We start from the raw sequence: 56,491 nt of genomic DNA, 5'->3' as shown, positions 1-56,491 counted from the left end.
ATATATCTACTTCTATATTTTTCATATATATATATATATATATTTAATGCCTTTAAAACACAGAATTTTTCTTGTCAAAATCATACCAGACCGGCAGGTTTCTTGGTCTGGATATTTGGTGAACCTACCATGCCTTCTTCCATCATTATTGTCCATTCATTCAAGATCCACTTGGCATTGTTCCTTAATTAAGAAAACCCTATAAATACCCTATATATTTTTGCAATTATATTATTTTTAAGAGAAAATTACTTCAATAGTCTACATAAATCTTTTATTTCATGTCTTTTTGGCTCTGTTTTGTTTTGTGGTATATTAAACATTTGACAATTATTTCCAATTCTTAAATCCTCTATTTTTTTAGTATAAAAATATCTATGATAGAAAATAAAATTTACCAAACATATTTTGATCTATTGGTAGAAGACCTTTGTGTAAAGTGTTTATGTTCTTACCACTCAAATAGGGTGAGAACACAAGTGTGTTGAGATAAAAACTCTACGTCTGTGAGCGTCTCTCAAGTGGTATGTTGATATTTCGTCAAAAAATAAAATAAAATTTAATTTTTAAATGTATACCCCACAAACCCCTGAAATTACATAGAGACTCTGTTCCAATAAAATTCAATTTTTTATATAAAAAAATTAAGATTTTTACATGCATATAGGATATATATATATATATGTTAAGTCCGATGACATGGATTGACATTATATGACAAGTCGAGTAATGACATGATAATAGGAAGGTGACGTGGCATTGAAGACTCAGCAAAGAAAGTAATGACTATGATGATGATGTGCGCAAAATGATGATGTCATGAGCAGTGTTTTCAAACCCGGACTGGACCGGGCGGTCGGATCGGGTTGACCCGGACCCGGCCTTAAAATCGGTCCGGTTCAATATATAAAACCGGATTTTGATAAAACCGGGGTTGAACCGGCAACCCGGGCGATCGACCCGGTGACCCGGATGGGTCATCAACCCGGGTTTGCACCAATTTTTTTTTTTTAATTCTTATTTTATTTTTATAATATATTAAATTTGGGGGTTATAATGTAAAATTATAAAACTAAAGAAGGGAGAGACCAAGGGAATATTTTTATTTTAATTTTTTTATGAATTTTTTAGTTGTGTATTTCCTTGTGAATATTTTTATGCTTCTCAATTAATTTATATTAGTTTATTCTTATGTTATTGGGTGTATTTTACATTTTTAATGTGGTGTACTTCAATATTTATTTATATAAAATACTCGCTTAAATTTTTAAAAATCATGTTTTTATTTTATTTTATTTTTTATTCTTCAATATTTAATTTTTTTAATTATATATAACTAAAAATTATATTATTTTTAATAAAAATTATTGACCCCGGTTCAACCCGGTTGAACCCCTCGACCCCTGACCCCTACCCTTCTCCGGGTCTGAAAACCTTGGTCATGAGTCATGACATGTGAAGATACAAGGGTAAGAGGATCAAGATGAAAATTATGTTTAGAAAATATTCCTCTCAATGGAGTCATGTGATAATAAACTATTTTTGGAAAGTGCATCAAGTCTTAAGGATCTCTTCAATGAAAGGCAAGTTTTATTTAAAGTATGTTTATTTATCCTTGGTAAGATCCGGGATGATAAATCATATCTTTAATAGAGCTCTTTTTTTAAAAAAAAATCTATTTTAAAGAGGGAGTGGAATATTCTATCATTGGCAAGAATTAAAGATCTTGAAGATTTCATGGATCCAAGTTTGGTGTGAAGCTATTTGAAGACATAAACTAAGTTAGGCAAGAACAAGCCAATGAGATTATCAAAACCATATTTAGCAACAACAATTTGAAGGAAAATCCAAGAGCTAATTATGGACGGAGCTATTCAAGGAGTCTAATCATATGTTGAGATAGATTGAAGATTACATGAGATATGATTAGAGATTTGAAGATCCAAGCATGGATGATTGAAGATCACGCTTGAAGATATTGAAGGTTAAACTTGGATCAAGTTTTGTAACGATATTTCTATGAGTCAAATAAAGATCATTTGGGAAGACCAAACTTGGGTCAAGTTTGGAAAAAAGATCGGGAGATCTTCGGTGACCATCTTTGGTGAGATAGTTGCGTGTGCCTTGGTGGCACGTCCCTCGGAAGAGAGAGACCTACTTAAGTGATGAGAGGAAGGAAGCAACTGTAGGCAGGAAGAGCTCGGGTCGAGTCAACTGCTATGAGGTGGACTGAAGGAACCAGGAAGGTTGAAGGTCACATATTCGGGTGCATCTAACTAGAACTCAGTCATGTTCAGTAAGGTGGGACATGTTGCAATTGGGTGTTGCAACATCTAACTTTGGAAGGTGTTCAAGTTAGGATGAGCCAACAAGTGAGAGACTCTTCGGTGAGAGTTGAGTGTGTGGCCATCGGGCAATCTAGAGAGGATATTCTTTGTGTTGAGAGAGTGAAAGAGTGTTATACTCTTTGTTCTTAAACCTCTTTTAGTAGATTGTTTCTCCTGGCCTGACCCCCTAGATGTAGGCAAGGTTGTGCCGAACTGGGTTACCAATTTGCTTGTCTCTTTTTTCTTTTTTTGATTGTGTGTGTATGTTTATTCCTTGAGTGAGTTTGAGTTTTTGAGTGACTTAGCCCATCACATCACCCACCGGAACCATCAATACATAATTAAGCTACATAGTTTTAATATAGAATATAGTGGGTTAGTTTTTTTGTGTAATCACTGAACTTTAGTTAAATATCATTTTGATTACTGAATTTTGATTTGTGTCAAAATGCTTACTAAAGTTACTAATAATTTCAGTGGAAGATCACCTAATGGATTATCATCTTTATTAGCTGACATGGAAGCCATAGATTATTTTTAACGGTGCTCTGATTAGGCTTTTCTTGGTCTCCACGTTAGCAAATGAATTAAGATTATAATCCATTGGCTTACTTGCTACTAAAATATTAGTAAATTTAGTGAACATTTTGAATCAAATTAAAATTCATTGATAAAAAATGATATTTGATAAAATTTGAGTGATTTACCACCTAATTTTTCGATAACTTTTTATTTATCCTTTTATATGAAGACAATAACTTTTTATGAAGAAAAAACCAGGACAAGAAAGGTGCAGTGTCATAGTGTGACACTACTTTATATGCATGCAATGAAAGCAAACCTCTATCACATGCTCATGTTGTCATGCTGTTAAAATATAACTTCCATGTTATATTTTAATATTTGTTATCACTTTGTACTTTTACTTATTCAACCAAATCCTCATATTTTTAATTTTTCATCCTACCATGTTCCTCCAACTACCTAGGCTTCCTCACCAACTTTATATTTATCTTTATGTAAATAAAACTTTAAGTAAAACTTTAAGGAAAACTTTGCCACTTTTTATCATATAATCCTTCTTATTTTTTTTATTTGTATTTTCAGTTATGTACTTTCAATATTTTAATAAGATATTGAAAAATATTTCAAATGGCCTAGAAAGTAATTAAACTTGACATAAGTGTGGAGAAGGCAAACTCACCCTCCTAGAGCTTGGCATGAGTGCAAACTCGTAGACAAAAAAGTTATTTAAAAACAATTTTATAAATTTAATTTAATTTAAATTTAAAAATAAATATTTTAAACATCATATATGTTTTGGAGATTTATAAGTTTGAAAGACATATTAAGGAATTAAAAGAGTTAAAGAGACCTCCAGCTACTTTTATCTTATTATTATCTTATGAAGGGTTTTAAATTGATATTATTATCAATATGAAAAGAACCATGCAACATGTTTGTATTACGGAAAAAAAAAACATTTTCATCAATCTAATAAAAACAATTTGACTAATAATATTTAAACTAAAATGCACTTTATCAATGTGCCAAAAGTTCTTAATAAATAATTTATTAACTTTTAAATATTAAAAAAAATCCAAACGGCTTTTAACCGTTTTAAGTTTTAATTTTAAATTTAGATGGAACATAACCGAAACTGAAACTTTATATTCAAACACTTTTTTTTTCTTTTTAATTTGATAAGATAGTGGATGCAAAGTGGATAACATAATATATTTTTAATTATTATTGAAACACTTTTTTCAGTCCGGAATATTTCCATAGTGTAAAAAAAAGGGATCTTTTTACAACTTTATTAAAATGTTTTTAATTATTATTAAAAAAAATTATATCAATCTCGGATTTGGAGAAAGTGAAGGTCAAAATTGAAAAAAAAAGCAATCTCTTTTATCTCGTGTCTGAAACCCACGTGCGGCGCTGCTTACCACGCGTGCGCATCGATGTCCACTCAAATCCATCCACGTAATCCCCATCCAATCTTCAAATAAATTGATATTTATTTAATATAAATTTTCTAAATATGTTTTTACATTTATACCCCCACCTAATCTTCAAAAAAGGTTTTTATTTTTATTTTTTTTTAATTAAAGTTCGTTTTGGCCCTTTAAGAAAAACATGCTAATCATGATAATTAAATAAAACATGTTTGTGCATTTTATTTCCTTTGGCTAATATAAGTTTGTAAATGTCACACATATTAATTAACACATTAATTTAACAAGATAAAAACTAGCGACTTATCTAGTATCTCGGAGACCAACACAAATACATATTTTTGGAAGGATTAAAGTGAATAAAACCTCACTTCTAACTCAACTAACTTCAAATTTGGTTACTATGATTTTTAGTTTAGTTGAAATGTATAGACAGAAAGATATAGACCTTAATATATCAGTCATTAGATTTTGAATCCAATAGTTGCAATGTGAACAGTAAAGTGAATAACATCCATCAACAATCCTACCAATAGTTTTATGAACAATAAATAGTGTTGCGAGTAATGATCAGTGCAAAAATTGAATGCACAGTTCTCGCATCACAACTGTACGATCGTCATATCAACAGTGACCCTTCAATCACGATAGTTCAACCTAATTTTCACATTCCCTCCGATTTTTTTTTAACCAACTAATTCACCCATTTTTTAGCCAGAATAACTCTTAACCACTATTCTTTACTATTGTTGGGTGCCCTCTCTCTTCACCCTTGTCCTTGTCTTTATCTTTGTCTTTTATTTTCTCTCTCTTACTTTTAATTTTATATGAGATGCTCTGCGAATGTTCGCAAAGAACAATACTCTGTTAATGTTCACAAAGAACGTATTGCTCTATATATTAATAAATATGGATAAGTTATATGTCAAGAACATGCACTAGTTTTTCAAATATTCCACGTGCTTTCATTTTGCGGTGGGATTTGACCCATCATCCCTCGCTTGTATGAGACTTGATACGAATAAACTATGAGCTTATGATACCGCTGACAAAAGTGAATATATATATATATATATATATGTATATATTCATTCCATTTTGATGTTATGTTCAATTTATAAATTAAAGTTGATAATATTTTTTTTTTTTTTTGTAAAAGTCCGAAACAGACAGTGTAGGGACCAACAATGAACTTTTTCACCTTGGTTAAAATAACGGTAACACTCAGGTACAAAAAAACCAAGGGTATTCTGGTAATTACAATCAGTGGTACGTGCGGATCCGACCCGAAGATATCGGATCTCGTAGCCCTACCGATCCGAATTGGGACAACCACTTCGTGCACGAAAATCTCAAAACGTTTGTTACTAAACAAACAAACTGAATTTACATTTATACCCTCAAAAGACAAGGCCGTGATCTAAACGGTAAAGAAAACGGTGGAGATGGAAAAGATAACGGTCCTTGTCGGGTCCGTTTGTTCCCCGTTATCCCACCCGTGTGATCATCATTGGACTGATCCCATCCGACCATGATCATTCTCTTGTGTTCACCAAATTCTTCCTTTTTTTTTCTTAAAATAAAATTTCAAAATTTTATGAAATTACAATGTTCCAAACTAAAAGATTTTTTGTTATTTTTTATGTTATGTAATTCCTTATTTCAGTTATTTGGATATAAGTTGAAGGTTTTGGTTTTTAATTTTATATATGGCAGTCGACAAGCACCCCCCAATTTAAGAGTTATCAAAAGACAAGCGTGTAAAGAGGTGCACTAGTTACAGTGCTTTATGTACATTATAGAGATTTGTTAATTCGATCAGATGCCACATAGGGCAATGAAAATCCATCATGTATACCTCTAGAAGATTTTCAGAAACTATATTGAGATAATAAATTTTTTCTACTATGTAACTTTGAAGATGAAAGATATTACTCTTCCTATAGGGGACCCATCAGAACCCATTTGAATATATTATAATCAGTATATGGGCTCAGGGAATAGTACATAAATACTATTAAGAATGGGGGCAAAGTTTTGAACTTGTGCTTGAGCATGCATTGCCAAGTGCCTTTATTATTGGACAAAGCAAGTGTCGGTAAAAGAGAAGTAATTTTTTTCTATTTTGAGAATTGTCCTTCTTTTGATTTAATAATATTAATTATAAATAAGTATTTAATATTTTTAAATTTATTTTTAATTAATGATAGTGCTAATATTTATTTTTCTAATAATTATTAAAGTACATTTATTTCAATAATTAAATCTTTTGTTTCTTGGATAACTTCCAAACTAACACCTCCAAGAATTGGTCCAATTTTTTTTTTATAAAATAATGGGTCTTAATTAATATTTATAAAAAAAAACCATTACAATAAACCATGGATGCTAATAAAAATTTATTAAATACATTTATCCAAATAATTAAAATATTTTCAAAATAAGCCAGTGGAATAACTTCCCACCAAACACCTTCTCAAAGAGCCCCACAAATTTTTTTTAATAAAATAAATGCTTCCATGAAGAAAAATCTCCATTCAAATGGACCATAATGAAGGTTCATAAAAAAAAAAGCCATTACTTTTCCAACTTATTCCTTCTCAATGGATAAATGAGAGAGAGAAAAAAGAGGAGAGAAATTGTGGATACTAATAATAAATAAAAATAATAAATAACTATTATTCTTGTCATAATTATTATTTATTTATTTATTTTTAAGTATACAAGGGTGTTTATGTAAATGCACTCACATGATTCCTCCCAATTCCAAAGCTCTCACCTTTTACTCATCCTCACACTCCTCTCATGTCTTTCCTTCTCTCTTTGACAAAGAGAGAGAGAGAGAGAGAGAGAGAGAGAGAGAGATCTTCTTCTTCTTCTTCTTCTCCTGATTAAAGGGTGGGCAGGGGGAATCTCTTTGGAGTGGTGGTGGTTCTGAGCAAAAGGGGGACAAAGCCTTGCATGCCAATGCACCTCTAAATGTTCCTCTTTTGAGCTCCAAATCCGAGGCTGCTTTGCTTTTCCATCTTTCTTCTTCTACTTCATCTTCATTGCTTTCATCTGGGCTTTTGGGGATATTATTTGAGTTGTTTTGTTGCGAATAATGAGTGAGGGTGAGCAAGATGGGCAACTGTGGAACCAGAGACGAGTCTGCCGTCGCTGCTGCTCATGCCCAAGGTACTGTATTTCGTTCTCTTTCTCTTTTTGCATTTTCTTAATGGATTTGTTTGGTTTCTGTGTTCAAAAAGAGTTTTTGGAATGTGGGTTGCTATAAAGATTGGATTTTGGGGGTGATCGGCCTTGCAGAGTTGCATTTATTTTTTATTTTTTATTTTTTGTTGTGATTTTTTTTTTTCTTTTTTTGGTTGTTGAAAGATGCTTTGTTTGTTCTTCTTCGTTTCTTTTTTTTTTTTAACATGATTTTGGATGGTTTGTTTGGGGTTCAAATGGAAAGGGAAAAGTGGGCTTGGATTAGCTCTCCAAGTCAATTTGGACTTCTCTTTCTTTGTGGTCCTTTTTGTGTTCTTATTGTTCTGGTTGTGGATCAAAGAAATAACCTTGTCAGATATTTGTCTTAGTGTGTGATGAGGACCACCCATTTTCTTAGGAAAATGTGTTCCTTTTCATGCAGATCTGGTTTTAGAGATGGACCTGATGTTTAACTCAAGAGTTTGTCTCTAAGAGTAAAACTAATCACCATGCTGTTTGTTTCTGCCATTTTAAATCTCTCAGTAACTTTCAAGCTGTGATTTTGATCTCGATATGCTTAACTTGCATAACACCTTGCTTTCATTATACGGAAAATATTCTCTGATTTGGTAAGAAGATGAATAATGTTCTTGTGAAATGCTTGTGCTGCAGTTCAGCAGCTGCACATGTTTCAGCTGCCTTCTAAGAGCACCCAATCAGACAAGAAGCACAATCGATCATTTTCAGACCTAAGTGAACCATCAACTCCTCGAGTTTTTGAGGATTCAAGGAACATATCGATATACACCAATGTCATTGCTTTCACATTGTTTGAACTTGAGACAATCACAAAGAGCTTCCGTTCAGATTATGTTCTTGGTGAAGGTGGATTTGGGACTGTGTACAAAGGTTACATTGATGAGAATGTGAGGGTTGGACTGAAATCTCTTCCAGTTGCTGTCAAAGTCTTGAACAAGGATGGGCTTCAGGGACATAGAGAGTGGCTTGTAAGTATATTTTTCACTCTTCCAATGTATTCTCAGGCTTATGATGCTTATCTATTGGCCTTTTTATCATGTTTGCTTGTTTGATGGTTTCTTCTTTCCTAGAGTCATGATCCTCAGCTGACATCATATTGCCGTGGTGAGCTTCCCTTTAAATTATCCTAGGCTTTAGTAATTGGTCAGAGGTTGCTACAAGATTTCAGTGACTAGAAAGTATAAAATGCCTTTCTCTTCTTATCAAGCCTGAATTATTTGGTGTTGAGGTATAGCATCCATGTTGTAGTTCATAAGGGATGACATGGGTGTGTGTCATTCGACATACTTGGTCTTTGTTCCCCTGCTCAAAATATTTACCAATTCCTTGACAGGTTATATTTCCTTATTGTCTGCAAACTGCTTGAGGTCATTGAAAAGGGTGCAAAGTGAAATAATTATTATGAAACATATACATTGGAATATTATTTATTTTCAGAACTGTTAGCCGAAGCCAGAATTTCGTGAAGTTTAGGAAGTTGTCGTCAAACTCTTCACTTATGATCCCAAATTAATCTGCTAATCTTTATGTACATCTTGTTTTCTAGTCCCCTGTGTAATCCTTTTTTTCTCTCTTCAGACTGAGGTTAATTTTCTAGGACAACTGAGACATCCTAATCTGGTGAAGCTGATTGGATATTGCTGCGAAGATGATCACAGGCTGCTTGTTTATGAGTTCATGTTCCGGGGTAGTCTTGAGAACCATTTATTCCGAAGTGTGTAAAGCTACCTCTCTCTTTCCTTTTTTTCAGCAAAATGATCTTTCATTTACTGCTCGCCTTTGACATAGAACTTGTATGCTTATGTTCCACAATAAGTTACATGAGTCCGATACAATATTTATTTATTTGTGAAATTATGAAAAGAAAAAAAATTTACAGCTTTGTGTGAGGTGGACTGTGAACTTTATTTCATCCATTTTAGCAAGATAGCTATAAAAGGTACTTTTGTGGAAATCTTCATCTTTTTTATGTGTTGACAACTACATACTATTCCTTAAAGGAACTTATTTTGCTCTCCAGTTTACAGTTCCAGAACTGTTTCTCTTTTCTAGTCATGATTGTGTTATTCATTTTTGATAGTTTACAATTGTTCTAAACTTGCATTAAGAAGGTTCCGATCATTAAACTTCTTGTTTTGGATGAGATAGGCAAATATATAATCAGATTAATATCTCTTATTCACAAATATTTATATTTACTATGAATATCTCTGTTAAAATGCACAACTAGGTCAACTTAATCGAAAGGAGTAATTTAGAGTCAAATTCTAGGTTTCAAATGATCTGGACTTTTTGAGTATTAATCAAGTAAATAATGTGAATTCTGTATCTTAAGATGTTATATTCTTGATCATACATTTTTTTCTCCAGCTTTTGGTGTAGATTGGAGTTGACCATTAGCTTTATATATTTTTTTCAGAAAGGACACCTCAGATCAATCATATTAACCTCTTTGTAGATGATTTTTGTGATACATTTTCATCTGACCTGATTAACTCTGTTTGAGGAATTCAGAGACCGCGGCTCCACTGTCATGGGCAACAAGAATGATGATTGCGCTTGGGGCTGCCAAAGGGCTTGCTTTCCTTCACAATGCTGAAAGGCCTGTTATCTACCGAGATTTTAAGACCTCAAATATCTTGTTGGACTCTGTTAAGTAGTGTTGAAGTTTGTTATTCATTTTTCTGATCACTTGTCATAGTTTCTCAACCTGAAAACACACTGGATGACAAAAGCTTCTGACTTCCTGTTATTTTTCCATGTTCTCGCAGGATTATACTGCTAAACTTTCCGACTTTGGACTCGCCAAAGCTGGTCCACAAGGAGATGAGTCTCATGTATCGACAAGGGTGATGGGAACCTATGGTTATGCTGCTCCTGAATATGTGATGACTGGTATCATCTTATAACTTGATGGACTATATCCATATTAATTTCGATTTACTGAGTTACAAAATTTTAGTCTATCCAATGTTTTTATCTATGATACAAATTCCTGTGTTGTTATAAGGCACTGACTAGATGCACATTCAACATGTTTATACTCAAATCATATGAAATTTGTTTATAGTCGATACAAGTTATTGTTTACGGGTGCAATGTGCGAACAGGTCACTTGACTGCCAGGAGTGATGTATACAGCTTCGGTGTTGTCCTTCTCGAGCTCTTAACAGGCCGAAAGTCTGTGGACAAGACACGACCGAGCAAGGAGCAGAGTTTGGTTGATTGGGCTCGTCCAAAGCTCAATGACAAGAGGAAAATGCTACAAATAATAGACCCCAGGCTGGAGGACCAGTACTCCGTGCGAGCTGCACAGAAAGCCTGTAGTTTAGCATACTACTGTCTAAGCCAGAACCCAAAGGCGAGGCCACTCATGAGTGATGTCGTCGAGACCCTTGAACCCTTACAAGGAAGCAATGCAAGCGAGGGCTCTGCTCGCGTCCCAATGCTTGAAGGCCTTCCTGACTACCGACTTCACCGGAGGTTCCCAGCCAACAATGCAAGCTGCAGATCAAGTCCCAGTCCTAAATGCACCCCAAGTCCGATTACCGCCTGCCGTGTAAGATGAGATAAGTGATATCGATCTGATGCTGAAGTAGATTCCGTTTCGGTTTCGGTTCTTGTTCTACCAATGTAAATTATTAATGTTTGTGTCTTTGGAGTTTTGCTTTGTTTCGCAGTGAGAATGCTGAATGTAAATGTCGCGGTTCTAACCATGAGTGTTAACATGGGAACCTCTAATGCTGCACAAGCAGGGTTTGATTCTAGCAATGAAATGACACTTTGTTTGCCTTGTTTAAAAAACATTTGGAAGTGAATGTCAAGTAGAGTTTATTTCAGCTTATGCAATGTCTTAATGGGTTTGGAATCTTTGGATTCAGCAGTATCAAGTTTATGAGAAAAAAAAAAATACAGAAGGAAGGAATTATGCAGTAGAAACAAAGAATTATGATCAATTGAATTGTTTGATGAAAAGTAGCTGCACATCAGAGCATTGCAATCAAGTCAAAGAATGAGGCTTCAAACAGAAATAGATTCATAGATACAGGTGCATTCATTGGCATGTTTCAAACTTCTCACAAAAGTCTTTGGAGAATTTTTAGTTAGATGTAAATCAAACATATCATGTTGGTTAGAAAAACAAGCCAGTTGCCGACATGCATTAGATGTAAATCAAACATATCATGTTGGCTAGGAAAACAAGCCAGTTGTCGACATGCATATTGATGGAGAATTAAGGAAAGCATAAAATATAAATCAAACATATCATGTTGGCTAGGAAAACAAGCCAGTTGTCGACATGCATATTAACGGAGAGCATAAGATATAAATCAAACATATCATATTCGCTAGGACATGCATATTAACGGAGAATTAAGGAGAGCATAAGATATAAATCAAACATATCATATTCTCTAGGAAAACAAGCAAGTTGTCAAAATGCACATTGACGGAGGATTAAGGAAAGCATAAGAAATAAGATGAGGTGAAGGTATTTGTTCTAGTTTGAAAAGAATTTGCAGCTCAAAAGTGGCATGGAGAATGTCAAAAAGCCAATAAAAAAATAAAATAAAAACAAAAGAAAGAAAAATAAAATTCCAAAGGCTATTTTGCATTAAAGAAAATTTCAGGGACTTGAAGGTAATTTACTCTCAAAATCATTTTCAAACACTATTTAGATTCTTTTTTCCCTCTGCAAAAACACTAAAAAAAACTTTTTTTTTTCTTTTCTCTTAGCCCATTATTCTTTTTGAAACAAATTAATTTAAAATAAAAAAAGCATTTGAGCTAAATTATTTTAAGTAGGTTAACTTTGATAAAATCACATTATTATCCTTACTAAACATAATTAATCCTCATTTATTTTTAAATTTTTTCTTTTCTCAAGCCTGGTCATCTCCACCAACTCTATTATTTTGATAAAGTTTAATTTGAAGAATTAATTAGCACTTTGGACTCCATTGCATACTTTTTGTAGCTTTGGTAAAAAGAGTTTTGTACCTTGATAAGTATTAAGTTGTGGGCTTTACTTAAAGTGAGTTTTGATATATTCTTTATAGTGTTTACATGTTGGTTTATTTTTAACTCTTAAAAGACTAAGATATCTTCAATATATATTTTTTTAAAAAAATAAATTCAAACGTGCCGCAAATATTACCATATCAATAAGACTAATATACAATAAACATAAGTAGATAATTTCGAGGGTTTGATTGGGTAAAATTTGTTAGACCTTATACTTATGCAACGTTAGTTTAAAATATTCAAAATATTCCACCCATATTAAGCATTTAAAACATGAACAAGACTTTCAAAAAAAATCAATTCCCCATTAAGTACCTAGTAATTTAATTTTTAAAAAATTAATTTGTATGTTAAATTTCATTTTTGCTTTTTAAGTATCTCCTCCTCTGAAGGTGGTAAATAGAAGTTGTAACCGGGCGGTACAGAAATGGGGAGCAGTCTTCTTGTCCTAGCCCCCGCCAAGGACCAGGATGGGGAATCTTAGTCCTTGAATCCCCACCCCCGTCCCCATGGGAAACCTTCCCCATGGGGATCCCCATGCTAATACACATATGAATTTTATTTCATTTGTAATTATTTAATACCAATATACTTATCCAAAACATAAAATCATTCAATATAAAAGCTCCACAAAAGAACATATAAAACACTAGCAAAAAAAAAAAAAAATTTCTCAAAATATTTATCAATATAGAGCAAACTATAAATATAATACCTATACAAGTACAACTATATAATCTAATACATAGAGAGCTCAATAAAACCACTCAAGACTTTGAATCCCAATGAGAAAGGCTACACACAAAATCAATATGCTTTTGTATCTTGCAATTTCAACAATCAAACAATGAAAATTAATAACAAATCACTGAAATGTCAGCCTTATTACAAAATTAACAAACACAAGGTGCACAAATTAGATGAAAATATGGTAAAGATCACTAAAATATTGGTGTTGTGAGAATTATAATGATAAAAATATAATTAATTAAAATAAATTAACTAGGGATGGGAATCCCCTCGGGGTGGGGAGAGCACTACCTGTCCTCATCCCATTTAAGGAAATGAGGACAAGTTGATCCCCCCCACCCCCACGGGAAAAAATCGGAGATTCCCCATCCCCATCGAGTGGGGTCCCTGCTGGGATGGGGGATTTCTGGCCCCACTACCACCCTTAGGGTGCGTTTGGATGACGGAATATGAATAGAGATAGGAATGGGGGTAATGAAGAGAGGAATATGAATGAGGGTAATGGGGAGGGGATATGAATGAAAACTGTGTTTGGTTAGAGAGGGTTATGCATTGGGAATGTAAAAACTAAAAAGTAAGTAAATGATATATGAGACAATTACCTTTAAACCCTTCCTAGAAAAACAATTATATATATATGTTTAATGACAATTAGAAATTATTAACTTAATTAATTAGGTTAATTGATTAATTAATTATTTATTTAAGATAATTAATTATTTATTTAAGATAAATTAATTATTTTATTAACTTAATTAATTAGGTTATTTATTTATTTATTTAAGACAATTAATTATTTTATTAACTTAATTAATTTTATTAATTAATTAATTAAGTTAATTAATTATTTTTAACTTAATTAATTATGTTAATTAATGATTTTATTAATTAAGTTAATCAATTATTTTATTAACTGTATTAATTAAGTTAATTAAATTAATACAATTAATTATTTTATTAACATAATTAATTATGTTAAATTAAGTTAATTAATTATTTTTTAACTTAATTAATTATGTTAATTAATTATTTTATTAATTATGTTAATTAATTATTTTATTAATTAAGTTAATCAATTATTTTATTAACTGAATTAATTAAGTTAATTAAGTTAATACAATTAATTATTTTATTAATTAAGTTAATAAATTATTTTATTAACTGAATTGATTAACTTAATTAATTAATTTTATTAATTAAGTTAATCAATTATTTTATTCATTAAGTTAATTAACTTAATTGGTTATTTAAATAATTAAGTTAATCAATTGTTTTATTAATTGAATTAATTAAGTTAATTAATTAATTAATGAAGTTAACAAAATTTATTATTTTTTAATTAAGTTAATCAATTATTTTATTAACTGAATTAATTAAGTTTATTGAGTTAATTATTTAAGTTAATTAAAGATGGTTAGGTTTTAAGTTGGGATATACAAATAATATTTTATTTTGAAATGGGCAAAAATGTAATTTTTAATCTCATTAATGGGTATTCCCCCCAATATGGGGAATGACTTATGCCTTTGGGGAAGGTAATGAATACCCCTAGCCTTCAATGATTACATGCACAAAAGAACATCCAAACAATGTGGAAGGAATGTGTAATCAATGAATACCATACCAAGGGTAATCATTGATGTCATCCAAACACACCTTTAATGGCAAAAAGGCCCCCTCCCGCTAAGAATAATCTCCGATCCCCATCCCCATTCTCGAAGAAATCCCCGTCCCCACCGTCGTGCATAGTAATACACTCATAAATTTAGTTTTTCTTCTTTAAATTATTTAACATTAAGATGAATATATTAGACAATATACCTATAAAATAGTATTTATAAAATTAAACACAAACAGTCATATATTGAAACTTACCAAAAAATACTCCATCAAATATTTATCAACATAAATCAAAAACTAGAATTTTGAATCTATATTAGGACAAAATACTTGTAATTATGTATAGTTTGACCCATAATATGTAAATGCTTTTTCTACCCTAACCGTATGTCATGAAATGGGGATAGGTTAGCCCCCACGGGTCCATTCCTACCTCGAGAAGGAACAATTGATGAATCCCTGATTCTGAGAAGGATTGTAGATTTCCTGCTTCGTTACTACCGCTATATCCTCTGCCATCTCTCCATCTAGCAAGCCATCAGTGGTGGTCATCGATGTGCATGACTAGGCCATGATCTAGAAGTGATGTATCTAGCAATTCAAACCCTTCACTTGTGCTTGCATTAGTGGATCCCTTCACATAGGCCATACATATTGTTGTCCCCATATCTCTAGGTGGTATCTCTATGAATTTTTTTTTTTTTTATAAATTTCATGTTTTATGTTATTAATAAATATAAAGAAGCCTATATGTTACAACAGATGATATTCAATGCCCAATTAGCAAACTCTAGAAATAACATAAATTGCAAGCAAGACATGTCAACATGTAAAATAATTTTAAAGTTTTAATTATTTTAAATTTATTATAAATTATAATGCATGTAATGATACTCTTATGTACAACATTGTTGAAATTAAAAGACCACTCACCAAAAAAGAAACCACAAGATAAGATGACACGACACCACTCCCACCAACCCACCTCCCACTTAACATGGAAAATCTAGAAACTTCCTCTCAAATATTACTAGTCAAAAGCATGCAACCAAACTTTACAGCCCCTCCTGAGTCCTGATAACAACTCCCATTAAAATTTCCATCCCTCTCTCCATTGATTTTTATATGACACCATAAATACAAACAAATCATAGACATACATGCAAACAAAAAACAAGAAAGGAAAGCTAGTTCTTGAAGCAAAATCAGATGAACACTGCCCACAAATAATTAATGTGTTTCTTGCTAAGATATGTTGGCATGGACCGCATGGTCCTACCATGCAACTAGTGCATGTTTATCATCACTTATCCTTATTTCATCATTCACCTCTATCTTTCTTTCTCTCTTCAAGCCATGTCCACCCTTATCATTCATCTCCTCACTCTTTCCTTCTTCCTCTCTTCCTTCCTCCAAGGTAATTAATCTATATATATATATATATATCTATCATCAAACTTTTTTATATATATATATATATATATAGTTCATATATGTCTTGTTCATGCATATGCAGGGACTTATGCAAACAAGTACCATCCTGTTGGGTTGATTGAATACAAACTATATGGAGCTGATGAACTGAACACAAGCAACAATAGGAGGATTCTTGAGCCATTTCAGCAATGTCTTGAATGTCGATGTTGTTCGGCCGGTGACCCGACGAGCTGTTCTTCGATGTCTTGCTGTTTCGGCATTGACTGCAACCTCCCTGATAAACCTTATGGTGTGTGTGCCTTTGTTCCTAAGACTTGCAACTGCACCTCCTGTGTCTAAACTTCATCAATTGTCATGATAACTGTTCATAAACTCAGCTATATATATATATATATATATATATGTTCAACCTGTCATTGAGTGATAGAGAGGATCATGCTATATATACTTCAGTCCTGCATGAGCATTACAGTGTGTATACTTCTTTCAATTGATACTCAAAATAAGGTTGATAAATTAAAAATGAGTCATATTGTTACTGTGGCATGTAGTGAAGACAGTTGAGTAAATATAGTTTAATTAGAGGAAGTGAGCAATCACAAAGTGGCATCAAACAAACATACATACATACATACATACATACATATTTATATATATATATATATATGTTAATTTATTTATTTATAGTGTCATTTGCATGTGGGTGTGATTATATATATAACCAAGTGGGTGTGAGATGAGTTGGTTTATACAAAGATTTGCAAAACTAATTAGTTAATTATCTCTATAAATATCTTATTGTGTAAAGCTGTGTTGAATTTAAAATTTTATGAAAGTGTACTGAAATCACATGCATGAGAGCAGGTTTAGTACTATCTTATTTCATTATCTATATATTCATTTCAATTTTGGTACTTTAGAAAAAACAATTGTCAAAAAAATCAAGAGGAATGAAAGTGGAAATAATTCAAAAGGACATGTATTTTGTGTTTTGGAAGCTTCAGTTCATGGATTAAATCAGAATTTACTTTAGACATTATGATTAACCTCACACATAAAAATGCTATATATATAGTCAATCTAATGCATGGTTTAACTAATTAAACAGTTTAGCATATCTTTTATTTTAATACATTCCAATTAATAAAAAGTTATATATGCATATAATTAACACTAATTAATCATCTCCAACACTAGGATTACATTCTAATTATGTTACATTGTTTGACTGTTTAAGTATTCTTTTTGTCCCTAAAACTTCAATGAGTAATCATTTATTATTGTTGATAAAAAAAAATGTATCCAAAAAAATAGTTACAAACATTTTATATAATTTGCAAGAAAAAAAATTCTGAAAACATGATCATTTTCTTATTGATCACTTCTATTCTTGATATTTGGTTGTCAATTTCAAAGTGGCAACTTGTAAATTTTAAATTGATTTGGCACCAACTAATTAGTGGACTTATTAAAGTAATTAACTTAATTAATCCCTAAGCATGACCAGAATCCTTAGCTTAAATATCAAAATCTAAGAAATAAGTGGACAAATTCACTAGAAATTGCTTTATGAATGAATGGATGGTGATATGGAGCCATCACATCTTCCAACCATTTTTCATAATAATATGCACGTCAGCCTTGGCTTACATGTCACACTCCCTTAGTGATCATCACAAATTCAATATGGACTTTTCTTTCTATTTTATTGAGTCTAAAATAAAGGATTTTGACAAGCATTGGATGGTCCAATAGGAAGTCACACATATGGCTTGTGGATGAGTGGCTCTAGGTTGAAATCCTATATTGCAGTTCTATATATCTAGTATTGTAGAAATACTGTATAGTAATTTTTATCAATTGTTCACTATTATTGTCTTGGCATATTAGCATGCCTCACATGTTAAATTTTTATGAGATTGTTAAGCCACCATATATAAATAGCATATCATACATTGTACCTATTCATTCTTTTAACAACCTCTTTGTAAGTAAGCGCTTATTGTTTAAATTTTGATAGGAAGAACTTTGTGCCTTTATATCTTATATTAATTAATTAATTTTTTAAATACGTTTTTATAGTTATACAACATTTAATAGCTCGCAATTAAGCTAATTAATTGAATGAGGAAATCAATAATGTAATTTAGTAATTTAGAGTTTGTCTTTCATGATTTACAAAAACAAATTATCCATCTTTCGGTAAAGAAGATCTTGATTATTTCATATCTTATATTTATGTAGTTTTTCCCCTAACAAAAATATTTAAGCAATTTTAATTCCATTTTTGACAAGATATTTCTAGTTAATAATATGGCGCTATCATTATCATCTTGGGTTGCGCATGTAAAATGACCAGATAGATGCAATTTCAAAATGGGTTAATCACAATTGTGTATATGACAATCACTAGTTAACCCAATAGTAATCACTTTGCAGTAGGGGTAAAAATGCAGGGTCAAAATCCTATACAGGGTATTGTAACAAATTTGTTTATAAATTATTCTTGGATGTAGATATTACTTACTATACTGTTTCAAATGGATTTGATGAGTCCCCTGTGAAAGGTGTTGTATCTCTTCCTTCCATTGTTACATAGGAGAGAGAATTTATTAATTCGATTTTGTCTTAAAAATCTTTTAGGCATGCGCATAACAGGACTAGGGATGTAAACGAGCCGAGCGGAGCTGAGTATCACCATGCTCGAGCTCGGCTCGAGCTCAGTTCGCTGAAAAGCTCAAATAGCTCGAGCTCGGCTCGTTTAAGCTCGATTAGCTTGTATACATAAGTATTTTTGTAATTTTATATAGTTTATATAATTATGTAATTTTGTAATTTATATATAAATAATTTAATATTTTATATATAAAAGCTCGTTTAGGCTCGCGAGCCTCACAAACTGAGTATTTTTGGGCTCGAGCTCGGCTCGTCAACATAAACGAGCAGCTCGAGCTCGCCTCGACTCGTGAAAAATTGAATCAAATTCGAGCATTGACCAAGCCGATCTCGAGTAGCTCACTAGTAGTTTGGCTCATTTACACCCCTAAACAGGACTTTCATCGCCTTATATGACATTTGACCTGATTAATAAATTTCTAAGTGGTCGTTATTTAAACCACTGTTACTGGTGCACAATAGTACTTATTTGTCCCTTGACAATCCCTAATGGGGCCACGTGTAGAAAAAAAAAAGTTGCGTATGCATGAGATAATGATGAATGTATTGATTATCAATAAAAGAAAAAAAGGTTTGCTTGAACTCTGTCATCTCAACAAACATAGATTAATACCAAGCATTCACCTAATCTTCTGTCATTTGATATGTTTCTATAATTTTTTTTTAGAAAAAGCTAAACTAAAAACTTAATCAAATTAATTACATATATTAAGTTAGGATGCAAGACAAAAGTGGTAACATGATGGTATAGTGCATGCTTTAATTCTTGATCACACTTCATTGTAGAACATGACATAAGTGCTTCCAAATGCTCACATGTTTGGCCTAGTGCTAGTTAGTTCATTTATTGGTTAATATATAAATTCAAACATATACAATATATATTACTTGAAAACAATAAAATATTAGTCAAATGAAAAGCTTAACTAGCACTATATGATAAGGGATAAGAACAAACTAATATACCACCACTAAAATGAGCTTTGCCTATAGATTTAATCTTAGTCTTAAACCATGGGCCAGGAATGATTGGTTTTGTAGAACCACATGTAATGAAGGAACACTAGTTACAGGACTAGTTAACTTAGAATTTTCTCATCCTTATCCTTTGTGGAATTGCTTTAATTTTTAACTTAACATCACACTTAACACTTTGTGCAAAGATGATTTCATGCATGGTCATTTTCAAACTTAACATATAATAAATTATATAATTATAAGTAAGCACAATTAAACATCATTCTATTTATAATCAATATATATCCATTTAGGTCTTATTAAAGTCAAGGAATGTGTAAAACCTAGCTAGATTTCCACAATAAAAACATTAATTCTCCACTCTAATCCTTCATTAAGAAAGTTAATCTGACTTGTTTAACACTAACTAATTAATTGGAGCTCCATTATCTAATGCCCCATAAAAAAAGGAAGGAATTAAGAAAATTCCTCCAAAACCTTATTGAATTATCATTAGCAATCCTAATCAAACCAATATGAAGTTTAATTTAAGTCAAGTGGCATGACTTCCATTAAAGTGATCTCTAATTAATTATTTAAGAAAGGTTTGTGTAGATGCCACTCTTGATCATAAATATTTCTTTTTTACTCTAACAAAATAAATATTATTTGATAAATTTAGACCCAAAATGTGGATAATTGAGCTGATTGACCAACCCACTAGCTCTAGTTTCACCCAAACATCAGCATTAATTACTGGTTTTATCTCCACTTTCTCATTCTAATCCCACTATAATTAAGGTTATATAAGTAAATTTGTTCCTTACGGTGTCTGTGTGTATATATATATTATATGCAATTTTTATATATATATATATTTTTTATGCATCCATATATAATCAGATAATGACATGCATACCCCTATATAATATATAATCATTTGCGTATATTGTCATGCTGATAGGTGTATATATGCAAATATCAACAACAAAATTTTGTTCACATATACACCCTTGAAGGAGCACTTTATGCTAAAGTATTGGTTTCATATATAAAGATATATATAAATATATGAAATAATGTTTCTAAGGCTCCAAAGTCCAAACAACTATATAGCAACTTGTGCTTATGCACTCATCACTACCCAATACCCATCATCAAAACCCACCAAGCATGGCACAACCATCATGCACTTTCTTGTACATCCTACAAACAAGCCCTTCTTTAGCTTCTTTGTATATACATGTATACATTCATGCATGTAATTAATTATACAATATTCCATTGTATTAAGCAAACAATTTTTACAAGAAAAAGATTAATTACTTGTTAAAAATGAAACCTTTACTAGTTTTCCTACTGAGGAAAACATTCATTGAAATTTTATATCCATATTTAACCTTGATGACTAGCTTGAACGTGTGCTCTACGTGGAAAGCAAAACTCATGCACAAGATAGAGAATGAGTAAGTTGACCCAAAAAACAAACCACCACTTCTAATGGTTTTCTTGTACTTAGGTCTCACTTTATTTTCTCATATTTGTTCTTCTCCAAAATGCAATAAGTAAAAATAGAAAGGAAGAAAGAAACAAAGACATGCATGTTATTATAATTATGTTAATATAAAAAAAAAAATATAATAATAAAAGCAGCAACCAAAGAGCATGGTTTTATACCCTTTCGGCCAGATAGAAACACAAGAAGAAGAATCTTTGATTGAAGAGATTAAGAGACAATGGCACATCATAAAGCAACTAGTCTTACGTAACTCCCATTCACAAAGCCATGCTTATAACCCTTAATAAAACAAATATAATATTAATAATGCTTCATGAATATATTCCAAGACGTAAGTACTTATAAATATCAACCTCTTCCTTTCCTTGTCTTCTCCATCACCTCAAAGGCCTCTCTTTCAATCTGGTTTCTTTTTTCTATTGTTTCTCTAAAGAATGGGTAGAATTTATCCAGCGGAGAACAGAATAGACGACGAAAAGCCAGTGGTGCGAAGCCACCGCGTAAGCTCATGGACAGTGTGGAAGAAGTCGAGCATGGCATTTCAAGGCACAGATGGTTTCTCAGTGTATGATAGCAATGGAGGACTAGCTTTCAGAGTAGATAACTACTCGAGAAGACACAAACGTCTCGCCGGTGAACTCGTGCTCATGGACGGTGCTGGTGCCGTCCTTTTCGCTCTCCGACCACAGGTAATGATTACTAAAGAATAGAGAATATGAACAAGATTGACGTTAATTATTTGCAACTCAGCATTGAGTGTTTGATTTGTTGCAGATATTCAGCATGCATGATCAGTGGAATGGATTCAAAGAAGAAAAAGAAGGATTGAGAGCAGGATCAAAAAGGCATGTTTTCTCAATGAGGAAGAGATCAGTGCTTCAGAGCAGCGACGAAACAGATGTGTTTATGGTGAGTTCAGGGGGACATCTTTCGCCGAAGCCAGATTATCGCATAGAGGGCTGTTTCTGGAGAAGAAACTGCAAGATTCGGGGAAGCTCCGGCGAGGTGCTGGCGAAGATATCACGGAAGAAGGCAAACAGCTCAACGATCCTGAGTGACGATGTTTTTAGTCTGACAGTCGAGCAAGGAGCAGATTGTGAGCTGATCATGGCTTTCATGGTTGTCTTGGACAGGATTTGTCAAAAACCATTCAGTCCCATTTTGTGTTCTAGCAATGCAGTCCATTGATCTGTTGATGTTTCCATCAACATTGAATGTATATTTAACTGAGCCAATAACAAAGATAGTTTTGTAAATATATCACTACTCTGTGGGCAATATCCTGTGCTATAATTTCAACACAAACATCTCAAGATCTATTCGGACAATAACAAAGATAATTTTCAAGATATATCACTGCTCTGTTTGTGGGCAACACAAACATCTCAATATCTATTCAGAAATGCTACTTGTTATTGAGAGATGAAACACATCAGTAAAAGTTACATGAACCAAATAAATTCAAGCATTCACTGGAAGTTTGATACAAATTATGTCTCGAAACAGAGGATCATAACAAGTTAATAAGTGATACACCATGTCAATTGATGAAGGACAGTGAATCTATCCAAGAATGAGGCTTGATCTGTTCAATTTAAATTTTACGAGAAGAGGACTCGATAGTTATCAGCCTCACGGGCCATTTCATCGGCAGTTCTGTCTTTCCGCTCCTCATCGAGGTCAAGCTTTTTCTTTAGCTCCTTCTCCTCTTTGTCAATCTGTTAATGGGCCAGTCAAAGGTCAAGGAATCAGAACAAACTGACCAAATGAACAAACAGGAATGGTTGACAAATTGCATGCACTCACAGCATCATAAATTTCATCATTATTCTCAAAGTCGCCAGTTTTCCTTGGAAGAATATGAATATGCACATGTGGAACTGTCTGGCCTGCTTGGGGTCCATCCTGAGATGCCAAAGAAAAAGAGTTAAAACAAGAAAAATATCCAACATAATCCGAGGCACTTATGCTCCACTAGCCGAAGTTTTCAAATTGTGGGATGGTGAAGATAACTTAGCATGCAACTTTATTCCCTCAAAACAAGATTTTTTTTTAATATATAATAGAAATATACCGGTTTAATACACTAAATGACAGAACCTATAACAATCACAAATATTTAGCATCTGAAAGATACCCATCGGTGAAATAATTAAGAATATGGACAAAAGAAAAACAAACATTACAGTTAAACTGTATAAGCTTTTTATCAATCAAATTCTAGTGGTGGAAAACATTAGCAAAGTCAAAAAAACATCCACCAACTTTATTGCAAGTGTGTTTGGAAGTCTTTGTATATTATTTTTTTAAGGAAAAGAAAAACAAGATTTGCAAATGTATACTCAAAGCACTCGATTTGCCTAGCATGCTTACAAGGCCTATTACCGAAAGGCAATGTAAAAGTAACAAATGCCTATGTACAATTTCTATAGGAAATTGGTGAAAGTTTCACAAAGCACTAAAAACATTGCCCAATTTACTAAAGCAACTAGCCATGATGTCACAGAATCAGATTCTAACAATAGGATGTGATAGGTTGCCAGTTTAGAAACCTTTGTCCTGTAATGGTTTGAGAAATTTGCACCAATACAATGTAGCAAAATGTGCTAAAATGACAGAGATGATCCAGCAATAAATAGAGCATTATATGTTGTTTATTCCTTATTTCTGAGACCAGGACGGCACTACCAAGGGTCTCTTTCACCTAAGAATTTATAGAGAAGACCAAAACAAGGTCGGCTAAGAATTGGGATCATATGCCACCGCTTAGCTGTTCCATTTATGAATTCATATCATGAAAGTCCATATTTCATTGTAAGACGTAACTTGGATGAAAAACAATTGGTTTTATTCGAGAAGTTCATTGAAAAATTGAATGAAAGCATAAACTAATAGTAGTTCACAAGATAGTTGCATGTTGACAATAAAATTAGCAATCCAGATATTTTAAGCATTACAAGATTACACCTAAATAACGAATGATTCCTTCATCTAGGATAATTTGATATGCTTTGTACTACAGTTCCCTGAACCCTAGAGTTTCAATCATATTAAACCTTGGCGATTTGAGATTGACACACTAAAATCAGAAGTTTATTTATTATTTATTTTATAACCAAGCAGTAGGAGTTGAATGGACACAAACGATGTGTTTGGGTATTGGAAATGGAAAGAAAATCAAAAAGTAATGGCGTGACAATTTACTATTGTCAGGTGGCAACCACCAAAGTGGGGTATTGGATTAATTTTGATGAATTTCAAATAAATTTCTTTATTCATGATGTTTGGCATGAAATGGATCAAATAAACCATATATTGGTTCAATAGTTACGTAAGGTATATGATCAAAAAGGACCTCACTCCATCCCAAACACAAATCAATTTGGCTTTAGCTTACACCTGTGGTAGGCCTGAAAGAGGGAGTCAGCGGGACAAGGCCCATATGAATAATTGTTTGGGTCTGGCCCACCATAAACCATAAAGTGAGGTGTCAACCCTTTTTTTTTTTTTGGGTGGCCTAAGTCAAATCAGCAAAATAAGAGAATAGAAATGAGAATTCCTAATTCAAAGACCACTTATGGAAACCAAAACAAAGGCCTCCAAAGAGTTTACATGCTGTTCATGTTTCTCCATTGGTTATCAAATATCAACAACGACTTGTAAATATTAGCTACTTTTGTGTGGTTTATATTTAATTAGGTTGGTCTATCCATATTGATATTAAAAAAGAAGAAGAAGAAGAAGATGTGATAGGGATAACAAATAATGGATTATATAGTAATTTGACTTAAAAACAAGCTACACAATAATAATGCATGTATCAACAAGAAGAAGAATATGAAGATTATAGACACTAATCCAATGAAACTAGATGTCAGAGCAATCAAATCCTATATAGTTTACCTGGATAGTAAATGTCAGTGAGGATGCCCTGTGATAGCTCTCCAGCTGGTCACCAATTTTCTTTGCAGTAAGCCATAAGTCAATAGTCTCGTCAGCGGTAAGATCCACAAAGCGCTTCACTTCACGCCTTGGACACACAAGCACATGTGCATAATGTTAAGGTCTTCAATAATTCAATGAAATTGCATTACAAGCACAACAGCACATACTGACAGGAATGAGATTCTGATAAAGCTATTTAGGAGGCATGCTACCTTACCAACACATCTCCAAATAGACTATTTGGTACATATGATCATTCAAAACATACAAGACAAGCGCTCTGTTGGCAGATATGTGAAGATATGAGATCCATCCTCCTATGAGTTTGTCAGTTTTCTCCCAAAATAGATGCATGCTACCATCACTTTTCACGTAGTCATAAAATTTAATGTATTTGAGGATTTAATAATCAAGCTCCTGTAATTAAAAAAAGATCCCACCAAACTGATGTTCTGGTTACTAAACATAGGTACACATGCACAACTGAAGCAGATATCATATTTCTCATCATATAATTTGATCATAAGACGATGAATATGTTCGTCCACACAAAAGGATATGACCTGCAACGTTCAAGAACATAATTAGAATGGACGTACTAAAGGGAAAGCAGAGAAAAAAAAGGACATTAAAATTTTAAATTTAACAAAACTTTCAGAACAATAATGCGTAAATCTGGAATGGTTATCCTATGATTTTCAAGAGAATCAATGTTCAATGCATCAATCTGAAGTAAATTTCTTCCTTGACATAGAAATGACACTTACCTAAACATGAATTCATAATTTAATATCCAAATATGAGGAAAATGAAATATGTAAAAAGATACAAAGGATAATCAACTAGAAATGACTTTGACAATGGTATGAGAAAATATCAGATACAACAAAACTTTCCGAATTGAATACAAAATCTAAATTTTACACTTGTACAAAAGAAAAGTAACAAAACTCATAAATCAAAGATTTAAAAATTGGAAAAAATAGTAAGGAAGCAAAAAACAAAACCGTTTACCCTACGTAACCAAATTTGGGGTTTTTTGTTTTTTTGTTCAAATGCCCAACGATTTACACTAACCACTCTGCCAATTCACACACTTTTACCATATACTCAACAATTTCAACAAAAATCAAATTTTTTCATGCTCCATTTCATTGTTAACAGATTCAAGCAATGCCAAATAACCTAACTTTTAAAACAATATTCTCTTTTCTTTCGCTTCAGGTTCTCAATTGCCCCAAAAAAATTCAAATATGGCACAATCAACAACAAAAATTTTCATAATTCTGAAATTAAATCAAAGATTTTTCAATAACTAGAAGAACAAACCCAAGAAAATGCATCCACCAATCAAGCACAATTTTTTTTTAAAAAAAGCATGATTCTTTCTTTTCTAAGCGAGATTTTACCAGGAACGACAGGGCGGAGGTTGACAAAGGCAAAGGAAAGCTCGGTGCGGAAGAAGACCTCGCTGCCGCTGATCTTGTACGGCCCAAACTTATACGTCTCCGGCTCCGGCTCCATCTCCGCTCTGGCGCACAAGGGACGGTGCAAGAAGCTACGCGCGCACCGGAAGCGCCGATCAAGCGCGAGCGCAACGAGCGCTGAGTTGTTGGGCAGCTGAAGGAGGAGTAGCGAGCGAGCAAAGCTTAGCATTCGAGAGGAGCTCGATCACTTCGTTGACGAAGAGAGGACGAGGTGCCTTATGCTGCTCCGCGGAGAATTTTAAGCTAATATACCTCGAGATCCGTGTTGATATCAAACCAATGGTGGAGATGCAATTTTGTTTTTTGTTTTTTCTAAAATTACCAATTGAATTATTATAAAATGATTTATTAAACAAAGAAACTGGCATAGATATTAATCACAAAATAATAAATTACTTAAATAAATCAAAATTATTTTTTTTTTTGAATTTTATATTTGTGTATTGTTAACAATTATCATTGAAGAAATACAAAGAGCCTCCTTGTGTACCTCTGTCTATTCTTTTTCTATGCACTATCATTCAGATGATGTCACTGATTGGGTAGACCAACCTTTGGAAGCTCCCAATCCCTCCTCAAGCTAAGTTTTTCATGATAGGATGTCTACTACTGAATTTTTGTATATCCTTAAAATGGGTCTACCTCCTGTTGTGCTTTTGTGGTCAGCACCCAAAGACAATTCCTCATTTGTTTCTAGAGTGCTTAAAAACTAATTGGGTTTGGCACCATTTGAGTTTATCATTGACTTGCTCCACAATTCATATTGATGAAGGCTTCTTTGAGCCTTGTTGGTTGACCTTCCACCACTTTGACTCTAAGAAGAGGATGGCTTCTATTATTACGGTTGCCGTTTTGGCATATATGAAAATCTAAATGTACCTTGGTGTTCTCAGGGGTTCAACCTATTTTTGGTAGTATTTCAAGATCCTTGCACAAGTTGATGAATGTCACTCTGCCTCTACCTTCCACATTGGCAAATTTCTGGTCAATTCTTGGTTCTGATGTAGGTGGTGCTGGGTTCATTATTATCACCAATGCTAAAACTCTTATGTTGGCAGGTTACTCTGGAATCAAGGCATCATCCATTCTGAAAGCTGAGACTTAAGCTCTTTTGCTTGGACTCCATTGGGCCAATTTGATTAACATAACATAATCTTACATTTTTGTTTTTAGATTGTGCTGATGCTATACAGGTTATAAATCATGTCTGTGATGAAACCACTTGGTAATGATGGATACAATCAGGCTGATCAAATAACTACTTTCCTTGAGTACAATTCATTCAGAGAGACTAGAATTGAGTGGCTGATGCTTTAGTTCACCAAGGTACTAAACACCATGATCTATCTTTGTTCTTCCGTGGCATTAACCTTGCTCATTGGTAGGGCTATAAACGAGCTGAGCTGAGCTAAGCTTTGCCTTGTTTAAGCTTGGCTCGTTACTATTTAATCGAGCTCGAGCTCAAGCCGAGCTTTCTTCGAGCTTCATTTTTCATGTTCAAGCTTGACTCATTACTATTTTAACCGAGCTCGAGCTCTAATCGAGCTTATTTCGAGCTTCATGTTGGAGCTCAACTTGTTAAGAAAATTCGAAACTTAGACTTGGCTCGTTAGCTTGATTAAGGCTTCGTTTTTTTTTTTTAATTTTCTATTTTTTTGATTTAGTATAGTATCATTTAAAGCTTATTTAATGAATCATTATCAAGTGTGGCTTAACTCGATTTGAGTTTGAGTATCATTTTAGTAAAAAAATAATTTAAGCTTGTTTGTGGAATTTTTTAGGTTTGAGTTCAAGCTTGTTAAAATCTTCATTAAATAAGTTAACAAATTATTACAATAATAACAAAATAAGCATTGTGATGTAACTATCTATAAATATTTTTTTTTTGTAATATTATTAACGATCTGGTAAATAAGCTTGTTCATGACATTATAAATGATTATATTAATGATTGTTACAAATAAAATTGTAAATGATACTATAAATGAGTTTTTAATTATACAATAAACTAGTTGTTCACAAGATTTGATAAGCCGAGCTTGGTGGTGTTCAAGCTTGGCTCGTTTATCTTACGAGCTCATTTAACTTAATGAACTAGCTGATCCGAGCTTTTCACAAGCTGAGCCTTCAAATAGTTGTTTAGAGCCCTATATGTGACTCAAATTGATAATGACATAGTCACATATACACCTTAATATACTTATATATATATATATATATATATACGAGCTCACAACCAAGCTTATAAACGAGTTTGTTGCGAACTGTGTTTGTGAACTGTGTTCGCTAGCCAAAACAAGCCCAGCTTTCAGCTGCTCAAGCTTGGCTTGTTTATTAATCGAGTTTGAAAATGATGTTCAAGCTTGGTTCGTTTACAATATTAGCTGAACACAAATGAGCCCTTATCAAGCCGAACACTGAGCTGTTCACGAACGGCTCAACTCAAATACACCCATACTCATTGATTTATAGAGACTATTACCGATAATGACTTTTTTTTTTAAATCTTTATGTTATCTTTCTCTTTCTCTTTTCTATTTGTATTTTTTCGCAGTTGTACACTCTTTTTCTTTATCTATTTAATCAACTTTTAGAGCCCTTTTATAATATATATATATATATACATATATTATATATATAATATTTTAAAATAATAATTGTTATGTATACAAATAAAGATTAAGCCGTTCTATATAATTTCTGAATTTTGCAGGTTCTCAAATTCTTTATATTAAACTTTCGATCCATCATAAATTGGTATGTGACAATTTTAATAATTATCATTATTTGCCTATTTTTTTTTTATATATTCACCTACTATGCATTGATTTCAAATATATCAATTATTCAATATATTCTTTTTAAATGCTAAACTATTAGATTGTGTGTGTGTGTTTTTTTAAGAATTACTTACTAATATGAATTGTTAATGTTAATTGCAAATGCACACAAATAATTGAATAGATTTTAAAAAATAAAAAAAATTAAATTGGGTAATATTTTTAAAAAAATTATCAATTATACAATCCATATACAAAAAAATATTATTTTATGTTGTATTATATTGTAATGTATTTTATTATACTTTGTGCATAATTAGAACAAATGATCAAAATATATAATACACAAATATTTGAAAATAATAAAAAAAATACTAAATTACATATTTTCCCCCTAAATTGACAATTATAAAATACATATACCAAAAATATATTATTTTACATGGTATTTTTTTTATTACACTATTTACATAATTTGAACAAATGATGTTGTATTGTATTCTATTTTTTTGTGATTTGTGTGAATTTTTTTAAAAAAATTCCACAATAATAAAATCATAGTTTTACTCTATTCATACCCCATGTGTCTATGTGTGTTTCTAACTTATATTATATTGTTTTATTGATGGTATTTGCGTGACTTTGTTGGAATACATTTGTGTATTTTTAATTTGTTAATCATATGTGATTATATTATTTTGATTCATGATCCATGTTTTTTAAATTTATATAAAATTATTTCCTCTTTGCTATATTAATTTTTAATTTTGTTTGCATAGTTAGATTCAAATTATAATTTTATTATCTGTTTTCATTTTATGTTGGTAATTTTGTTATTCTAATTTTATTATGAAGGATCCTTTTATCACACTTTACAATGACTAAGTCCCATCAAGTCAAGAAGCCCACTTTATTACGTCTTTGGACATTCAGGATTTGAGATAATAAGGAATGTTACTCATAATGATCCACACAATTCTAATATGAGTTTTCCTTCCAATCAATGGCACCTAAATGAATGGGTCGCAGTTACAAACAATCAACATAAAAGTAAGGCTTCTCATAACTATTTAAAATATTATTCTCATCTAAAATATGCTTGATTTTTTATAATTTACATGTTTCTGACAGGAGCATGCTTTCAAACTTCATATTTTGGTAGCCCGGAATTTAAATGCTCTTTTTGTAGCATATTTATGTGGTATGATGAATCAATTGACATTTCTAAATCGATTTCTATTCCTAGATTTAATATGTGTTGCAAATAAGGGCTTATTCATCTCTCACCTAATAAACCTATGCCATCCTTTTTAAGAGAGTTATTTGATGGCCATTGTTGATCAAGATGTTCACAATTTAAAGAACGAATTTGGATATACAATTCAATTTTCCAATTTACTTCATTGGGTGCCATAGTTGATAGTAGCATTAATCATACGGGGCCTTATGAATTCAAGCTTTCAGGATAAAATTATCATACAATGGGATCTTTACTTCCAATGGACAATCAAATGCCTAAATTTTCACAGGTTTATATGATTGAATCCGATGTTGAATTAAATTATTGAACATCATGCTTCCAAAGCAATAATGAGATTGAAGGAGTCGATAGTGACATTGTATGTGGATTAAAAACATGTTAGATCAGCATAATAAAATTGTCCAAATTTTTTGCACTGCAAGAGAGATGCAAAAACAATGTAAAGAATTACCAATAAAAATAAAATTGCTTGCAAATCGAAATCCTAAAGAGCACAATTATTCTGCACCAACAAGTCATGAAATTGCTGCTCTAATTGTTTGTGATATTGGAATTAGTGATCATGGCAGAGATATTATAATAGAGCATCAAGAAGAAGGTATGAAAAGGATCCGTGATTTGCACCCTTTATTTATGCCACTTCAATATCCGTTGCTTTTCCCATATGGTGAAGATTGTTTTCATCTAAACATACTTTATGAAGAGTCTCCAATACGAAATAAATTATCAAGAAAATATTTGACCATGAGAGAATATTATCCTTACCTAATTCAACAAAGAAATGTTAATGATAATACTTTGCTAAGAGGAGGTCACCTCTTTCAACAATTTGTAGTTGACTGTTATATTCCATAATATTTGTAGTTAACTGTTTAAATAAAATTACATAATATTTGTAGTTAACTGTTTAAATAAAATTACATATATTCCACAGTTAACAATTTGTAGTTAACTGTTTAAATAAAATTACATAATATTTAACTTCTATATTTTAGATTATATAATACAAAAACCGTTTCTCACACATTTTTGCATAATAACAACTAAAGAAAATACTTCCTAAATCCAAAATAAGATTTGCGGTAAAATCGTTTATGCATCTCAGCCCTCCATACTTTAGCTCTCATCGTCTTCCTTTTTTTTTTTTTGGCATTTGTCCAGATATTCGAACCTCTAGTAGTGTTGATGGTCCTGACGATCTTGAATCCACCACTTCATGAATGTTTTGGTTTGCACAAATACAATTGTTACAGTTGTTTCTTTTTATCCCATCCAAAAATACATTCATCACATATTCTAATCGGCTAACGACACCTTTAAACCGTTCCAATTGCTCATCAAAATGTTCTAGTCGATCCTTCGCTAATCCTTCCATTGAAAGTGATGCTTTCACTCTTGAATTTATTTGCCAAGCTGTAAACCTATCAACACCAACACATAATCATAAAACTATTGTAGTTAATTTTAAAACCACAAAAAAGCTTACCACTAGTGTGTGTGTTTAGTAGTCAAAACATCTTTAAAAAACCTTCAATAATAATTGTATCCATGGATGAAATCAATTTTAAAACTGTTAAAAGATTCATCTGATTATATACCACACAAACATTGAGTAAAACCATTGACCTTCTTGCAACGGTGTAGGTTAAAACTTGCACAAATTATCCTAACCAATTAAACCATTATCTACATGTATAGCTTGGAAAAAAAACCAACCGAAATCAAAGGTTTTGGGGAAAACAAACAATTTCAAAAGAAATACTGGTATATTGTAATTTGTGCATGTAATAATTTCAAAAGCACTGTGAAATTACCAAAATATCTTATTGGTTTTAAACAAAAGTTATTTTAAAAACCATATATATGTCTGATAATAATCTATCCACATAAATTTATTGTCAAATAATATAATTCCAAAACTACATTTGTGGAGAAAACTTTAACCCAAAATAATAATTTAAAAATAAAAATGAAAGAATATCCAAAATTGAAAGTTTCAAAAAACTTCAATAATATTAAAAAATAAACTAAGTGTGTAAATGTAAATTTGGACTTGATATTATGAAATTAAACTATCTTTCAGTAATAGCTGCAGAAATATCACTCATACTAAATCCAGATTGACCGAATTATCTGACTGTCAGGATTCCCGGATAGTTTTTAATCCTCTAGCTTTTCGAATCGAGAAACTCGAGGCATTTTTTCGAAGTTAAATTTTTTGACTTACAGAAGAAGTTTTCCAAAATGGTGAAAAGTTAAGCTCCCCTTGCAGACATCTACGTAGCGAGAACCAAAGGAGTTTACTGAGTTTTTTCTATAAGAACGGGCTGGTGGAGCAGGTCATATTCGTCCTTCTCATCCGTCTCCAACTTTTTTCATCCGTCTCCAAGTCATAACTCAGGTTTGCATTCACCAGGGTCCAGGAGAGTATAGGAAAGAAAAGCAAGTTTCAACTTTGGCCTTTAAATTTTTTTTTTTTATTAACATCTAATTTTTTTTTTCACTCATATTTGATAGTTAGGGTGATCAGAATCTTGAAATCATGTTTCGATTTTAAAAAGAACCTTTTTCATAATATAGTTAGAGTTGGGATTGAATATATATTTTAATTTTTTTTTTAATTTTTAGAGAATGTCCAGCTGATATTTTGTTTCTTATTAAATGTTTTTTTAAGGTATTATTTATAGCAATGGTACTTATTTACGAATAGCTAACAATAATTTTTAATACATATATAATTGTGTCAAATGGTCTGCATATTAATTTTTTACATATAGTATTTATATGGTATTTTTATTTTATTAGTTATATTATTTCAATTATTGTTGAAAAACTTCATGGATTTGAGGAAAAACACAGCACTGCAATCCAGCTCAAACTCTGCTGCAACTGAGGATCAAAACTCCCAACCTTGCCATAATCATGCTTCAATGAAAGTACAAAAACACTCCAAAGATTTGATCAGCAATCAAGAATCGAAGAAGAAGAGCATAATTTAGAGGAAAAGGATTGATTTCATTGATCTGAAATTTTACAGAGAAGATGAGCCTTATATATATATATATATATATATGCTCAAACAGTAGAACAAGGCTATAAGAAAACGGTTGTAACTAATTAGCTGACTCAGCAAATCAGTTATAACTGATTTGCTGAGTTGGCAACATAGAATTTGGCATTAGACTTAACCAAAGGCTGAGCTGGCATAAGTTGTAAAATCGTGTGCTCCTCACGTGCTTATAATGAGAGAAACAGCTCCTCTGTAATGAATGAAACTAAACAGCAGTTACTTGAACAATTAGGAATGGAAGTATCTTCTCCTCATTTTTATGTTTTTATAAACTTAGCTTCTCCAACAATTATTGTATTTTTATTTAATTTGTCGTATATATTTGGTCACTAGGCAAACCACTACAGGACAAGAAGGTACACTCTTGATGGCAAGGGGAAGGCAGGATCAGTTAGACTAGTTTGAGGAGTGATTCGAAAAGATTGAGAGGGCTATTAACTGGTTAGAATCATTGATTAATACTTTTCTTAATGGTAAGAATGCTAAAGACTTTACCAAACCTTCAGGACAGAGTTTAAAAAAAAGGAAGCTGATGAATGACCAAGTGTATAGAGCTGAGTTGCGGAGGAGACGTTGCTGTAAACCTGATAGTGGGAGGACTTGCAGTGTGGAGGCTATTCGAATGGAGCCTATCCGTTTAGTTACAGGATCCAATTCCTCTAATGGCTACCATTACACTCGTTCTATTTAAAAAAAATTATGTTGTAATTTTATTTGCTACTTTTCAGTATGGAGCCAGTATCTTGCACATGGGTAATGGTGTTGACCAAGAGTCCTCTGTCTGTCTTCATTTGGGTCTGACAGACAGTGACAGAACTAGGACTCGATGTAAGGGTGATGAAGCCTAAAAGCAAAACATAAAAAAATAAAAAATAAAAAAATAATTATACAACAAAATAATTATTTTAAATGAAGACTAATGTATTAATATAACAAAATTTTGAATACACATTAAAAACACATAGAGTATAATTTAAATTTTTGTTATTATCTATAATAAATATATAAGATTTTCAAAAATTCAGCTAATAAATAATGCATCTCAAGTTTGTATTTTTAAAAAATATATGTGTATATATATTATAATATATTTGCTATGTCTCAGGATCAATTTCAACTTTTTTTTTTTTAATTACTAAAATTTTTATATAATTTTTTTTAATTTTTATAAATTTTTATTAAAATTTTGAAATCCTAGTAATTTTTAAATTAAAAAATAAAATGTGAAAAAAAAACACATGCACCAAAAGAGGATTTGAACTTGGTGGGTTAAAAAATCATATGTTTTATGACTAGACCCACTAACCACTCAAGTACAACTACATTATTCACTTTTATGTATAAAAATAATATTTTTTACATTAGTTTATGAGATTATAAGTTTACTCCAAGCTATTTAAACTTTTTTCTGAAATATTATGCGTCCTATCCTGGTTTCCGTGGCATGATATGTACCAACATTTATGGTCTTGTTTTGTCTTATTTGTAAGTTGCTGAAGTTTTGTTTTGTTATCTTATGTTATGATGTGCATTTAAAAAAAAAAAAATTCATGGTTTGACAAAATTTCTGGAAATTGTTTAGATATTGGAGTTGTTTCTTCTTATTAAACCTTCCGAATTTGTAAGTATCTAGAGACGAACCTTAAGAGAGGACAGTAGCATACATGACTATTTTAGTAGTATAATATGATATATTTTTAATGCGTTTCTCATCTCAAAGAAGATTATTTGTATTGGTTTGTTAACTTGGAGCTGTTTCTTCTTTGCAGCCACTAGGAGTTGGAATTTCAGTCCATCAAGTTGAAAATTCTGAAGTAATAAATGGGAAGGTTTCTCAGGAGATGTTTGATGGTATCATTCGTGAAGTAGTTGAAGAAATTGGAGTTCCTTCTTATTCTCTGGTCGAGTTGCTAAAAATATCTAATTACTTTACTTATGGGTAGAAAGTGTTATTGATTTTGAATATGAAAATCCTCTCTTGCTGAAAGCTTAATGGGTAGCCTATGAGTTTACTTAACAAATATTCAATGTTTTGCTTGCGTTGTATTGATTAAATTAGGTTCAAGGCATAATTGATTAACATTTAAGATAATGTTTTAAATTGAAGTTAATACAAATTTGATAATATTATGTAAATCCAAAGACAAAGTAGAAAGTAGTGCTAGTCATATTATAAGGACTCACCATCAGAGTCTCTAATGCTGCCGGATTCACAATTTGCACATTGATTTGATGCATTAGGCACGCCCAATTTAGCATCAATTAAATCAGAAGTTTCAATAATAGTTGTAGTACTGCTGAACTTCTCCTGCAACAATTATGACAGATAAGTACAGATCAAGAAGTTAAGAACACAAGTTAAGCAACATAGGATTTTATCAAAAGGAGAAGTGTTAATGCATCACAAAAGCATTGTTTTACTCCAACATAAATGAAGACCATATCACGTCCTGATAAAATGTCAAACTTGATGACAGTCAATAATCCTGATGGCACCATTTGACATTGCTCTGTTGTAGAGTCAGATGCCATAGTGAACTACAAATTACAGGCCTAAAACATGGAAATCATCAAATTACCACAACATAGCTTGCAAGAATAATATATAAATTGGGTGTTTTTAATTTAGTTGAGTGGGTCAATACATATATATATATATATATATGTATATATATATATATATATATATCTAACATTATATTATATACTTGTCTTTTTGTTTTTTAATTTTGTTTTAATCGTTTTTTATTATTTTTCATACTATATATACATAAACATGATTTTATATATTTTAATGTTTTTTTATATATTGTATTTTTATTTTAATTTTGGCTTCATTGTTTTTTATCTATATATATAATTATTATTATTATTATTTGTATTTGTTTTATTTAATTTATCTAATAATATTGGAATTTGTGTTTTTTTATTAAGGGATTTAAAAAAAAAAACGATTTGTATTATTAGATTAAATCAACACCGACAGAGTAATAGGGAGTAAAAACAAAAAGAAAGAACAAGAATACCATCCTCAACAATAAGAAAAATACTTCCAAATGTCTTTGGAGGTTTTTTTTTTTGTTTTTTTAACAAATATTTCTAGTATATATATATATAGGAATTATTAAATATTTTAAACTAAAAAATAATTATTTGTTTGAATTTTTTCATAAAATATATTTTAAAATAGTCTTGGATACATTGCATTGGGTGCAAGCCACCATCTGATGTTATTTTTCCCTCCTTTTCTTCTACATTAAAGATAATAGTTTTTTTTTTTTTTTGATTTATTATATTTTAAAAATGTTTCCCCTGGTTTCTCAAAACAAATCCATTTCGATCAAAGACGGCTCAAGGTGAAGGTCCCAATGCAAAATTTCAAAATGGGATCTCTAATTTATTTAATAAAAATTAAATTTTATTAATTATTTTTTTAATAAATACCCATATAAAATCATCCAAGTCTTTACGATAAACTAATTATAGCCTTTTATGCATTTCTCTGATTGCCAATGTCTGAACGTAATATGGATATGTTGAGAATTTATTTTTTTTGAAAAATTTACATGAATAATTTTATTTAGCCCATTCTCAATTAGTAAATCTCTTATATAAGTATTAGTCCATGTCATAGATATCCGTAGAAATGCAACCATTTAATTCATTAGAGGAGTATCTACGTTAGAGTTTTAACAGTCTTATTAGTGCAACCGCACTATTTATTGGCATGATTTGACACCTAGACCAAGTGACGTGGCAACCAAGGTGACAAAGCATAATTGATGATGTGGCAAGCATGGTGACATGGCAAGGAGACTTGGAGTGCAAGGCAAACATCTTGAAGATCTTGATGGAGCTATTTTTAGTAAGTCTCTAATATGGAGCCAAATATCTTGAAGATCATGGTGAATCTATCTTAAAGATCTTGGTGGAGTTATTTTTGGCAATGCATTACATTTTGAAGACAAGATCATATCAAGACCATATTTAGATGATTTGATTGAAGACTAAATATGGTGGAGCTTAATTAAAGAAAGATTTATTCATGGTGTGAATGAAGGAGATATGATTTGAAGAATCCTTGATGAGAATCATTAAAGTCTATTAACGGCAAGATTTGAGGACCAAACTTGGGTGAATTGAAAATCAAGTTTGGAGAATCTTTGAAGACCAAATTTAGGTGAATTGAAGACTAAGTTTGGCAAGTTTCATGGAAGACGCATAAGGACGTGCGCCCCTTGCGAGGAGACTGCGTGATGAGGAACTGAGGAGGTAGGCTAGTTGCAGGCAGTCGGGATCGGGAGATTTGGCTGCATCGACTCGGACTAAGCATGACCGGGAGGTTGATGGGTCTTGAGGTCGTCCGCAACGTAACCAGAACTCAGTCAAGTCAGTAGTCAGGGCCATGTTGCAACTTATGTTACAACAGGAGTTGCAACAGCTAATTTTGGCAGGTTTTTAAATTAGTAGCCGCGGAGATTCTAAAAGAGGTATGTGCTATATTTGGGACATTGAGGCGTCTATATAAGTTACCTTGCTCGTAGATTGTAAGTGTGACTCTTGAGTGACTCTTTGAGGAGAGTGTGTGAGCACCAAACAATCTAGAGAGGGTAGTGATCTTTATTGTTGAGAGTGTGAGTGACAAGTGTTTGTACTCATCTATTTTTATCTCTTTTAGTGGATTGTTTATCTCCGGGCTTGGCCCCCCAGACGTAGGCGAGTGGACGCCGAACTGGGTTACCAACGTTGTGTGTCTCCTTGTGTTTGTTTGTGTGCTTTTTCTTTATTGGTTTGTGTGAGACTTCTATGAGTGCTTAAGTGCTACTTAATACCCACAAAATACACCGGAGGAACTAACAAGTCTCTTCTTCTTGTATTGAATATCATCTGACTCAAATAAATTACCTATTCATTCAATCAATATTCTATTATATTTTCTAACTAGTTTTTTTTTTCTTGTTAAAAATTAATAAAATTTTCTTTTAAGATGTTAAAATTTCAATTCTTCTCTTTCTTAAATAGAGTTTTGCATTTTCTAGATTCATATTTACTTGAAAAAGACATATGATGGGGACTCAATATCACTTGTAATCGATGCATATTTTTTCAATTTAAAAAAAAAAAGAAAAAGCTTAAGAAAAAAAAAACCAAAAAGATTGATAATATAAAGAAATTAAAATTTTAATTTATAATTGAAAAAATGAATGTGAGATTAGTCTTGGAAAAAGAAGAATTCATTTTTAATAATAAAAATCAACATTAGTGTGGTCAGTGGCGGTGCCAGGACTCGTCAGAGGGTGGGGCAAAAATTGACGGAAAAAAAAATTTCAGCCGCCGAATAAATATTCCGACCGGTCAACAAAAAATCTGACATACAAACATGAAACATAAATACATAAATAACATATCAAAAGTTAATTGATCCATTCAATAACAAAAAAGTCAAATTAATTAAAAAAAAACTTCATTATTATAGACAAGTACATGAATAACAACTAATTTTTCCTAACCAATGGAATACTCCAACTCCGGAGGTGCTCTCACGGCGTGAATAAGACGGCAAGATATCTTCTTTGAGTGCCTTCTACTTTCAATGCTTCTGTGTGTTGTATGAGAAAAAGGAACCTTGGAATGTGACCAGCTCTTACTTTAACTTCATTTGGCTAAAGTGGAAATTAGTGTCTTTTCGGGTACACTTGTTTTCTCCAAAAAGAATAGATGGGTTTGCTATGCATTGAACTAACTTCTCAGTCTTGAAGGCTGAAGTCCAACTTGCCTCTGCTTTGGCACGTGGCATGGATGCCATTGGGGTCTGCGAAGAAGGTATGGGTTTGGTGTGGAGTATTGGGAAAGGACCCTACAGTTTGGCGGTTATATTTCTTCTTCCTTTTTTAATGAAAGGAAATAATTTCTATAAGTTGGTAGGATGTAGAGTATCCTTGTGACTGCCATGCATATGCTGCTGCTACCACTCGTGACTCTACACAGGTTTTTTTTTCCGACAGAGGGTGTGGCGGATGTCCCTCCTGGCCACACCCCGGCGTCGCCACTGAGTGTGGTATTAGACAAAGATGTGCAGTGTTTTTGAACTAAGCTAATAAAGAAGATTATTTGTAGGAAAAATAGGAATTCAAAAGGTTAGGTGAGAGAAAATATGCAATTGATCAAGTTTTATAATAATAAAAAAAACTTAATTTGATCTCCTTGATTTTGATTTTAATAAGTTAGTGGAGGGATGATATGAAATTGATTCATTATTAAATTAAAAAATTAAGACCTTAATTTATTTTAATATAATAATTACTATAATTATAATGATGGGATTAGAAAAAAAAATTTAAGGTCTTAAAATTAATGATGAGGCCTTTAAAATTGAGAGACCTAAAGTGGCTTTACCCATGAGCTTCTCTTCTCCAATTTATCAATATTTTTATTAATATTTAAAATATTACATTCAATAAACAAATAAATAAATAACTCCAGCATAAATAGATTTGTCTTCTTCAATAAAACTAGATAAAATAATATAAAATAACATAGTGTAGATAAATTTTGAATTATGGTATAATAGCTAAAGAAAATATTTCATTAATAATTTTCATAATAAATTTGTTATAATTATGCAATTATTTATGAAAAAAATTGGGCATACTCATAGATTTAATCCAGTTCTCTTTTGCAAAGTTTGAGAACATAGATGTGGGCTTTCTTAACAGGCCTTGAGCATATGGACCCCCAATAGGCCCCCACTAATTTTTCTTGAAAGGCTTTTTCTCACTGGATCTGTGGGAGTTTCAAGGCTTGTTTGGATTGGTTGTTGAAAATATGTTCAAAAAAAGCTTGGTATAATCACCAAAATAGTCCGGTACTTTTCTTTTTATTCTCTTTGGCTCTCTCTACTTAGAAATACTCCCGACTAGTCCCTTTACTTTTGAAAATGTGCCCACTTTGTTAAAATTGCTCCCAACCAGTCTCTCTACTTTTAAGTGGGCACATTTCTAAAAGTAGAGGGACTAGTTGGGAGCATTTTTAACTAAGTTGGCACATTTTCAAAAGCAGAGGAACTAGTCAGAAGTATTTCTGAGTAGAGGGACCAAAAAAGAAGAGAGAGGAAAGTAGAAGGACCAACTAGCGTATTATACCAAAAAAAAAAACTTTTATAAACTTTGTGGGGCAAGTACTTTTCTTTAAATAAATTATCATAAAAGTATTCGTTGTACCCTAACAATTTTAAGGGCATTTTGGTCCACACAGATTCAAATTGCCTCAAATATATGTGTATATATATATTATAAAATTAGTGCTTCTCCATTTTTTTCTATAAAAAAAAAGTCAATTCAAACCGGCTTCCAACAATGAACATGTTTGCATTTGGTTTGGGAAGATAATTTTTTGAATAATCCCCTATTTAGTCCCTATATTTACTTATGTGGCTCTTTTTGTCCTTTTATTATAAAATGCCCCAATTACATCCCTTTATAAATTTGATTGGGACAATCCAGTCCAACAACTGATGACCATTAGCATCTCCGTTTTATTGATGCTAACATGGCGATTATGTGGTGATCCATGTAATAAAATATTGCCAAATATTAAAATATTAATTTGAAAAAAAACTGTCACATCAACACAAAGCCCGTGAACCCATCAATCCTGAAGCTACTTTCTTTTTCCCTCTTCTCCATCTTCTCCAACACGTCAAACCTCCAGCCCTAATCTCTATCTCACTTTCGACACCTCAACTTCGTCCATCGTCCTTCTCCTGCCGGCCAACCCTAACCTTCAGTCCATTAGTGGTACTTCTTAATTCCGGCCATCATCCCTCCCTTCTATTAAGTTGTTGGTGGTGCTTCTTGAGTTTTCTGGCATGACATCCCTCATCTAGTTTTCGATCCTGACCTCGACATCTCTTTTCCACACTTTTTCATTTTTGTAGCACACCTCGTTATTCAGCCATTATGCACTCCAAGCTTTGCCAAACTGTCGACAACTACTACATGACCACGAAATTAGTCTTGTTTGACAAATAGGAATTCTTTATTATTTTTTTTTTGTTTGCTTTTGGTTGTATTTTGTGTTGGGGTTTTTTTTTTCTTCTCAAGCTAATGTGATTAGAAATGTAATTATGTAACTTGAATATGTAATTATGTGGTTTGATCAATAAATATGTGATGTAAGCATTGTATGATTTGAAATTATAGTTGGGTTGAATCTGTGATTCTGTATTAAATCAATAGAAATTTTGTATGCGCAAATTTCCTAAATTAATAACAAATTTATGCTAAGCTACAATACAAGCTTGATTAACAATAATCTAATTTAGTAAATACCAAATTTTATTGATGGAATGAAATTTAAAAAATTATACAGTTTGTGTAAAAAAAAACAGAGAGACCCAAAATTTTTTCCACAATAAGATGTGATCACAAAAATATTCCAGTGTTGGATGCATTACAAATCATCTGATCAACTGAAGTACACCAAACACCAGAAAAAAAAAAAAGAATCACTAACAAAGAGCATCAAACTAGTAATTTGCTTTAGTATCAAGTTTTTTCTTGAGTTGTAGCATATGTCATACTATCCTGTGTTGGGAAAGCTCCATCTTCAAAACCTATAGAGGTTTGCTCACTTTGATCTCCATCTTTGGTATGGTTTGCAACATTTTCCTTGCTCTTTAGTGCCTAATTATCAACAACAAACATATTATACATTAGTATAAATAAAAAAGGAAAATGCTATGGTAATTTATATTAGAACAGGGAGTAACCACTACATTTAACTTTTCAGCAGTGATGAATGCAGCAAATTGTGGGTTGTCCCTCCTAACAATTACTCCACCAAGGTGAGACCCTTAGAATTATTAGACATTGTATCATATCTTACCTAATTAACACAAACTGGAATTATTTTTAGGGCCCGTTTGGTTAGAGGGAATGGGAATATGGGGATGGGGATGGGGAAGGGGATGGGGATAGAAATAGGGAAAAGGGATTGGGGATGGGAATAAAAGTAATGTTTGGTTGAAGAGAATGGGGATAGGAATATGAAAGGGTATAGGGAAAATTTTAGTAAAATTACTTTTGTACCCTTGAATATTTTAATTAAATAATGTATCTTAATTGACAAATACAATTTAATTATTGTTAATTAAAATAATCAAATGTCCAAATTTAATTATTTTTAAATCACCAAAATTTTAATAAATCTAATATTTCAAAAATAAATACAAACCATAATATATAGCATGTAAGTGGGAGAGAGGAATACATAATATATAGCATGTCATTTTGTAATTTATAGAGGGTATAAATGTCATTAGCTTACCCAGGCATACTCAATCCCCCCAAAATGAGAGGGATGAGCATAAAGGGGGTTGAGGGGCATACAATCCCCCCTCAATCCCTTCCCATGTCCCTAGGTAAAAAAAATTATGAAAGAAAGAATTTTGATGACATCAGTAATAAAAAAACTTATATTGTTATCTTTTCTTGGACATCTTAACTTGTTTTGCCCTTCCTCATGGCGTATTATACATTTAAAAACTCTACCATGCCTAGAATTTTTTGTTTTACTGCCATGTTTCCCCTCCAGTGGCTCTCTCCTCCTCTTCTTCATAGGTCTCCTAGGCATTTTCTTCACTACAGGTGGCTGCAAAGGGCCTTCATCACTAACTAGCTGAAATTCTCTGCCCTTTACTGGATTAACAATGGAACTATATGCTCTCACATATGTTTCTTTTTTAAACCATTCTACCACAAAATCCACTGGATCTGCCCCATTAAATGAAATAACAGCCAATGCATGTTCACATGGAATTCCACTTTTATTCAATTTTCCGCATGAGCAACTTTGCCATGCTAACATTACTACATATCATTCCCATACTTATTGCACCAAGTCATCTCAAAAACCTCATGGCTTGCACCCCCATTCCACTCTACCTTCCACCTGGAAGTTTTTTTTTCTTTCTTTTTCAATCCTAGCAAGAATGTTAGGCCTACAAGAATTTTTCCACTTCAATGTAAACTGCTTTTTCACAACAATCCTAGTCATTACATACTATCTAAAATATTCAAGCATTGTGATTATTGGCTTGAATTCTAGATTCTAATATTGCTCCATTAAATGTTTCACACATATTATTATCAATAACATCACATTTGATTAAATTTGAGAAGAATGCACTATGCCAACCTGAAATTGGCCATCTATCCAATAATTCCTCCATAGCTTTAGCTCCTTCTTTCAAGTCTTTCATTTTATGAATTTGTTTCTTCAGTTCGAGTTCACTTGTAGATCTTGCAATACTCCAAAATTGAATATGCAAGTCCTTCCTTGGATAGATTTTTTCCCATCTTGCATAGATGTGTCTTGCACACATCCTATGCTCATTGAGTGGTAACAAATTATTCACTACATGTATTAGTCCCAGTAAAAAATAAAAAAAAATGATTAAATTACAAGCCATTTTTACTCAAAGGAAAATAATTAAATCAATGTTGCACAAACCTTTTGTATGTCACTTATAAGAGACCATCCTAGTCCATCCCCAATGTTAAGATTAGCACTTAATAGCTCAATAAACCATGGCCAAGTTTCTGTTGTCTCTTTATCCAAAACTGCCCAAGCTACAGGATACATCTAGTTATTGCCATTTTTCTCCACAACCACCAAGATCTGCCCTTTAACAACTCACTTCAGAAAGCATTCATCAAGGCCAATAAGTTTTATGCACCCACTTATAAACCATTCCCTGACTGCTACTAGACAGACATATAGCTTGTTAAACATTGGAGGTTCATCTGCTTTCTTTCTTTCAAAGATAATGAACACAGTGCTACTAGGGTTTGTTGCTTTTAATTCCAAGGCATAATTATGCAAATGAATAAAGTCCTGCTTGAATTGCTCTTCAATCTTTCTCAAAGCAAGACCCTTTGCATTTCTACACACCTTGTTAGTTATGAATACTCCCAATTCTTTCCTAACCATTGCCTTCAAGTGTCAAGACCTAATAGGTAGGACTGAGCCTATGATCTTACCAAAGATGTTAGTAACAACATGGGTTAATTATCACCCTTTTATTTCTAATAGCCCCTAGGAGAGAAGAATGATCAGGGACATAGTGTTTTACAACAAACAATATATTAGCATAACACTAGGAGCACAGAATGAACGAACTGCAATTTTTTCCAGTACACTGAGCCCTTATCCTGGTTGCATCATTTTTAATAAATCTAAATTCAAACCCTTATCTTGTTGAAAATTCGACAAGTTCCTTTTTGAAGAGTTTTAGTTCTGTAAACCTAAAGCCAAGACAAAAATCCTACAAAGGGACCCTAGGGTTGTAGTGCTGCCTACTAGACACGTGCCTCTTTTGCATCATCTGCACTAGATCCATCACTTGTATCATCATATATAGCTCTCAGGATCAGATGAATCAAAGTAGTCATTGCTATAGCCAGTTACTTTCCCTGTGTTAATGCTATATACAATATCTCTAGATGCCCGACCTTCTGCATTAGTATCATGGGAAGGCCCTATATTTCCATCTCCATTGGTATTTTTATCAGCATCCTCCGAAATTGATTTTTTCAATTCAACATATTTCTTTAATTTTTCCCTAGCTTCTTCTCTTTCATCATCAACCTCAGAAGTTTGGTCTATAAATGGAACATCTACTAAATTGTCATCATCATCCTCGTTGGATTCACTATAATTCTCACTTTGGTTGTCATGTCCCACATTCAACTCAACATTATGTGAACCAAGTAATAATATTTCTAGTAAGATCATGTCATGTCTAACATTTGAAATCTTCACATAAACATCCACTGTCCTATGTTTTCTTAATTAGTTGGTCAACTAAATCTACAATACCCTGGTCATTGTGAATATATTTTAGTATCATGCCATCATCTGTATAAGACAACTCCACAACATTATTGATATCACACCCTAGCTCTTTGACATCTCCTAACACATCCCAATAGCAAAGATTGTCAGGATCAACACAAAATTCTGTCACTAATCCATTAGATATTCAAAATCTATTTCTCGATTTAATTTCCCTCCATAATGGTACTTGATTATGAACTCATCCCAACAAGTCATATTGTTCTGTGAAAGAATAGGAAATTGGTTGTTTAGAGTTGTTGCAAAAATGTCATGGTAACTATTTTTTTTTTTTTAATGTCTAATGTCAGCATTGATAGAGTTAGGCATCTAATGTCAATTTTCCTAATTTTTAAGTTACAAATTTAAACAACAGTAGAAAAAGTGGCTATCAACATAGGATAAATAGCTTTATTAGCTATCATCAGGGGAAGGAAACACTTATTGCTGTGATTAAGCAAACACAATGCACATAAGAGGGAAATATATTGATAGAAAAGAAAAGAAAAGACACTTGCTAACATCAGTAGTAGTGCACAATCAAATTAATGAATACAAACACCTTCACATGCAATCAATAATAAAGATTGAAGATACAACCCCCAATTGGGTTAATATTCAAAATTTCAACCATGGACCCACTGCCATAAAAATAAATAGCATACCACATAAAGTTTTATTACATTACCTGATCAGAATCTTTAACCAACTTAATTAGGCAATATTTGTTATTGCAACTTAAGCTAGCATCAATATCAGTTAATACAACATGCATTGTAAAATTAGGCAAACAATCAGTATCATAACCCAGTTAAGCAAATTCTTTACACAATTAAGGCATAAAAACTATTTCACACAACTAGAGAGAGATGCAAGCAGTATAAAGTTTAATTATTACAGACAAATGTCTGCAATTCAATTTTAATCAATCCTTTAATGGTCTTCTCATGCGGTCCCCTTTTCTAGTAAAAAATGGCTTCCCATCTAACTTGGACACCAAATATGAAGGGCACTATTACTATACACGTCATCTCTCAAACCCTTCCATGGTTATCTCATATGGTCCCCCTTTTAAGCATATTAATACCAGTTAAAACCCTAACAATGGTAAGCTATTAGGACAAAGAAGCTTATCCCACATTCACATCAACACTCAAACTGAACATAATCCAAGCAAACAGATGTAAATCTAAGATTAATGAGCATAAACACAATGCCATATAATCTCTCTTTCATGCAAGATGGAATGGAGTTGAGAGATGTCGAAAGTCCAAGAGAAGAGAAGGATGATGGTCGGAGTTGAGAGGTGTCGAAAGTGAAATGGAGATTAGGGCTGGAGGTTTGGTGTGCTGGAGAAGCGATGGAGAAGAGGGAAGATGAAAGTAGATTAGGGATTGATGGGTTCACGGGCTTTGTGCTGACATGACAAGTTTTTTTTTAAAATTAATATTTTAATATTTGGTAATATTTTAATACGTGGATCGCCACGTAATTGCCATGTCAACATCAATAGACAGAGATGCTAACGGTCGTCAGCTGCTGGACTGGATTATTCCAATCAAATTAATAGAGGAATGTAATTAGGACATAATTGTATCTTTTTGCTCAAATTTATATTTTTATAATTAATTTTTATTAAAAAAAAATATACCACATTCATTAAAAGAAAATGATACAACAATACAATAGGAAGAACTACACCAACAAAAAAGAGAGAAACAACGATGTAAAAGACTGACAATTCATTAGGAGTGTGGGCAATTGACCAAACAAACTGATAACAAAAACTCAAAATAAATATAAAAAAAAAGAAAGAAAGTACCATGGATAGAGAATTTAAGGTAATATTAACTAGGACCAGGTGATTAGTCAAGTGGCTCCCTAATTGGCTATTATTTATCAAAAAAAATAAACGATTAGATTTATTAATTATACACTAATCTCGGAATAACATTAGACGGGATTTCTTAATATTTATTTAGTTAATTTCAACCAATCATGTTTAATTGCATAGTAAACTAGGGCAATATAGCATATTATTTCTAACAATAATCGGATTTACCAATTGAATTTATTTTTTCTCCTCTCAACTCATCACCTTTGATTTTTAAATTAATCTCATTCATACTCAATCCAAAAAATGAATAAAATATAGAGAACAGATAAGAGCTAATATCCATGCAAGTTCTTCTCTTTGCTTCTACTGAAAAATTATCATATCATCATCTGCATGCATGTTTATACGTACATATAATTTATTAATTATACTCTCAACTTATAATCTCAACCATATTCAATCCAAAACTATAAATCAAAATTCATGCAACTTCTTCTCTTTTGTTTCTACTTAAAAATTAACACATCATCATCTACATTAATTACATATGTTAGAATAATATGTTAGAATAATATGTTAGAATATGTTTATATGTGCATGTTTATATAAAATATATATGTTAGAATAATACATTGAGCTTATCATCGATCTTATCCACTGTACATGTTCATCAATGTCAATTGTGCATTTGTTAATTTTTCTAAGTTATCCTTCAAATAAAACTTTACATAGTGGCAAGAGCACTTGAAGAAAAAAAAAACTACATCAGAGCATTACAGTACATTTGACTCAGCCTCCACTGAATTAATGGCTAACATTTTGTTCTCCTTTGAATTCATTGGAAGCCATTAATTATAAGTTGATATATTGCACTGTTACTTGAACAAGAGTTGACCTTTTATTTGCTTTGAGATGAATCAGCATGCACTGATGCATGCATGCCTTAAGAAGGGCACCAAAAACAAACATATTACTTGCTAATGTACACTGAAATCATATTTCAGTTTGAAGTTCTGAAGGATGTGACAACATGATGCAATATATATATATATATATAATATTTATAAATAAAAAGAAGTGAAGATAATGTTTCTCATTGACGCGAGTCTTTTGGATAGTCTTGTGTGATATTATTATTAAGATGAGAGCAAGGGAACTTTGGCACCAAACTATATATACATTATCTATATATTGAAGTATTTTATCATGAACTGAAAAGAACATCTTAGCTATCAATGGCTAGCTTTTTATAATACATGGTTTTAAGATAATCTTGTAAAGAAGGATATGTAAAATAATGTAGCTAGGGAGGTGTCACACTCTCAAATAATTGTGCTTTTTGCCTTCCTTCAATAATTGGATTTTTTTTTAAAAAAAAAACAAATATGGGACAAGCACCCTCCATTAATTTTTCGGGAAGTTAAAGACATGCATAGGTGTCAAGCAAGCTTAACAAGTACATATGCACTCACTTTGCATGGACTTTATATTTAATCTTGGGTCCTTCTCAAAATGAACACCCTACACAAAGAACCCGATGCAAATAGACTAAGAGATCATTGGTTTTTCTTTTCTTTGTTATATGTGTTTAAGGTGTTATTCATTCTTTTCTTAATTAGGGGTTCAATGAAAAAATAATAATTCAGGGTTTGAAAAAATTCATTCAAGAAAAACAAGAAGTTATATTTTTATGCAAATTATTGCCAATAGTGAATTAGGTTTTAATTAGAGATAATTTAGGATTTGAGAGAATTCAAAGATACAAACAAAAAAGATATAATCGTTTTACTATTTTTCCACTTTAGTGACGTCCCTAGTGACCATTTAACTTATAGAGATTAGTATAACGTTAAATCATGTAAAGACTTGAGTGTGAATATTTCTTTCTCTAAAAGTGAAATACTATGACTGTTTCAATAAAAAGACAATATTAGTAGTTAGAAATAACTCGAAATAATAGAATTCTATTATTATTGAGCTTAAGTAGTTAATTAATTTCATTTAATTAGAATACTGATAAAATTTCAAACCTTTTATCTATTATTTTGTCACTATATTTGGTTTAATTAACATAAACACATGATGAAATGATTTAATTATAAACATGACAAACCAAATTAAACAACAAGTAGTGGTTTATTAAGGATGAAAATGTGACAATTCACATGAAGGACACTTAACAAATTAGCTAGTTATCTTGGTGGCACTTGTTTGCAATAGAGAGAGGTGCAAAGAGACAAGGCATGTGAGTCACTCTCTATCTAAAGTTAGAAGGAATCATGAAAAAACTTATGAGAATAGATCAAAAGAGCCACCAATGTGATACGTACATATATTTCTCAACAAGCATGGCCCACCATATGAATTGAACTAACTTTTTTAGGTGGTTTTTTTTGGTGCATTGGTGTCCCACATGTTTGCCAAACTACCTACAATGTTTGGATACAAAGAACTAATAAAAGTTTACGCATATATATTTATATGTATAATATGATTTTTTTACAGAAAATAACCGACCAGTTCCTGTGGAGTTTCATTGTATCTGAAAATTGCTTCCAACTTTTTTAATGCTCTAAAAATTTGTATGTTTCAATTTTTTTTATTTTTTTAATCAATTATTTGTTTAATTTAATTATATTTTTATAAAAATATTGTTTTACCTACCATCTCATCCATTTTTTCGCTTTAAGTGAGGGAGTTTGTCTTGGGCTATGGTAAGCTCTCTCAAACTTTGAGAAGTTCTCAAGGGTTTACTGGGTCAAGAGCAAACTCATCCAAAATGCAATGAGAAGATGGACAAAAGAGCAAAATATATATATATATATATATATATAATTGTAGCTTTCAAAAATTAACGGAGGTATAATTTCATATATATATATATATATATTGGGTATTAAAAAATTTAGGGGCACGCCGGCCATTTGAAATTTACAGAGAATATGCAGATCATTTTTTTAAAAAAGTAATTTATCTAATTCATAAAAAAAAGGGCAAGAAAAAACATCCGCCACTAATATATATATATATATATATACACTTAAAAGACTTGGGGCAGGTTATTTGTGCACATTAAAACATTCTTGATGGATGTCAACTTTCCACACTCTGGCATTTGCATGTAGAACACGCAACATTTTGTGGACCAAGAATGAAGGACTAGTTAAGCATGAAAAAATAGGCATAAATGGTGATGCTAACTTCTACCTATACATATCTAATGCCAACAAAATACTTGATTTTACTAAATTATGATTCAACCTTCTTTTTGTCCTTCAAATCAATGACAATTTATTGGAATTTAATGTTGTAATAAAAACAATTTCTCAAATCTTGATTCATTTAATATCATTTAGGTTTGGTTTATATAAGATTATTCACCTCTTTCATTTCATATTCATAAAATAACATAAAAATTATAGGATATTATATATATATATATAATATTTATGTGGTAGAGTTTATAATATGAATTCTGATTAACCCTACTTGAAAAATTTGTAGTGCGATATATATGTATATATATATATAATTTTTTGAATTATGAAATTGATTTTTGGAAAATATATGTGATAGTAGCGGAGGGAGAGCTGGTAGGACTCAAACTTAGACTCCTCATATTTAGAATCAAATTGAACTTCAATCAGTCCGACTTTTAATTAATTCAATGTCGATTTAAATGTGTTTTGGGCTTTTATTATAATGAAAAATAACATTGGTAAATTAGGTTTTCACCATTATATTTAATTCTCAATATAGTGGATCATGGTTTTTCTTTGTTTTAGATTTTTCATTTAAATCTATGTGTTATTTTATTTTTAATTTTTCACGCATTATCATTCATTATTTCTTTCAATATATATAACACTTAAAAGCAAAAACAGTGGCCGATGAGATGGGAAAAATGAATTATACATTGAGTTTGGACTTGGGAGTGATGTTTAAAGAGAAATACAAAGAATGAAATGAACCTATAAAGCAAGAAAGCTTTGGAACCTTTTTATCTTCATGTTGTGGACTTCAAACATTGGCTCTTGAATTATATGAAACCAACAACACAAGAGTCTAAAATAAGTATCATGATATGTTGGTCTTAACTTTCTTAAGAGTGTCCCATCATACTCAGTCCCCCACAAAAACACATGCCCTAACACTCAAACCCTAAAAATTCTTCTCAAACTTATCTCTAGTTGGCTTTTGGCACTAAGCATCCATCCCTATCCACATGTAGTCATATTTGATGCTTTATCACATGCTATACATCCTCTTTCACATGATACAATCCATCCCAATCAATATTATCCACGCATATCATAAATATTGCTTCTTTTTATCAGAAGTCCTTTTTGATCTTCCTCCTAGTGTGTTTTGTTAGCCTTTGTTTATTATTGTATAAATAACATAATAAATTAAAATCAAGTCGAAATCAAGGATATATCCTTGTCATTTTCAAAAGATTTTCCTGCCAAATTCTTTGTGCATTATAAGATTACAGTCCATCCGACAGTGGAATCATAAGTGAAGGAACGTAAAGTAAGAGATCGCAAAAAAAAAAATAAAAAAATAAAAATAATAATAATAATAATAATAATATATTCAAATAATTAAATTATATTACGATAAGTTATTCACATTGATATAAAGGTATAGATTTGTTTGTTGTTAATTATAAAATGTTGTGTTAATAATAATATTACTTAACATGTAAAATATCATAAATAATATTATTATTGATATGCAAAATATATTAAATGATAATGTACTAAATATAAATAAATCAACCGATCATATTCTAATAAATTGTCCTTCACATTAACACAACACTTGACCTAGTAACGATCTAGATTTAATATAATAACATATTGTTATGTTCGATCTCTCGTTTTTTATTATCGGTAAAATCATAAGTTTGGTTATATAAAATGAAATGAAACTCATTATGTACCTCAACTCAAGCACATGAGAATGGTTATATAGCATGCCGAACTAGACAGGTAAGGTACACATGTTGCTCTCTAGTCCAAAGGCAATAATCAAGTCTCATTCCGGTGAGTTGATCTCCGCCGCACAAAACACATAAGTTTAAGGTCCCCCACCAAAATTCAACTAGTGTTACTAGTTTGAGAGACATAGTAAGGATTGACAACCATGGTTTGTTCATACTTGTTATGGTCCACACAAGAAAAAAGAATGTGACAGTTGAACCAAGGGATCCAAAAAGCCATAGAAAAGGTCCATTTGGTTGTGGTTTGGATGTTAATGTATAATGCTTTAATTGAGTTTGTTTTGCAATGTCTGGCCTAGTTGCTAAGATAGAGCGTGGCATGTTTGGGCATGCTCCTAAAATTATGAAGGTTGAGAAAGAGACTTGGTTTTATGATATTGATGTGGATGAGAGATGGAAGTTGGTTGTATAGCATTTAGTTGCTCCAATTATTTCTGTCTTATAATTAGTTTTATATTTATTAATTATTAAAAAAAGATTTAAAAAAAAATTGTTACAGTAATCAGAAGTTAGAAGGGGCCAAATATATAGATTTCTTTTTCGGTTGAATTAGTTATTGGGTTAAAATATTATGTTTGATATACCTTCGGTGACAACTAATTATAAAGTTTAATTAATGATTGTTAATATAATTGCAAAGGAGAAATAATATGGTTATGGATAAAAAATCCATATAAATAAAAAATTGTGTATAATTTGTTATTTGATCATTATTTGTCTATAGAATTTTAATCCAGTGGACTCGGTTCCAATGTAATCACCATGGAACGAAGACCATTACTCATTCTTAGCCATGGGTTTATAAATTTTATTGTTTTTTATTATGTAATATAGGGATAGGTTAGTAATTGCATTAAAAGATCTATGCTTTTAATTTACTCCGGAAGCTATTAAATCGAGACAATCCAATAGGTGAGATCGAGCCACATCTCGGTTTTATAATAATTATCACGGGACCGATTCTGTGGAATTATCTCTCTTGTCTATACCTTTATAGTGTTTTTTATCAATGATCTTTTGGTTTATTGATATAAAATCCATACCAAAAATATTCATGTTCTTGCCGAAGAGATAAGTTCAAACCTCAGCTCATACCGAGTAAAGACACAAACGTACTAAAATATTAACTCCAAATATGTATATCCCTGATGTGATTTGTTCACACATTATATTAAAAAAAAAAAACTTTACAGTAGTTTTAAAAAATAATGGTGTTTTCGGTAATTTTGATATTTATTTAGTTATTCGGTAACAAAACAATCAATTGACTTGACTAGAAGGGTTACTAAAGTAATTGCATGCTTTTTCACGGATAAAAAATTTTGGGGAGAAAATTCCAAAAATAAATAGATAAAAAATAAATAAAATTTATATGTAAAAATTTGGTTATTTTGTATTTATTTTACAAATATATATTATAATTATTTCATTGATAATAATATTATAATATCATACTTAAATTAAACAATGACTAATTTACCCTTTCATGTATGTTCACTCTCTTGTTTTGTTGACCCTCTCAAAGAAAGAAACATGGTCCAGATGCCTCTCACTTTCCTGGTTCCAGTGCCTTCTTGCTAATTCCAAAGCATCCTTTAATTTTTCTTAATAATTAGATCAATGTTCAGGACCATCATTAAGGTTAATTATTAAAAATGGTAATTAATTTATTTTCTAAAAAGAGTTTTACCATGTGTTGTCAAGCTTTTGCACTTATTTCCATACTTCTTGAACAAGAAGATGAATTAGGTCTAAAGCACATGTTTCAAAAAAATTTATTAGTTTGAAGACCTAAATACTTGAATATAATAATCTAATTAATTAGAAGTTGATGTTTCCTAAAAATATTATTAATTAACCAAACTTTCTCAATTTTGATGAAGCCATTTGACCAAAATATGAAGATTAGTTCAACAATGATGTTTTTAAGCATATTGAACAAGCAACAACTTTAAATTATTTACTAAGTTTTAATAAAATAATAGAAAGTATTAAGATATATAAACACACACACTAGATATAGATATATATATATATATATATATGATGCATTGATGCCATTTATCACAATTCCAATCTGTTCATCATATTTATGATCCAGAATGAAATAAAAGTATTAGTAATACAATGACTATTAAGATAAAATCAAATTATTTCATATATTTCAACAACTCTTTCAATCATGTTCTTCAAACTTGTATCAAATAATAGAAATAATAGGCTGACAGCTAATGATATCTCAATTAAATTACTAAACTTGATTTGTTTTAATAGAGCGAATCTTATGAGCTGGATTAATCAATCAATGTACACCATAGTTTAGGATAGATTAATTAGATATTATAGAACTGTTTAAGATATGGAGGTGACACTATTTAATAAAAAGAGACAAGAATTAATTAGCAAAAATTAGCTCATCTCATGTACCTTTGATGTTCATAATAATGGAAAGCATTTGGACCTTTTGCTTACATTAATCTAAGTGACTTAAATTAATGAAAATGCAGGAGTTTATAAGAAATCAAATCAAAGATAAAAACAAAGGAATTAGCACCATTAGAATAAAAGACAACCTAACTAATTAAGTTGCATATATTTATATATAAGGTCACTTTTTGCTTTAACTTAGATAGTGGGGTTCACTCCTGATTGAGTGGGGAATGGCTAATCTTTTAATTATCAAGACCTTCAATTACTAGGTATGGATATTAGTATGGAAAGAACATGAGTGATGCTTTTTGTGATTGGAAGTTAGTGACTTGCTTACTAAAACCATAGTTTGTGTGTGTGTTTTCTGTGACAAAAATTAATGTTTTCACATGTATAAGCCCATTGGCATTACTGGAAGGCAATATATGCTCATGGCATATTATGAAAATACAGACGCGTATATATTCCCTTAAAAATTATTTATTTGTATATAATTCAAAAGAGGAAAGCGCTATGTCTACTCACTCTGCAGTGTGTTGATCTCACTCTTTTATTTTGGATTTCATTTGTATGGAAGTTGACTTTGTATGTCTTTAGTATAATTTCATCAAACTAAAGGATTTTGTCTCAACCATGAAATGTGGAGTCTTATTTAATTTAATTTCTTTGTTTGTCCCTCTCACCCACTAATTCTAGTGAGACAGCACCTGGTTATTCTAAAGAGATTTAACTCACTTGCAGCTCGTGTATAACACAGGATTGATGATCTCTTTGTGTCGATTATTTTTAAAATTCATTATCCGACGGTCTCAATGTGTTTATTCTTCTTTCTCATTGTAAAGCCTATATTCATGGTTGGCTGTGTGAAATTCTCGCTTGTATATATTCTCTTACGAGTTGTGCTGGGTTTTATTTATCCTATTTTATCAATCTATTTATATATATTTGTAATAAAACTATGATGCCTAGTTTAATGGAGTATATACATATATATGCATGTGTGTAAGGATTCGGAGAGATGCTTATAAAAATGAGGAGCTGAGAGTAAATGTGATTTTTAAAATATAAAATTATGTTTTGAGTTGTTCACTGATCACCTGTCGTAAATATTCCGAAATTGATAATATAAATTTCTTGTAAACAAGACTTTAGTTTATGGATTTGTTTCTACTAACAATGAAAACAGTCTAGAAATTGATACTATAATAACAAAATTTTTAGCTTTAGCGGATTTGTCGCTAGCTAAACCACCACACACACACACACAACACACACTTAAAATTG

General features: G+C 31.6%; 3 protein-coding genes across 3 annotated transcripts; 2 read left to right on the top strand and 1 right to left on the bottom strand.

The window, feature by feature from the left end:
* Positions 1 to 7,040: 7,040 nt before the first annotated feature.
* On the top strand, positions 7,041 to 11,357 carry LOC120268849 (probable serine/threonine-protein kinase PBL8). The gene is made up of 6 exons (XM_039276108.1): positions 7,041 to 7,462; positions 8,147 to 8,481; positions 9,092 to 9,227; positions 10,028 to 10,164; positions 10,285 to 10,408; positions 10,624 to 11,357. Exons 1-6 carry the CDS (start codon positions 7,408 to 7,410, stop codon positions 11,079 to 11,081), a joined length of 1,245 nt encoding a protein of 414 aa, XP_039132042.1. The 5' UTR covers positions 7,041 to 7,407; the 3' UTR covers positions 11,082 to 11,357.
* Positions 11,358 to 21,893: 10,536 nt separating this feature from the next.
* Positions 21,894 to 22,825, top strand: LOC120269392 (protein LURP-one-related 5-like). Its single transcript, XM_039276729.1, has 2 exons — positions 21,894 to 22,186; positions 22,272 to 22,825. The coding sequence occupies exons 1-2, from the start codon at positions 21,932 to 21,934 to the stop codon at positions 22,683 to 22,685; spliced, it is 669 nt and encodes a 222-aa protein (XP_039132663.1). The 5' UTR covers positions 21,894 to 21,931; the 3' UTR covers positions 22,686 to 22,825.
* Positions 22,826 to 22,890: 65 nt separating this feature from the next.
* Positions 22,891 to 27,144, bottom strand: LOC120269393 (bifunctional bis(5'-adenosyl)-triphosphatase/adenylylsulfatase FHIT). The gene is made up of 4 exons (XM_039276730.1): positions 26,850 to 27,144; positions 25,401 to 25,547; positions 23,304 to 23,402; positions 22,891 to 23,215 (listed from the first exon to the last, which is right to left on the bottom strand). Exons 1-4 carry the CDS (start codon positions 27,096 to 27,098, stop codon positions 23,099 to 23,101), a joined length of 612 nt encoding a protein of 203 aa, XP_039132664.1. The 5' UTR covers positions 27,099 to 27,144; the 3' UTR covers positions 22,891 to 23,098.
* Positions 27,145 to 56,491: the final 29,347 nt, after the last annotated feature.

Source organism: Dioscorea cayenensis, chromosome 9 (genome assembly GCF_009730915.1).
Source record: "Dioscorea cayenensis subsp. rotundata cultivar TDr96_F1 chromosome 9, TDr96_F1_v2_PseudoChromosome.rev07_lg8_w22 25.fasta, whole genome shotgun sequence".
NCBI classification, from domain to species: Eukaryota; Viridiplantae; Streptophyta; class Magnoliopsida; order Dioscoreales; family Dioscoreaceae; genus Dioscorea; species Dioscorea cayenensis.
Note: the sequence above shows the minus strand (reverse complement) of the source record. Positions and strands in the feature narration are given on the sequence as shown.

Bases quoted from the DNA above. Each gene is read 5' to 3' on its own strand.
- LOC120268849 (XM_039276108.1), top strand. From the start codon at position 7,408: ATGGGCAACTGTGGAACCAGAGACGAGTCTGCCGTCGCTGCTGCTCAT. The intron at 8,482-9,091 runs GTAAGTATATTT...TTCTCTCTTCAG, and splicing joins AGGGACATAGAGAGTGGCTT to ACTGAGGTTAATTTTCTAGG. The intron at 10,165-10,284 runs GTTAAGTAGTGT...ATGTTCTCGCAG, and splicing joins CAAATATCTTGTTGGACTCT to GATTATACTGCTAAACTTTC.
- LOC120269392 (XM_039276729.1), top strand. From the start codon at position 21,932: ATGGGTAGAATTTATCCAGCGGAGAACAGAATAGACGACGAAAAGCCA. The intron at 22,187-22,271 runs GTAATGATTACT...GATTTGTTGCAG, and splicing joins TTTTCGCTCTCCGACCACAG to ATATTCAGCATGCATGATCA.
- LOC120269393 (XM_039276730.1), bottom strand. From the start codon at position 27,098: ATGCTAAGCTTTGCTCGCTCGCTACTCCTCCTTCAGCTGCCCAACAAC. The intron at 23,403-25,400 runs GTAAACTATATA...TTGGCATCTCAG, and splicing joins CACTGACATTTACTATCCAG to GATGGACCCCAAGCAGGCCA. The intron at 23,216-23,303 runs GTGAGTGCATGC...GCCCATTAACAG, and splicing joins ATGATGAAATTTATGATGCT to ATTGACAAAGAGGAGAAGGA.